This window comes from Ischnura elegans, chromosome 13 (genome assembly GCF_921293095.1).
Source record: "Ischnura elegans chromosome 13, ioIscEleg1.1, whole genome shotgun sequence".
Lineage (NCBI taxonomy): Eukaryota > Metazoa > Arthropoda > Insecta > Odonata > Coenagrionidae > Ischnura > Ischnura elegans.
This window is the reverse complement of record NC_060258.1, coordinates 10,230,018-10,300,348: the sequence shown is the minus strand read 5'-3', so window position 1 is coordinate 10,300,348 and position 70,331 is coordinate 10,230,018. Positions and strand designations below refer to the sequence as shown.

At 38.0% G+C, this 70,331-nt stretch overlaps 3 protein-coding genes across 3 annotated transcripts; 1 reads left to right on the top strand and 2 right to left on the bottom strand.

Annotated features, from left to right (window-relative positions):
- Positions 1–23,974: 23,974 nt before the first annotated feature.
- LOC124169999 lies at positions 23,975–46,459 on the bottom strand. The gene is made up of 3 exons (XM_046548686.1): positions 46,398–46,459; positions 26,350–27,391; positions 23,975–24,854 (listed from the first exon to the last, which is right to left on the bottom strand). Exon 2 carries the CDS (start codon positions 27,384–27,386, stop codon positions 26,358–26,360), a length of 1,029 nt encoding a protein of 342 aa, XP_046404642.1. The 5' UTR covers positions 27,387–27,391; positions 46,398–46,459; the 3' UTR covers positions 23,975–24,854; positions 26,350–26,357.
- Positions 30,268–33,732, top strand: LOC124169994. Its single transcript, XM_046548680.1, has 9 exons — positions 30,268–30,295; positions 30,502–30,826; positions 31,033–31,190; positions 31,317–31,516; positions 31,618–31,725; positions 32,198–32,341; positions 32,680–32,753; positions 32,932–33,118; positions 33,227–33,732. The coding sequence occupies exons 2-9, from the start codon at positions 30,503–30,505 to the stop codon at positions 33,409–33,411; spliced, it is 1,380 nt and encodes a 459-aa protein (XP_046404636.1). The 5' UTR covers positions 30,268–30,295; position 30,502; the 3' UTR covers positions 33,412–33,732.
- A 9,852-nt stretch (positions 46,460–56,311) lies between the features above and the next one.
- Positions 56,312–61,629, bottom strand: LOC124170014. The gene is made up of 2 exons (XM_046548698.1): positions 61,384–61,629; positions 56,312–57,384 (listed from the first exon to the last, which is right to left on the bottom strand). Exon 2 carries the CDS (start codon positions 57,371–57,373, stop codon positions 56,312–56,314), a length of 1,062 nt encoding a protein of 353 aa, XP_046404654.1. The 5' UTR covers positions 57,374–57,384; positions 61,384–61,629.
- Positions 61,630–70,331: the final 8,702 nt, after the last annotated feature.

The window sequence follows — 70,331 nt, the reverse complement described above, 5'->3', positions numbered from 1 at the left end:
TGGTTCTATATATTAAAGTATATAGTTATATATATTAAAGTTCTCATTCATCCGACTTCATGGTCAATGATCTGGGTAAATAAATTAAAAAAGAAATAATACATTTTTATTCTATTTGTAACGTTTTTTTATTAATTAACATGAATAAAACTTTTCATCCTCGTTTAAATTTGTAAAAACATACTCCCCCCTTCAGTCATCACGGACATCCGAGGATAGTAAATTTTTCTCTCTCCTCCACCATAGTTAATTAGGGTCAACAACCCCTCCCCGTATCGGGTACTAATCCTCTCCATCCGATACTTCACCCCCCTCCTTCAACTATTACTTCTTGAGGAAGGTGAACACCTCCAGTACATCTTGTAGTCTTCTCCTTAAAAATCACTGCCAGAATAAATGGTTAGAAAAAAATATCAGATATTTGATAAATTAGATACATTATCATATATTTCACAACGAAAAAGAAATAAACCCTTTTAAATGAGTAGGGAAAGCTTGCCGTGTTGGTGAGGGTATGGGGTAGCGGTCGCGTAAGAGGTGCCGATCGTGGTAGTAAGGGGTGATTCCCATCCTTCCATAATAAAAGGAAGCGAATAAATTAACATCACAATGAACAATGAGATTTAAGAACTCCGATTCTTTCCTCCATGATCTGTAATATATTTTTGAAGAAGCAGATCTCATTAATTATTTCATTGATTATTATAGCAATAAATTATACTTTTCTTCCTCCCAACTCGTGAAATTCCGTATATTTCACTCATAATCAACTTAAAGTTGAATCTCAACGTTTACAACACTCATAAATAACACTTTTCACCCATTTCCACGAAACACCGCATGGAAACGGTAGAGTACATTTCTTCTTCCTTATTTTAGGTATTATAGTTGACATTTTTTCCATTTCCTTTCCTTTCTTATTTCTGCAACTTTTTTCTAGTGAGATTTAGGGGTAGGGGGTATCACTGGGGTCATGACTCCGTAACTATCTATGCAGTTATGCCTTTAATTGTTGAAATACAAGTGTCCTCCGTATTAGATGAGTATTATTATTTTTTTGATTAGACGAACCATCACTTCACAATATTGCGTCAAACTCGGGTGCTTATACTTATGACGTGGGAAGTCAATGAAGATGACAAATATGCGTCGAAAAGTCGGAAAAGATGTTAAAAAATTGACCCAACCTCAAAATAAACCAGAAGCATTACTAATAACTAGATATACGTGTAAATAGCACTTTCATTTTAATTTTATAGCACCCTAGATTATAGTTTATAGCATTGAGTAGCGTCTATCTTTTTCTTTTTTCATTATACATTATCAGTAGATGACGACGAAATGCGGTGAAACACAGTTATTTGAAAAATACGGAATAGTTTTATTAATAATGTGTTGGAAAAAATTAATTAAGGAACTAGATATATACTAAACTAGATCACCCCGGTGACCTTCGTACCACCTGATAATCAATGAACGGTTTCAAAACACCGTTTATAAATCAAGAACGGTTGTACTGATTTTAATAATTTTTGAATTATAATAAAAATATTAGTAAAAAATGTGCACTCAAGAAAAATACAAGAATAAGTATTACAATGGCTTGTTAGAAAGACATTTTTATTTATTCTATCTACGTTGGGTAGACGGGAGACTTAACTTGCCCGCTCTTGGGACAAGCTTACATAACGCTAGACCGATGCTTGATTGACGTAACAATCTCGTGAATCGGCCCTAAGGAAGAACATTAATATGTTATGACTTATGGCGCGCTATAGTTTTAACTCGGTTAGGTAAAGTGCACCGCGTGAATCTACCCCATGTGCAAACGTACCTCTGTCTACCATACACATTCGGGTCTATTCCATTGAGCCAAGCACCTTCCGATATACAAGGCGAAACACAAAATGTCATCATCGTATAGATCGCTAACGATCTTTGGTAGCGTTTTTAATAACCGTAGTCAAGGTGACAGTCTGAAAAAAAAAACATTCTCAGGAAGAAAGGTAAAGAGGGAGAAATGCTTCTATATTCCAATATGGTAGTTTCCTTCATCAAAGAAAACAAAAGGCATTGATGGCGATTCGTTACCCACCATTAGTGTATTCATAATACACAAATTATTTGGTTTTTGAAATACCGGTTTAGACGAATGGCAATGGTCAATTTTTATCCTCATTTGAAAAAGGCCAGATTGGCGCCCATGCGATTCCACTCCACGTGACGTCACAGGGACCTAGTTTCTACACGAGAGGATAGGAGTTATGCATCGTCAGAGGCTACCAATGCATGCATGAGTCACAGAGCTCAGGGAAACATGTCTTAATAATCACCTATTAAAACTGGCTAAGGTCGGAAAGTTTTCTTCGCTTGATAAGGTATTAATAAACCTTTTTTAAGCCATGCGCTACCAGACAGGAAGGTACTCAGCTACCCGTTAGCATCCTGCGTCCTATCAGCGCTCAGAGCCTCGATCAAGGTCACCTACCAGGCGGGAGGGGGAACCAGAAATGCGTCGTACGGACTTTTTCCCTTCATTCCTACTTACGCGTCGCGTTTTCGCGCGCTTGAAATTTTTCACTTTTCATTTGATCGCGAAAAATAGATATCGTCATTTAAAAATCTAAAAGCGTGAAATACGTACTCCAGGAGTAATAATCTTTCGATTTAGGCAATAAAAAAATAATAGGAAACCACCCTATTGGTGAACTCGTCGATTTTTTGCGCCTTTTAGACGGAAGCGTGCGAAAATGGGCTGGCGGGGGCGGTGATGTAGCCTGTATGGTCTAGTTTGAGTCTCATTCAATTAGCAGTAAGAGCCGGCAGAGCATTTCCATAGAGCTCGTGACTAAATTTACGAATTTTACCATCGAAAAGACGAATTTGTTGATTAAACATCGTAAAAGTCCAGTCATGACGCCTATGTCGCATTTATTCACGTGCATCGCATCAATATCGCATTTATCACATTAGCAATTTTTACGTATCACTACAAATAACTTATTGGTCATGAAGCACACTCGTTGGTTCAGACAGGAGATACCCATTTCCTCTCGTTTCTCATTGTTCTCTAAGCTCTCATGCTTTCACTTATTCTGTTTTTATTTTGCTAACTATGTCAAAAAATTGAAGTATTTTCTCAATTATCATTAGGATACATCTATGCTGGTAATCACTTATTTATTCGAAAAGTCAATGATTTTCATTCAAAAAGTAAGCACAATCTTCTACCATAATCAACGTATTTTAATGCGCATCATCCTTATGAGATTTTTTTATTTTGATATTTCGTACACATAATTTTCGATCACAATTTTTGTTACGTATCTCCAGCTTAATTTAGCTAATTCCGCAAGCAATATAAGTGTTATGCGTCATCAAAATGGTATGTGAGAGTAGTTTCCATTGAGGCAAAGCAGTTTCCTGCCCCGAATTAGATCATTATAATGTAAAATTTTAGAACTCGGGTCTACAAGCTCTTAACATGACTTATGATCCCACAAATCAATACAAATATATTTTAGACGTCAATTTACGTCTCTTTCACATTCATTTATAGCGATTAATTTACCCACTGGAGGCGCTCCAAGCCCCTCACTCCCCCACCCCCTTCCCCCCCCCTCCCCCCAAAGCTTTATTTCTTAGCTTACCATGATCTAACCTTTATGTGATCCGGATGCGTCATGCGTCTTTCAAACAAAAAAATTTTAGAATGTGTAAGCTTTATTTGAGTGATGGAGTCACAGATGGATACTACTTATTTATCTCCAATAGTCAGAAAAATATGGTTCAAACTGGAGGAAAAATATCAATAAAGTTCAAAGCTCATGCCCTAGAGACATAGGAGTAGGAATAATTAACATATTTGAGTAATTATCAAGGATTCTGACTATGGAAAACATAAGTGACTTTTATTCATCTAATCAATGAACAGGTAACATAATTTTTTTGTAGTTTATATATTTCAAGCCGTCATGAATCATATGTTGATATCTGCACTGTTTGGTTTCCATTTCTTCAATCAAATTAAATAATTATCTCCAAACTTCTTTGCAATACTCTGTGATTAGAATTGTTTTGGTAAATATTGTTGTGTCCGTAGACGTCCAGTCGCTCTCGTTGCGGCTCGTGAGAGAACAGGATGCGTTCCAAGTGTAAAAGGACGAGTATTCTGCTCCACAATTGTCAATTTTTGGTTCAAAGCCGAATCCTAACTTACGGAGCACTAGCCTCCCAGTGAACTAGAGAGAGAGAGACTAACTCAGACGGTTATAAATTCGTTAAGTGCTTTGACGTCTTGACCCTGATTTCTCCCAAGCTCCTCCGGTTGTAGCCCGGACGGTCCACAACCCCGATTTTCAGGGTCCTGTCCTGATCATCGTAGGGATGCGACAATATTTTATTCCAATAGATCAGCATTTCTTAGAAAAACAAACTTCCATCACGGTGAAATGCAGGTAATTTACAGTACATATTACTGTAATGAAGTTTATTATGAAGAATACTTAGATAGTTTATTTTCAACGTTTAATTGCAGGCTGTTTTATTCACGGAGCCTTGATATTGAAATTTTCACTTTAACCAATTTGTTATACTTGTAGTAACTTGAGTGTTTTTAAACCAAAGCTCCTAAGGCACATACCATTCTTATCATTGGAATAAATGGAATTAAAAGTGACGGCGATTTGGATTTATTTTGCAAATGACCTTGTTCGGATACATAGTAATAGATGGCGTTAGTTTTCACCGATAAATCCAAATCGCCGTCACTTTTAATTCCATTTATTCCAATGATAAGAATGGTATGTGCCTTAGGAGCTTTGGTTTAAAAACACTCAAGTTACTACAAGTATAACAAATTGGTTAAAGTGAAAATTTCAATATCAAGGCTCCGTGAATAAAACAGCCTGCAATTAAACGTTGAAAATAAACTATCTAAGTATTCTTCATAATAAACTTCATTACAGTAATATGTACTGTAAATTACCTGCATTTCACCGTGATGGAAGTTTGTTTTTCTAAGAAATGCTGATCTATTGGAATAAAATATTGTCGCATCCCTACGATGATCAGGACAGGACCCTGAAAATCGGGGTTGTGGACCGTCCGGGCTACAACCGGAGGAGCTTGGGAGAAATCAGGGTCAAGACGTCAAAGCACTTAACGAATTTATAACCGTCTGAGTTAGTCTCTCTCTCTCTAGTTCACTGGGAGGCTAGTGCTCCGTAAGTTAGGATTCGGCTTTGAACCAAAAATTGACAATTGTGGAGCAGAATACTCGTCCTTTTACACTTGGAACGCATCCTGTTCTCTCACGAGCCGCAACGAGAGCGACTGGACGTCTACGGACACAACAATATTTACCAAAACAATTCTAATCACAGAGTATTGCAAAGAAGTTTGGAGATAATTATTTAATTTGATTGAAGAAATGGAAACCAAACAGTGCAGATATCAACATATGATTCATGACGGCTTGAAATATATAAACTACAAAAAAATTATGTTACCTGTTCATTGATTAGATGAATAAAAGTCACTTATGTTTTCCATAGTCAGAATCCTTGATAATTACTCAAATATGTTAATTATTCCTACTCCTATGTCTCTAGGGCATGAGCTTTGAACTTTATTGATATTTTTCCTCCAGTTTGAACCATATTTTTCTGACTATTGGAGATAAATAAGTAGTATCCATCTGTGACTCCATCACTCAAATAAAGCTTACACATTCTAAAATTTTTTTGTTTGAAAGACGCATGACGCATCCGGATCACATAAAGGTTAGATCATGGTAAGCTAAGAAATAAAGCTTTGGGGGGAGGGGGGGGGAAGGGGGTGGGGGAGTGAGGGGCTTGGAGCGCCTCCAGTGGGTAAATTAATCGCTATAAATGAATGTGAAAGAGACGTAAATTGACGTCTAAAATATATTTGTATTGATTTGTGGGATCATAAGTCATGTTAAGAGCTTGTAGACCCGAGTTCTAAAATTTTACATTATAATGATCTAATTCGGGGCAGGAAACTGCTTTGCCTCAATGGAAACTACTCTCACATACCATTTTGATGACGCATAACACTTATATTGCTTGCGGAATTAGCTAAATTAAGCTGGAGATACGTAACAAAAATTGTGATCGAAAATTATGTGTACGAAATATCAAAATAAAAAAATCTCATAAGGATGATGCGCATTAAAATACGTTGATTATGGTAGAAGATTGTGCTTACTTTTTGAATGAAAATCATTGACTTTTCGAATAAATAAGTGATTACCAGCATAGATGTATCCTAATGATAATTGAGAAAATACTTCAATTTTTTGACATAGTTAGCAAAATAAAAACAGAATAAGTGAAAGCATGAGAGCTTAGAGAACAATGAGAAACGAGAGGAAATGGGTATCTCCTGTCTGAACCAACGAGTGTGCTTCATGACCAATAAGTTATTTGTAGTGATACGTAAAAATTGCTAATGTGATAAATGCGATATTGATGCGATGCACGTGAATAAATGCGACATAGGCGTCATGACTGGACTTTTACGATGTTTAATCAACAAATTCGTCTTTTCGATGGTAAAATTCGTAAATTTAGTCACGAGCTCTATGGAAATGCTCTGCCGGCTCTTACTGCTAATTGAATGAGACTCAAACTAGACCATACAGGCTACATCACCGCCCCCGCCAGCCCATTTTCGCACGCTTCCGTCTAAAAGGCGCAAAAAATCGACGAGTTCACCAATAGGGTGGTTTCCTATTATTTTTTTATTGCCTAAATCGAAAGATTATTACTCCTGGAGTACGTATTTCACGCTTTTAGATTTTTAAATGACGATATCTATTTTTCGCGATCAAATGAAAAGTGAAAAATTTCAAGCGCGCGAAAACGCGACGCGTAAGTAGGAATGAAGGGAAAAAGTCCGTACGACGCATTTCTGGTTCCCCCTCCCGCCTGGTAGGTGACCTTGATCGAGGCTCTGAGCGCTGATAGGACGCAGGATGCTAACGGGTAGCTGAGTACCTTCCTGTCTGGTAGCGCATGGCTTAAAAAAGGTTTATTAATACCTTATCAAGCGAAGAAAACTTTCCGACCTTAGCCAGTTTTAATAGGTGATTATTAAGACATGTTTCCCTGAGCTCTGTGACTCATGCATGCATTGGTAGCCTCTGACGATGCATAACTCCTATCCTCTCGTGTAGAAACTAGGTCCCTGTGACGTCACGTGGAGTGGAATCGCATGGGCGCCAATCTGGCCTTTTTCAAATGAGGATAAAAATTGACCATTGCCATTCGTCTAAACCGGTATTTCAAAAACCAAATAATTTGTGTATTATGAATACACTAATGGTGGGTAACGAATCGCCATCAATGCCTTTTGTTTTCTTTGATGAAGGAAACTACCATATTGGAATATAGAAGCATTTCTCCCTCTTTACCTTTCTTCCTGAGAATGTTTTTTTTTTCAGACTGTCACCTTGACTACGGTTATTAAAAACGCTACCAAAGATCGTTAGCGATCTATACGATGATGACATTTTGTGTTTCGCCTTGTATATCGGAAGGTGCTTGGCTCAATGGAATAGACCCGAATGTGTATGGTAGACAGAGGTACGTTTGCACATGGGGTAGATTCACGCGGTGCACTTTACCTAACCGAGTTAAAACTATAGCGCGCCATAAGTCATAACATATTAATGTTCTTCCTTAGGGCCGATTCACGAGATTGTTACGTCAATCAAGCATCGGTCTAGCGTTATGTAAGCTTGTCCCAAGAGCGGGCAAGTTAAGTCTCCCGTCTACCCAACGTAGATAGAATAAATAAAAATGTCTTTCTAACAAGCCATTGTAATACTTATTCTTGTAGTTTTCTTGAGTGCACATTTTTTACTAATATTTTTATTATAATTCAAAAATTATTAAAATCAGTACAACCGTTCTTGATTTATAAACGGTGTTTTGAAACCGTTCATTGATTATCAGGTGGTACGAAGGTCACCGGGGTGATCTAGTTTAGTATATATCTAGTTCCTTAATTAATTTTTTCCAACACATTATTAATAAAACTATTCCGTATTTTTCAAATAACTGTGTTTCACCGCATTTCGTCGTCATCTACTGATAATGTATAATGAAAAAAGAAAAAGATAGACGCTACTCAATGCTATAAACTATAATCTAGGGTGCTATAAAATTAAAATGAAAGTGCTATTTACACGTATATCTAGTTATTAGTAATGCTTCTGGTTTATTTTGAGGTTGGGTCAATTTTTTAACATCTTTTCCGACTTTTCGACGCATATTTGTCATCTTCATTGACTTCCCACGTCATAAGTATAAGCACCCGAGTTTGACGCAATATTGTGAAGTGATGGTTCGTCTAATCAAAAAAATAATAATACTCATCTAATACGGAGGACACTTGTATTTCAACAATTAAAGGCATAACTGCATAGATAGTTACGGAGTCATGACCCCAGTGATACCCCCTACCCCTAAATCTCACTAGAAAAAAGTTGCAGAAATAAGAAAGGAAAGGAAATGGAAAAAATGTCAACTATAATACCTAAAATAAGGAAGAAGAAATGTACTCTACCGTTTCCATGCGGTGTTTCGTGGAAATGGGTGAAAAGTGTTATTTATGAGTGTTGTAAACGTTGAGATTCAACTTTAAGTTGATTATGAGTGAAATATACGGAATTTCACGAGTTGGGAGGAAGAAAAGTATAATTTATTGCTATAATAATCAATGAAATAATTAATGAGATCTGCTTCTTCAAAAATATATTACAGATCATGGAGGAAAGAATCGGAGTTCTTAAATCTCATTGTTCATTGTGATGTTAATTTATTCGCTTCCTTTTATTATGGAAGGATGGGAATCACCCCTTACTACCACGATCGGCACCTCTTACGCGACCGCTACCCCATACCCTCACCAACACGGCAAGCTTTCCCTACTCATTTAAAAGGGTTTATTTCTTTTTCGTTGTGAAATATATGATAATGTATCTAATTTATCAAATATCTGATATTTTTTTCTAACCATTTATTCTGGCAGTGATTTTTAAGGAGAAGACTACAAGATGTACTGGAGGTGTTCACCTTCCTCAAGAAGTAATAGTTGAAGGAGGGGGTGAAGTATCGGATGGAGAGGATTAGTACCCGATACGGGGAGGGGTTGTTGACCCTAATTAACTATGGTGGAGGAGAGAGAAAAATTTACTATCCTCGGATGTCCGTGATGACTGAAGGGGGGAGTATGTTTTTACAAATTTAAACGAGGATGAAAAGTTTTATTCATGTTAATTAATAAAAAAACGTTACAAATAGAATAAAAATGTATTATTTCTTTTTTAATTTATTTACCCAGATCATTGACCATGAAGTCGGATGAATGAGAACTTTAATATATATAACTATATACTTTAATATATAGAACCATAATATATTTTAACCAAAATTTTAAATGGAAGTCTCACATAAATAAAAAGAAATCAGAAATTATTTCTATTGTCAGAAAATTCTATTTCCTCATATACCTATGCCCTGAATCAGTGTTAAGAATGGTATACTCTGCTCTTGTGAATTCAAGATTGCAATATGGAATACCCTGCTGGGGTGGAGCATATCTTACCAACATTAAACCATTGATAGTGGTGTAAAAAAGGGTTATCAGGGTTACAACGCGATCGTATAGGAAAAGCCACTCATTCCCTCTTTTCAGAAAATTAGATATCCTCCCATTAAGGCATTAAAGTCCTTAGAGTTTTCTATAACCGTAGCGATGAAAAGGCCAGACCACAAACTTATAACATCAAATCTTGGAGAAAATTTAATATATAGACAGTCATTTCAATACTTGGGGTCAAAATTATATAGTGTGCTACCAAAAAATGTTGCAAAGAGGGAGAAGATATGAGGTTTTACATCCGCAGCTAAACAATGGCTTATGCAGTATGAGGAAGTAGACTTTCTGCTAAAAAAGTGGTGTAAAACGTTTTCAATTAAGGTATATTGTATGTAATTCTTATGCGTTATGTAAGAAAGTTAGTTATCTATGTGTAAATTACTGTAAATTCATAATAGAGTGCAATTGGTAAGAAATAAAATCACTGAATTAAACGAAATAAATGTATTTTTCCTGTATGTTAGCACCAGTCATGTTTTAAACAATGTATGATGGTAGCCCCAAAACTATTCCACAAAGGGGTGCCTACATATTCCACAATTATCATAGCGTTTTTTCGATGTAATGTATTTGAATATGAGTGGAATAAAATTATATTATTATATTCAATAGGGGTAACCTTGCACCCTGGCACCTTCAAGGGTCTGAGGAAATTTAATTGCTTCATCCGAGAGATAATAAAATGCCAACAGCAATGCCGTTTAAAGCATACATTTATCTATGGAAATGTGGAAAATATTTCAGCTAGATGAGGCTGTGATGCCATTTGCCAGCTTTGGCGTGCACTTTTGGAGTCTTACGGGTTGAATACGTAAAAAATAATAATTGATTCATGTTTTACGTTGAAGGAGGAACATTTTTTGTGATAACTATTTAAACGCTAAATCTTCAAATAATATACCCTTGTACCCTTACTATGGACCCTGAATGAGTATAAGGAAATTTTATGGTGGTATTCGAAGGATAATAAAATGATAACAGCTATACCGTTTAAAGCGAAAATTTATCTATTCAAATGTGGAAGATATGAAAGGATTTATTTGTTCCCTCAGAGGAGAGAAATTTTCCAAGTTCAACTTTAACTTGAATTCGATTTTTGGACACTTAGGGCTGGGGCTAGAAGGAATGCGTGAAATGTCACGATGCATACAAATGCATTAAGCGGGAACGTGGTCAAGGCTAATGCAACGTGCATGGGATGGCAGGTTTACCTAAGTGAAAGCGAATGTCTAGGTAGCGTAATGAGGAAGAGATGTGACCTAGATAATGATACATCGATCCGCAGCAAAATCGCTAGAAGAATTATCGCAACAAGGGGAAGTTTAGAGAAAGCTTAGAACCAAGGGATTGTTAGAAAGTTTAGAGAAAGCTTAGAACCAGTTCTCTGCGCAAAGTCGCTAAATTACATCTACTTCCGGACACGCGCGTCTTTTTGCGAATTTTTTTCGACCAATATAATCGGTATTATTTTACAAGAGGTACAATCTGGATTTCGCCTTCAAACCTTCACTTTCCTGTAGTATTTTTGCCTCCTGATTAACGTGGTGACATTCATTCCTGACGGAAATTAATAGTTTTCGAGATATTTTAACTTTTATGGATAGCGATTTTCGGGTTCTGCGCATGCGCCGCCATTTACGATCTTCACTTACTCACCCTTTACTTTACGCACTTCACCTTCTGCGCATGCGCAAACACATTTTACCCACTTCTACCTCCCACCCTACCAACTGGACCAGCTCGAAGGATATTTTTTTCTAGTTGACCAACTCGTACATGTGCCCGGAAAGTGATTTACCCACTTTACCAACTGGACCAGCTCGAAGGATATTTTTTTCTAGTTGACCAACTCGTACATGTGCCCGGAAAGTGATTTACCCACTTTACCAACTGGACCAGCTCGAAGGATATATCTTTCTAGTTGACCAGCCCGTACATGTGCCCTGAAAATGATTTATCCACTTCTACCTCCCACTTTGTTATATATTGGACCATCTCTTGGGATATTTTTCTCTTGTTTACAATTTCAAACATGTTCCGTGAAACTCATTTACCGCCATTCCAATATGGCCGCGCATGCGCAGAACCCGAAAATCGCTATCCATAAAAGTTAAAATATCTCGAATAGTATTAATTTTCGCCAGGAATGAATGTCACCACGTTAATCAGGAGGCAAAAATACTACAGGAAAGTGAAGGTTTGAAGGCTAAATCCGGATTGTACCTCTTGTAAAAATTTACCATATAATCATAACAGTGTCCTGATACGAAAATATTATTTTTTGTGGCGGAAAAGTCGGCAAATTACCTTAAAAGTGAGACAATCGGGAGGAATAAATTCCATAAAAAGTGGTCATTTGGGCACTCAAAATGTTTGTAATATTATGGCGAACACAGTCAGGCAAATATTTTTCAAATCGAATGTAAAATAAGCTCATTATCACGTATTACAAGCTGGAGCTACTTTCTGGTAATGCACCGCGCGTTGCGATTCTTGGCTATATCACAGCGTACGGTCTGCGGACTATGGAGGTGGGTCGCTTGGGAAAATAAATCGCAAAAAAACGCGTGTCCGGAAGGTGCGTAATTACTCAATAATTATATCAACACATGCCTTACAGTCCACTACGCACTGATATCCGGCAGGGATCGCGTAATTAATAAAGACATTTAAGAAGAGAGGGGAGTGATAGAGAATTCTCTCGATGTTTATGTGTGACTATAAAAAATAGAAGCAATGAAACACTCACCGAAATTCACGCCAAAACAATAATAATCCTTTTATCCTGGCTCCTCACGGAATAAAGCGAGCGCATGCGCACTTTCTGACCACACCTTACACGAAAACTCTTGACTCTGTTCTCGCTCCAACCTGCACTCAATTTTTACTTCGAATGACGATATCACGATGTTTCCGAAGCTCCGAACGCCGCGCCACGTCACCACGAGCTGGATTTTCATTCCTTGATAACATACTGATAATATACTGATAACATACTGATAAACCACAGCGTTGCTATGGAGTGTTGACTCTGCCTTAGGTGCGTGTAATACGAGGTGGACTCAGCTGAAACTGCCGTGCTGTCGTGACGATATTTTTGTTGTAACTCATAAGAATTTGATGCGGAAAGGCGATATCACGACCCGGTCCCTGCTTGTCACGCAATTCAAGGAGTTCATAACGTAGGCGTATGCCAGGGAATAACAAGTGGACACCGCATCGTGATATCGCCTTCCCGCATTATATTCTTATAAGTCACAACAAAAATATCGTTATTAGCCATCACATTACGTTGTATACCCTTCAGGAAAGACAATGTTTTCTTTTCAATCGCATCATAAGACTAGCAAAGAAAGCAGAATTAAAGTATTCTACATATCCCATTGTTTCATCCGTAAAATATCGTAATGTATAGTGCTATTTGAAATTATAAACTCATAAGAGAAATAAGCTACCGTAAAAAATAGGTAAAAAAATACGTTTATATTATTTAAGTATCTCCATTTTTAAATTTTAAACTGAAAGCCACGACTGCAGATTCGTAGCAACTTCAAAATTGCAGACCGTAATCTGAGCTAAATGAGCATCAGTAGTAGTTAATTCGCCACAAAAAAGTAATGAAGGGAAAACTACAGTATAAGCGTGCCTCAGGCATCTTTTGATGTTATTACAGGACTTTTTTACGGGTATGGAACTTACATATTTACATGGTAAATCATATACGAAAGTATATGAAAGTAGTAAATCGTTTTATTTAGAACATTTGCAACTCGGGAACTGTTGTGCCGATTTTTTATGATATGTGTTTTTTTATTGGTCTTTGCCTCGCATAAAAGAATGAAAATTTAAAAAATGGTGAAAGGAAACGAAAAAATTATCTTGATCATAGGGATATTACCATAAAATTACATCAGGAGTAGGTAAAACTACAAAAGTAGTTGAGTCGGTAAAAACTCCTAATTAAATTGTTTGTTTACTTTTATCGATTTAAAGACTGATCTTCGAAACAATATAACGTTTTAATAGTTAAAAATATTACAAATATTGAAAACATGTTTTAAAAATTTAATTCGAGCTAATTGTAAGGCCATCTCGAGTAGACAATTGATTACCGTGTATGTAAACAAATCTCCAAGCAATTGTTGTTGGAAATATCAGTCTTCCCATCGACTATAATGAAGCAGTTTGATTTCATTTCCTCGGAATATTTGCAAATTCGTTCTATCTGAAGGTGAGCTCAACAACAAAGTGTTAATGAAGGCGATTCATTAGCACACAAATCAGAAATGGTTGATTGAAACCTCTATTCCCCATCCGATGACATGAGTCATTAAGCTCACTTGATATTGGGAAGTCGAGGGCAGCGCCAACTTTTTGTACTATGTCAAGGACATTTTCATTTGTTTTTTTAGGTATTCCAAAAATTTCAATGACGTTAGCACGAGCACTTTGTTCGTTGTCCTCCAAACGACTTTCTAGTAAGGAAACACGATTTTTTAGCATCGTATTTTCTGCACTTAACCTGTCAATAATTTCCAGGTATTGATTAATTCTCGCATACTGATCCTCTAGTAATGTTTTGTTATCGTAAATCTTATGGTGCACAAACTCAAAGGATTTGTTAAGGTCAGCTTCAATCCTTTCACGGTCTTTTTTGGCCTCCTCTAGTAATGACCTGAGAAAGCTCATATGATTCCGTCGACACAGCTGACATGGACTGTCGTCGCAATGCAGTACACGGTTGACAGCGCCAGATATGCTTTTCTTCATTAATATAATCCAGGTCATCCTTGGAGATGTTTACACAATTAGCGTGGAAGGTCTTGGCGTGGTGGCGACCTGTAATAGCTTTACGACAAGTGCCACACTCTGCCATGATGGAAATTGGAGTAACTGGACTAATTGACGAGTAATAATTTATGCACAAGAGAAATAAAGTGCCACTAGAAGGAATAAATAATAACCCAACATAGGTAGAACACTTAGGAACTTAGGTCTGAACCATGACTCAATGTCGGAGGAAACTGTCTTTCCTGAAGAGTGCAAAACATACTCTGACGGCTGATAACGATATTTTAGTTGTAACTCAATAGAATTTTAATGCGGAAAGTCGATATCACGAGCCGGTGTCCACTTGTTATTCCCTGGCATACGCCTACGTTATGAACTCCTTGAATTGCGTGACAAGCAGGAACCGGGTCGTGATATCGCCTTTCCGCATCAAATTCTAATGAGTTACAACAAAAATATCACCACGACCGCACGGCAGTTTCAGCTGAGTCCACCTCGTATTACACGCACCCAAGGCAGAGTCAACACTCGACCCCCCCGTGCTCTTAGCGTCGTTTTCTCGTAACTGTTTGTTACGTCACGGCATACTACTTATATTGTTTGACATCCTGCTCGGTAGGCAAACCTCTTTACAAATAATTCTAAGGGAAACATAACTCCAAGGATTCGATGCTTAACTATTATATTTGCTATCATTAATTATAAATGGTTTTCAGGTATGATAGAACCCGTTCAGAAGTAAATGTATATTAATTGAAACGGTGAAGCCAAAGAGGTTTCACCACGGTATTGTTAACAGTATTTATTGGCAGTTACATTAGGTCAAATATTTTCTCATTACCATCAAAAATCATTATTAAAGCATTATTTTTCAAATTATTTAAACATTTCTACAATAATTTTATAAAATACGAAATGATTACCAGGAGCTGATAGCCCTTGAAAAATTAATTATAAATGCGAGACGTAGAGAAGATGAAATCCAGCGGTCATATTACTTGTAGCGAGTAGCATGCCATGGACCTCACTAGACTTTGCAGCGGGTGAGCGTAGCGGTGCTCGGCCGCTAGAGCACACACGTCACCATCTGATGACGTATCTAGCAGTAGACGCATCTGACGTGAGGGGTCTGGATAAGGGATACTTAGGCATGTTTTACCTCCACTGACGCCACAAGTGACACTCAGCTCTCTCAGAGAGAGAGGAAGCTCTTATCTACACCGGAAGTAGCGAGCGAGCGCCGAGGCATCCAGTGGAATGGGAACCGGAAACTGACGTCACCATAGGGAATTTACATGGCATTTTGGACTTTAAAAATTCATGCGACTTGTAAAATATTCTAAGTCCAGCAATTCCGTACGTTCCTAAGTTATTCTAGGGAACGTACTCGGAGGGTTTTGAGGGGAAGTGAGAAAAACAAGATGGCGCTGCGCGAAATAACAAATGACAACACAGTATGCGTATAAATGAAATAAACTATAGCATAAAATTGAACATCACCAAATACACCAACAGATGTATTATCTGGAGACAAATTACTTCTACAAAATACAACTAAACGATCTTCAGGTTTGAACTTCATACACCTCTTAGTTGTTAATATATTGGAAGACACAGTAGTACAACGGTCTTTTTGGTATGATTGAAAATTATTCATTTGAATTGTTTTATAACACAACACATCAGATTCTGGAAAACTCTCCAAGATGACGTATCTAGCAGTAGACGCATTTGACGTAAGGGATCTAAGCCCTTAACTAAACCATTTTCGCTGCTGTTCAATCTCCGAAAACCATCTCACGTGCGACGAAAAGTTTAAAATGCTGTTCATGGAGCAAGTACTTCAATAATACGTTAATAATTTTTACTTCGAAGATATCGCATTGTGTCTGCGTAAAAAAATGCAACAAAATGCCTCCAGCCTCCCCTCCTCCAGTGTTCAGTGGCCGGGATAAGAACCCGGGTAGGAAAAGGATGTTTTCTCAGGAAACCCGGATTCGCACCCGGCCACTGAACACTGGAGGCACCTACGACCACCTGCGCTCCCTACGTTCTAATCGACCTGACTCTAACGCCCTGATTTTTCGCATTTTTTTCACACGTCCGCGGCCGGGAATCGAACCCTGAACCCCCGCGTGGGAATCCAATGCGCTAATCACTAGCCTACCGCCCACCCGTTGAACACGTTTGAAAAATAATTTGGTCTCTTCAAAAACGAGACTCTTAATTACACCTAATGCATAATAACATCTTCAAGACTTGCTAAAATATTTTCAAAGATATTGTGAATCACTCGCACAGAAAGTCTAAATAGCTATTTATAACTACTTAAGAACGTTTTAAAACGTAGATATTCAAAATCCGATTAGATTTACAGTTTATACGCACCACTTTTTATTTTCAAATGTGTTTCCTGGGTGTATGGAAACCACAAATCATGGGATATTTACGAAATTTATAATTTAATCAAACTAAAATTCCACTAAAACACTTAATAAGTTATTCCAATCGTTGCAAAAGTTACCTGATCGAATTCCGAGGAGAAATCATTTTTTTATACCGGATGCATGATTTTAAATGTGTCCCCTGCGTATAAGGCATCTAAAAACTTGGAATATTTTCCAAGGTTGTATTTTTAACTATTTGAAACTTAAAATAAAATACGTAATGTGTTATTCCAATCGTAGTAAAAGTTTTCTAATCGATACCCGGGGAAAATTAATTTTTTTTAAACTGGATAGTCGATATTAAATATGTATGGCATGGGTGTATGGCATCTACAAACCATGGAAATTTTTTTCATATTTTGTAATTAAATCACACTGAAATAACACTTAAATACTAAATGTGTTATTAAAATCGTTTAAGAAGTTATCTGATCGAAATCCGATGAGAAGTAATCTTTTTACACCGGATGGTTGATTTTAAATGTGTCCCCTGTGTGTATGGCATCCACAAATCAGGTAATTTTTTCGAAGGTTTTACTTAAATCACACTGAAAGTCTACTAAAATACTTGATATGTTATTCAAATCGTTTAGGAAGTTATCTGATACACATCCGAGGTAATGTTTTTACACTGAATGGTTGATTTTATATGTCCCCTGTGTATATGTCATCTACTCGCTTAGCTCGCTGGGGGGGTAGAATTAATACCTGCCTACACCCCCACAAAGGCCTTCGTCCTTTCTATGGAAGGTCTTATACTTTTTGTATGCCGCTTGCTACTTACGGTTCTTTTACTTTTCAATTGGGTAGATTAGATATAGGTTATATTTCTCTATGTTCCTATGTATGGTTATGTCCTATTTTCATTATGGAACATGTGATTCCGAAAATGAGGAGCATAGTCAGTGAGGTAAGTGACTCATTTGGTAAACATTCTCTCTTTTGAAAATATCTAAGCAATGTGTTATTTTGAGGTGTAAAGTTAAGTGAGGAGTGATAAATTTTCAAGTTTTTAATATTAAAATCTTGAAATTTGATTGCTTTCAGAAGCAGCTCAGGTTTATAAAGGGTTAACACACTCTATTGTGCCTGGTTTTTCAAAATTTGTCAGAATAAAGTAAGATAGAAAAATGGAGAGGTTTTGGCACCATAACTTCAATTCAAATGCCGCTATTTACAAACGGCGCACACGGTTCGAAAGAGAGGAGCTTGCTGTAGGCCGTACATACAATCGGAAGACTCGGAAGTGGAATATTGTTCGCGTGCGGAGGCGGAGAAAGGCCCCTCATTATTTTATTATCTCCTAAATCGAAAGATCATTAATAGTAAAAGATTAGTAATTACTCCTGGAGTACGTATTTCACGCACTTAGATTTCTAAATAACGATATCTATTTTTCGCGATTAAATGAAAAGTGAAAATTTCCAATCGTGTGAAAACGCGACGGCTAAGTATGAATACTGGGAAAAGCCTGTGTGACATCATTCTGGTTCCCACTTCTGCCGTGTGAGGTGACGTTGGGGCGAGGATGTGTGCGCCGCTGCGATGCTACCTCTTGGTTTAGGTAAGAATAGGGAACTTGCATATATTTCAGATATAATCAATAGCCCCAAAATTATATAAAAATATATGTTTGCATACCTCGGTGAAAGTTTTTTTATTATTTTATGACGTGGTTTGCGATATTTAATGCATCAAAGTTCACGAGAATTTTCAAATACAAGTGAGAAGCGAAAACGCCCGATGATTGGCTGGTAGAAAAGTGACGTCATAGTTCAGTACGAGGCACGGCGGCACGGCCATAGTATAGGTTGCATACTTGAATACATGCGACGGCGTGGTTATGATTCATTTATTGAAGTGCAGACTTATCGGAGTTGTTCATTGTGACTTCAGGGCTATTATTTGATCTATTTCTCCTCCATTGAAAGCGATAGATTGTGTAAAGATGAAGGCATACGGTTATTCTTAGGCTGATCCTAGCAAGCTTCCTGTTACTGATTCCATCATGATAACAGGGTATTTTAGTGAAACTGTAGACTTCGTCGGCTCGGAAAGTCGATACCGAGAAATGGAAAGGTAGCTGATGTGCATATTTAATGTTTTATAGTTCATAACAAAGTGAGACTTGCGTATAATATTGGCGAAAGCGTATACTCATGTGAAATATGTATTCTTTTGGCAGTCTGGTAGAGTCTTATGGTGAACTTATTTCCAGCTAGAAGCTGTCGATGATACTTTCAACTTAAAAATACCTTGCCTGGAGGGCGACAGGAAGCTCTGAAGAAGCCAGACTATTAATGTTTCAATTTAGTAGCGATAATATAGACGAACTTCCAACACAATCTACCATCTTGTGACTAAAAACCCCGAAGTCACTTCCTATTCTGCAGAAAGAATCGGTCAATCGCACTTCCATCAATATAATAAAGACAACGTCTTCAGGTGTTAATAAGTTACTTTTGAAATGAAATACTTCCTAAATTAGCATTAAAATGTGCATGTTTTCCAAACAGAGTTTTTAATACATTTTGGGAGCTTTTCTCACGATATATCTGAAACCTTCTCTAAAGGCGAACTCATCGTCATTGCGATCTGTTGTCACTTCAAAATTCCGTATCGGAAATCCTAGAGATCACCTGCACTCTCACTATCACTGGAACCCGTGGTGAAAATATCATCCCAATCCAATTTTTATTTGGTTTTAAATGGGGAAAGAGCAACATAGAACTGCACATTCTTTGGGCGACTTTGGGTTTGACTTTTCCCTCAAACACTCCATTTCCCCTGTGGTGCACATCAGTCCTATCTTTATACGATGGCCTGACAACCTTTAAATGGATCCTTGGTTTATCCTGACAACCAACTAAATGGAAATTGCTGATCCACACGTCTTCCTCTATCTCCACAGTTTCCAAAATAAGGGCCGCGGAACATTCCTCATGTGACTCAACTTTTTTTGAAAAGCAAGCAACGGCGTAGAATAAAATCAAAGAATGCTGCGATTCATTTTTTGTGACCACCTCTGGATTCCATTCTTTTTCCATCTACAACTTCCTTTATCTTTCGGGGTAAACTATGGGACAAGATAATGTTTAAATATTTTCATTAATTTATAACAAAATATAGGTAGGTTCTAAAAGTACCCAAAAGGCATTTTATTAATCCGCACTGATGATTGTAAATTTATGTGGAAGATGAATGCTGTAGACGTAGTAGTTTTCCCTAGGTTGAGTTGCAAAGTTCATGAAGTTGACAAAACGGCTAATTTTTCGGTGCGCGGAGTCATTTATTGCACTGGCCGTGTCTACATTTTTCAGTTTTGTTTGAAATAAAATAAATCAGAATTTAGGATAAAATCCTTTAAAATGACGTATAGTTCATTATTATAGCATGCAGTGAAGCCAGGATATAAATTTGCAAAGTGCAGCGGCACATCATTTTGACGCCGACAGTAGAAGAAAACGCTGTCTTCTTGGCTGGCACTCGAATGCATGAGGATCAACGTAGCTCTATATTTTCATATTTCCTCCCTTGATTTTTAACATCATGGAATTTTCTATGTCCTTCCGTAACTGAAATTGAACAAGTGCCTTAATAATTTGAGTCCATCGTAACGATCGTAACCATCGAGAAACAACTATCTCGATTTTTGTTCGGAAGTTGAGTTTTTATTCTACGGCGGCCGAATTATCGAAAAATCTGTTTCAAGTTATTCAGTCAAATGAATATGGAAACATTATTTATATTAAAGTTATCTTCGCTCACATACCACACGGGTTTATCATTCCGTTTATTATACTCTTTATTTTTCCGTAACGCTCATCCCGACAGACGGCATGCATCGAGGCTTTTCTTCTAATTTCCTCCGTGGGAATGCAGACGAAATTTTTTTCTGGGGTGTTATTGCACAGAGGAACAATGCACCACTTGTAATTTTTCCTCATTTCACCCATGTTCTCCTTTAAACGCAACGTGGCTCTTCCAAAACTTGCAGTTACTGGGCTTGGTTCTTGGACTCGTACTGAACTATGACGTCACAGCCAGGATTAGTGGGGGCGGTATTTTTTAGCCCGCGAAACTCGGGCGACTTTTGGGAGTCATTTTCTAGGGTATAGACTTAATTTTAAGCGGAAAAAAGTATATTACGGTACTAAGTATTTACTGTAGTATATCAGCATACTGTTTATAAAAAGTATGCAATTTCCCTATTATTAATCCCTAATCAAACGAAGGAAACTTTCCGAGCTTAGCCATTTTTAATAGGTGATTTTTAAGAGATGTTTCCCTGAGCCCTGTTCCTTATGCATGTATTGGTAATCTCAGACAATATAAAACTCCTCATGACTACAGGTCCCTGTGGCGTCACGTGGTGTGGCATCGCATGGGCGTCAATCTGGCCTTTTTCAATTGCGGTTAAAATTGACCTTTGCCATTCGTCTAAACTGGGATTTCTGAAACCAAATAGTTTGTATATTGTGAATACACTAATGGTGGGTAAGAAATCGCAATCAATGACTACATTTTTCTTTGATGAAGGAATCGACCCCACTGCAGTAAACTGTAGATTGCAACAGATATTGATTGGACAACAAATGAAAATCATAAACAAAGCTAAAAACTGATTACCATGCAATGATATAATAACTAAGGGTAACAAAACACAGTTTATTGTTCTGTATCTAATTCCTTGAAATGAGAACAAAGAGAGATGTGCGAATTTAGTCACAGACAAAGGGATATTTTCTCTAGATATTTGGTTTCTCCGTGCAATTCGAATTCATCTTCTTATGTCGTGAGAACTTCCCAAGATGAACTGAAAATAATGGACGCCTCCTGTTGTCCGCTAGCACTCGACAGTAGGAGTGGGGGTAAAGCGAGCTACCTGTTGAAAATAAGGAGTTGGATGAAGCCGAGTATGAGATGGGCGTGCCGCTGAAATGGCGTTTCGTAAATAAGAATGTATACATCAGAAATCCATCGTAGCAGTGTAAATGCCGAGACGGCATGCAATCATATTTTTTGCGAGGTGGTGTGTCCCCTTAGAATATTTGAAAGAGATTTTAGTTGAATCAACTATACGAGGTGTGTTCAAAAAATATCGCGACTTTTGTGTTTTTTAAAAAATTATTTATTTATTCATGAATATCTATTTTGTCCCCTTCAAAGTAATCCCCATGAGATATTATACACTTGTGCCAACGGTTTTTCCAATCTTCGAAGCACTTCAAAAAATCATTTTTTTTTCTTGTTCACCTCCTCCTTCGATGCCGTCTTTATCTCGTCAATCGTAGCGTAACGTCGTCCTTTCATGGGTCTCTTCAGTTTAGGGAACAAGAAAAAGTCACAGGGGGCCAGATCTGGGGAATACGGTGGCTGCGGCATCATTAGTGTGTTGTTTTTGGCCAAAAAGTCGAGCACAAGCAACGATGTGTGAACAGGGGCGTTATCGTGGTGCAAAAGCCAATTTTTCTTCTTCCACAAATCCGGGCGTTTCTGGCGGATTGCTTCGCGCAAATTGCGCATAACTTGCAGGTAACATTCTTTATTGACCGTTCTACCCTGTGGCAAGAACTCATAGATATTCATAAATAAATAAATAATTTTTGAAAAAACACAAAAGTCGCGATATTATTTGAACACACCTCGTATACCCAAATTGTTTCCATGAAATTAAAATAATCCAATAATCAACTAAATTCCTGTTTGAATCCTTTAAAGGAAATTTCAATTACGCGTAAAAATCCTAGGTTTCCTGCTGTATAGGTCGAACATTTCAACGTTCATAGTTTTTTTCGTCCCCCCTGAAAACGATAGATCGAGGTTCCATCTTTTTACTAAGACATCCAACAAGGGAATAGAAGAAAAAATCGTACGTTTAATATGCTTTGTGCAATTCTAGCATTCGAGGTATTCGAGCATTGATTCGAATATTCGAGTTTGAGAAATCTTCTATTCGACCCATCTCTAATTTGAAGTATAACGTTTTCATTGTGAGGAATATCGTTCGAAAGTCGTGAACATCATATCTCACATCCAATTGTGTATTAATTTCGGTTAGTACACCTACTTATGTCGTAATTCCCCGTTAAACTCGGATAAATTTGTCCGTCAATGATGCGTGTGGAGTGCTACATAAATCCAATTAACACTTTAAGTGCCGGCTTCTAAATGTAAAGCCCTGCTGAAAAATCCAGCCATTTTTACTGTATTTGTACATTTTTTAAAACAGTAGCATCAAAAATATATTTATTCCGACGTGAATTTCAACAAGAATGCACTTTGCTCTTCTTAATGCATGAGTTGAAAAACATATAATGCTAATTTCTAAATATATTACTTAACAATGAAAACCTAGTTTTTTTTAAATAAAAAAGTTGCAACATATGATGTACCGCCATAGCATGCATAATAATTTTTTTAAATACGCTTAATTTGAACAATATAAAGCATGGAAATCATAAAAGAGCATTGTTCCAAGAAAAGCATTATACATCCTGGATGACAAAAAGGGTCAATTCTCCCTCAACGAATTGGCCCAAAGAATTTTCACACCAAGTGGCCAAAGATGAGGATGCCGGTAGCTGCAGAGGACTTTTCGCCCTCAAGACATAAAGTGAACTCTTTTCCCATCGAGCAGTTGATTTTTTAAAAGGCAGAGCCCCTAAGCAGTAAACTGGAAAAGTACCATGGGCGAAATATTACGGCTTCATGCCCATAAAAAGCCAATTAAATGGAAAGACGTAATATTTCCGTCCATGGCAATCCTCAGAAGGATTAGCAGAAGTAATATTACGTCCATGGCACGCAAAGCGTTGAATACGCGGTGGTGTGACAACAATACTCAGGGGCCGATTTGAAGACCCTCTTTCGTAATATTTCCGGAAAAAAAACATTTGACATATGAAAATTTTATTGCGAAAAATACGCCGTTCTTAGCATATCTCATCACAATTTCCACCCAGAAATATTCTTGTTAAACATTTACCTCTGCTGCTAACCAACTGATTTTGTTTGGTGAGAAATCATAGGTATTTATGCAAGAATAAGTAAGAATATATCACTTCATTTATTAGAATCAAATTACAAAATCATAAAGGTTTACATAATATAACAACATCCGTTTATGGTTGGCAACAGGTTTGAATAATATATTTATCAACCAACTGATATTGTCTTTCTTCTCAGCAGCGAAAAACGGAAATAGCAAAAAAACATATGGCTTCAGGGCTAAATTGACAAATAATGGCAATAAAAGAAAACTAAATCATTGTACAACGCATTCATTTGTAAAAATATGGATCTTGTAAGATCCGTATTGTATGTGAAACCATCAAACAAATTGTAATGAATAAATCGCATCAAACAAATTATCATTACAATACATCATTTTCAAGATTAAGTACCTAGACATTGGATCTCATTGCCAGGGAATATAAGACACATTCGTAAGATAGGAGAATTAGGAATTAGTACAAAAATTGACTGAATACAATATACAGGTGTTACCAAGGAGAACATATGTTCTTTTTATTAGTGTAACACCTGTGGTAATGAAATAATGATTATAATTTCAGAATGCAGATATTATCCCACAAACATTGCATCTGAGCAGTTGTGCGATTTGTGATAAAGGCATTAAAAAATTAAAATGGCATGTTAAAATAAAAATAATAATGACACTATAACAAAAATATCCAACTCTGCATATATGTTAAGGCTTTAACTCAAGCACCGATTAAGTAGCAATTGCGAAGGCATTGATATATGTTGGCCATAGTCACTTTTAAACTCCCGGTTCACCAAAATGACTGACGTGGAATAAAATACGAATCTCTTCTTCGAGACAATGAATTTCAGGAACTTAAGAATAATAACTTCAAGGCAATCATCTCCGACGTTTTGTTGAAGGCACATTCTTCATACCTGTGTAAGCAAGGAAACAAAACAGATGTAACCAAATTGTCTGTGCTTGTCGCAATTCAAATTAATTGCGTGCGCATTATACGCTTTTAGATTTTTAAATGACGATATCTATTTTTTGTGATTAAATGAAAAGTAAAAATTTCTAAGCGTGCGAAAACTCGACGGCTAAGTAGGAATGCTGGGAAAACTCCGTGTGACGTCCTTCTGGTTCCCACTGCCGAGAGTGAGGTGACCTTGGGGCGAGGCTTTGAACGCTGATACGACGCAGGATGCTAGCGGGTAGCAGAGTTCCCTACTGACTGGAAGCGCTTGGCTTAAATAAGGATTATTAATACCTTATCAAACGGAGACAACTTTCCGTCTTTAGCCAGTTTTAATAGGTGATTATTAAGATATGTTTCCCTGAGGTCACCGCCTCATACATGCATTGGTAATCTCAGACAATGTTAAACTCCTATCTACTCGTATAGAAACTAGGTCCCTGTGACGTCACGTGGAGTGGAATCGCATGGGCGCCAATCTGGCCTTTTTCAAATGAGGTTAAAATTTGACCCTTGCCATTCGTCTAAACCGGTATTTCAAAAACCAAATAATTTGTGTATTATGAATACACTAATGGTGGGTAACGAATCGCAATCAATGCATTTCGTTTTCTTTGATGAAGGAAACTACCCTATTCGGATTAAAAGACAAGTAATGCTTAATAAAGGGATCGCTTTACTTCATGAGATGACAAATGACCATGGTACTATAGAAAAGAGGTTACAATATTCAAACGCATTTTTAAAATTTTTCCCAAAACTGAAGTTTGGAAATTTGTAGGGGGGGGGATATTTTCTAAGGTGAACTATAATCAGAGAAATATGGTGTTCCTTGAACCAGATAATACACAATATTATGCAAAAAGTCAACTCGTATATGTAAACATAAACGTGGATTTGAATACTGATCCTAATAATATTGCATGATGTAAAGGCACTGATGTCGTTTGCACGAATGAAAACTAAGCCTATTGTTTCAGCAAATAGAGAGATAATGCTGCTATCTTAGAACAGGTTTCTACCATAATACTGATAGAAAATAGTTTTTTCTTTCAGTTTATTAAAAATAGTACATAAATGTGGCAACTTCAGTTTAGGTTGGTAACTACATATATCAAACCTAAAAACTTATATTTTGAGCATTAACTTCATTAAAAATGCCTTAAAAATACTTTGTTTTTGTTTCAAGGAATTAGACACAGATCAATAAACTGTGTTTTGATATCATAAATTATTATAAAATTCGATTGAAATCAGTTTTTAGCTTTGTTTATGGTTTCCAAGACTTCACATGTTGCTAATAAGTAAAGCACCACAAATTTCTCTGCCGACGACAATGGTATCAAAGGGAATCTATTGCATTTCCAGAGTTGTCTACCATAAGTAAATCTGTTAAGTGGATTTTTCATATAAAATCCTAAATTCTGATAATGTTTACCAAGTAAGTCACTTACCTCAGACACTAGCTCCTCATTTTGGGAATCACATGGTGAATGAAGAAGAACGTGAGAAAAGGCATCTGCTCCAGCAGTTTCGACATTCCTTCCTTCGAACCGTACTTGACCAACATTCCTGGGACGACCGAAATCAACGATACTTCTCTCGCTAAAGATGATTTCATACTGAAGGCATGATGTACATATCCATCCATGGTAACTGACTCCTTCTTCTGCGACGTTTCAAGCACAATTTTCTCATACAGTTTCTCATACATTTCATCGTCACACGCGTAAGGACATCCTCGGTTTTTGAAGATCAAGTACATCACTATCTGTGCCAAGCTCTGAGCTAGAGAAACTTCAGGGTCAAAAGTTTCGTGAACAAATTGGCCCCTTTTCTTTACGTCGATTTGCCCACGCACACCTCCCAAGTAAACCCTGCATTCAAAAATGTCGGCAAACGTTAGAAATGCTGTTCCATTACATTTTTCACCATCCAGGTTGACCAATCGTCCCACTAAGTTTGAGATATTGGAGGAATCACAATCGACTAGTACTTTCACTCCACCATTTCTCTCCAGAAACTTCAGCATAAGCGAGGTGAAGGGGGATGCTTTGTATATTTTCTCATAAAAACCTCTGACTTTCTGTGTTTTCTCCTCGTTATTCTCACGTATTTCCGTGAGGCTCATCATCACGTCTACACATATATTTAAAGCTCTATTATTTCTTTCTTCTTCAGTTTCCTGGTCTCCGTCTTGAGGAGTGCCATCTTCAGGCGTGCCTGAAGATGAAGAACTTGCGTCGTCGTCCTCCTCATCCATCTCTGCCGTCACATAATCCTTCACAGGAGCGATATCTTCAGATAATCTAGTAACGCTCTCCTCAAGTTTTCGGAGCAGAACATCCCTGGACGTGATCTCTTTGTGCATCTCGTCTCGCAAAGAAGCAAATTTGCTGGATAGGTAGGTGCGCAATTCATCCATTGAATCTCTGGCCCCATCCTCTGGTTCCGATTTCCTCTTGAAGGTTTTCCTCTTTCCGTCAGCCATTTCAACTGCACCGAGAAATAAAAAAAGAAATGCATCGAGTATGAGGGCTGCTCAGGATATAATGCACCACTATTGTTTTCTCAGCTGACAACAATGGTATCAATGAGTAACATTACGTATGTATAGTGAGTGAACTTTACAGGATATCAGGGCGGAGGAATGTTGGAAAATAAGCGGGTTGAATTCGATCAACGAAATGTTGGAAGGAACAAGGAAACATTGATTCACAAATGCAAACTCAGAAACGCATTTAATATTAAACGAGCAACGTTTATTTCGATTGATGGTTACTAGGGGACTCAGATTTACTAACAAAGAATAAGCACACATTACATGCACGACCATAATCACCACTGGCAACAAATATAATCACACTATCAGACACAAGTTTTTTATGTAAATTATTGAAATTGCATCAACACACTGCAAAAGGACTCTCTCTTGGTATTGTTCATTCTCTTATCATGTTTAATGAACGCCGCACCAAATGACTGTTGGATATACGATCTCAATTAATTTATTCAAGTTTTTAACCAGAAAGTTTAAAAATCATTCATATATGGGTAAAAGTGAGTATGAGTTGTGGAGACGGTGGCCATATTTATGTCATTAAAATATATTTGTGAATACAAGCGAAATACAGATGTATTTCTTATTTCAATTTCAGCTTTCATCGGCGAAGTATAGACGTTGGAAAATGGTTCACAATACATGAAAAATACAAATAATAGTTCCTACAAAGATCAAAACTAAAAGCAACATTAAAATTTTAAACAAAATTTTAAACCAACTCTTAAAACAAGAAAAATTGAGGGGTCAATATTTCGGCTCCACTGTCGCCATGAGCAACGCGAGTGAGTGATACAGTTGTATTCATTGCCATGACAAACTCAGCTGTATCGGCACCTCATTCGAGAACGGGCGATTGCAGGATCTTCGGCATCTATCCGAAGGAGCGCGTGTAAGAGACGCACCTTTTTTTTCAGAAATGGAATCGGAAAACTAGGGTGCGTCTCTTACACGAACTTCTCATCTTCCCCCCGTCGCATGTCAAAGGGGAACTGAGTGGCCTTGGTTTTCAATGTGAGTCAGTCATCTGAAACCATGGGTCAAAAACAAGCGACAGGCAGGGGAGTTTCTCCCTCAGTGACGTTGTATTTTTAAAATGCTCCTGTTTGCTTTTCTCACTCGTTAACACCGTGCCGTCGAGTCGGCAACTCGGAGGTGAACACGGAAATATATCGCGCGGGGTTTTTCCCTCCGGAGTACACGCTAAATTTACTTCCACGAGTGGGCATCCCGCGGCATTTATACTGCAAACAGCATTCGCATATCAAACGTAGAGAAACACGTAGTTTTGAAGGACAATACGTAGTTAATAGTCAACATTTGTACTTAAAAATACGCCAATCATCATTAATTATTATTTAAACTTAAATAATGATCTAAATTAACTAAATGTTATTCAGTTAAGGGGACCAGAATTATTACTTCGGTGGATTGATCGACTGTCTGGACGCATGACGAGTATTTTTTTAGGCCATAGGATTTCGACGAAAATATAGACAAGGAATAAGGTACGAGGCAAGAAACACTGTAGACTTGAATCATAGAGATCGGATCTTTGCAAGGAACGACTTCGTCCATCTCAACTGCCCGTCTCCGCTACCAGGCCAGCTTCCGTATTTGGGCGCCTTGCTGATACACACCCAAGCCGCGACCACCGAGAGAGAAGGCCTGATGCCTTTCATTTCACAGACGTCACGAGCCGTAGGCTAACAACCACGCCTTCCGACAATGCTTGCAGTTGTTTATATTCGTAAGCCATTGCGGTGACAATGATGATAAGCTTGTTTAACGCTAAGTTTTTTGGAGTTTAAAAACTTTTGCGGAGGTTTTGTGGGCAACAGTATTGAATACAACTGTCCAAGAAATGGTGTATTTATGTTGTGTGCCTCAGAAAATTTTTATCGTCATTGAAAGTGAATTAAAAAGATATTTGACATAAACACTGACCGGTAGACGAATTGTTTTTGGTTTCTTGAAATAATTCTACTCTCGAGTGTACTTGCAGGTTGATTTCAATATTATTTGCGTTATCGCTTGAATAATTAATGTGGTTTCAATTATTTCAAAGTACTTAAATATCTTTGAAATTCTCGCATATCAACGCTAAAAAAGAATGCGGCGCATATACTCGTGTAGATTTTTTTGCATTAAGTAGTTCTTACATAGGTATCACGTACCAACTAATCGTGTTAATCTAAGTGCGATTGTGTACAGAGAGAAGTCTTTGAGGGTATTTAACGGTAGTTGGTAAATTATGAAAGCGTGTGAAACGCTTGGGATGAATTAATGGGCTACCTTCCCTGTTAAAAATTTCCCCTGTGTTCCCCCCTGGAAACACTATGCTCCAGGGGGGAATTAAGGGGGGAACCATACTGCTCCAGGAGGAGCAGGGGGGAACAGCAGGGAACCTTGATTTTTCAGGGGGGAACGTAGATTTTCCAGGGGGGACATTTAAATTCAAAGGGGGAACAACTAGGAACTTTGTTTTTCCCAGGGGGAAACTTTTTCTTCCAGGGGGGAACAACTGGGAACTATGATTTTTTAGGTGCGGAAGTGATGGCAACAAGGCGTGTTCCAGGGCCTACACAATGACAAATCTTCCTATATATAGGATATTGGAATACCAAATGAAGTTACTATAATAATTTTATTTATCTATTATTTAAGAAAAAGATTGAATAATATAAATTACATAGCCTCCGGAAGACGATTTGCCATTTCCATTCCTTTGCAATTTGTCAACAGTGTATCAAAAGAATATCGATATTACTATTGGCGTGGTGACTGGTGATGATTCATTTGAGGATTGAGGCACATGTTCGCTTCAGAAGCATTTATGCGTGAGTAAACCATGATTAATACATTACACAATATAATGTATTCTCCATGGAGTAAACATTGGATTGTTACTGGCGTGGTTGTCTACTGTACTTTAACACTAAAATGTGTACCATTTAATGTGAAAGTTCTAGCATGTGTACATTTTTTGCCTCGAAACATAGCATTATTATTATTATTATTCTTTTATCTGACTGTGCATTTGCAGAATGTCTTTTGCGTATGTGCATTATCTGCACGAGTGGAAAGGGAAAAATGACATTGTTCCCACTACAAACATCCTCCCACGCCACGAATCATTTGACGTAGAGACGGAATATTACATTAAATGTAAGAATGGAGACGAGGAAACTGAAGACGAGGATTTTTACCGGGGGCAAGTGCTGCACGCTGCGAGAACTGAGGAAGATGTAAAAGAGTGGGTCGATAAACAGAAGAGACTAAAAGTGCCCCCCGTGAAAAACTTTGTCGAATGCCGTGCCAACATCAGAAATTATTATAGAGCAACACTGGTTGAGGAACAACCGAAAAAGGTTAGTGCTTGCTGCTATAAGTATTTCTTCGTTAAAACCTTGTGAGGAAAATGTTTTCTATGGATTATGCCCAGTCCTGCTTTCATCCTTGATGTATTGATGTGGACGTTTCTGAATGGGGTTTATATTGCTTTCTTTGTATGTAGACAGTCCGGTGCTGTAAGTTTTACGTGTGTAAATAATGATGACCGCCTACTTTTAACTAGGTGAAGAGCCAAGCAAAGCAGGAATCCATAATAAGGAATATGGATAAACTAATGAACGCTGCGCGAAAGCGTGTGGGAACTCTAGTTAATCGAGAGGCTCGTCCTACTTGCAGCGACTCCGACGATGACACTCCTGAAAAGAACACCAGGAATAACTGGTGAGTTACTGTAGCGTTATGGAGGCATCCCTGCTATCATATTAGTTGAGTTCAGAGTAACTTCGTTGGAATATTATATTTGGAGATAGTGCCATTAATTTTTAAATGGATATTCTCTTGTGTTAGCGAGGAAGCCAGATCAAAAAAGAAGTGGAAAAATAAAAGTCAGGCTCTTCAAAGAGAATTAATGGAGCTGAAGTTGCAGTACGAAGCTGTTAAGGGCGAACTTAAGGTAGCAGAGACAAAAGTGCAACATCTTACTGAGACATGTGCAACGTTAAAGGACGTAAACAACGGTCTTCAAGCTGCTATAAACATTTTGCAGTGTAAGTATACCAGTGGAAATCAGGAATTCAGACCTTATTAGTACCATAAGAATTTTATGTAAATTGAAAAGCTAAATATTTACTTATGCACTGGTTTGCAGGCGAGAGACTAACAGATGGATCTCAAGCTTCATCCTCTGCAAGTTTGAGAAGTGTGACATCGAGTGATGTTCAATCCTTGACGAATGAAAGAGCAGAAATAGCTGAAGGTAATCTGCCGTACATTTTTCCTAATGAAAACTACTTGAAATCCAAATTGTGAGACAATTGATAATTGAATCATTTCTCATTCAATTTAAGTTAATTCCTTTCTCTCGGGTCAAGTTGTGTAAGGTTCTAGTACCTATCACATAGTTTGATTTGTTATTCATTGTGGCTACTTCTGAATAAGCTATGCTGTTGCCTTGTTTGTAACTTATGGTCATGCTCTGGTGATAAGCACTCAAGTTTTACAGAGGATTACACCAATACTTGGATTGAATTGATTTTTGACAAGCAGATGAACTGTGGAAAAAGAGGCTACATTTCTGCTTCAAAGGTGTGGCAATGGGCATCTCATTGTTATATGCATTACTTGTATTTTCCATAAGAATTTGGAGGCTAACTGATGCAATTAAAAAGTTGGATCTCAATATGCATATCTTTTGTAATTGTGTGAAATTTATTTCTCCCTCTTAACAGTTGAAACAACTAGAGAAGTGGCAGATGTTATCATGTTGCCCCTGGAGGAAGAGACAAGTCTCAATCCAGCACAGGAATTACCCGAGATGGGTTTTTTGGACAATGAGGGAATGGTGGAGGATAGCAGGGCAGCTCAGAGAACTGGTATATCTAACAAGACTTTATTCCGTATAATCCTTAGGATTTTATATTTTTAGTTATAGTCATAGAACAGTCTTGAAGAATGTGTTAATGAATGTCAGAATTATGATTTTATTTCCCTTTTTATTATATTATATTTTCCTTAGGATTTTATATTTTTAGTTATAGTCATAGAACAGTCTTGAAGAATGTGTTAATGAATGTCAGAATTTTGATTTTATTTCCCTTTTTATTATATTATATTTTCCTTAGGATTTTATATTTTTAGTTATAGTCATAGAACAGTCTTGAAGAATGTGTTGATGAATGTCAGAATTTTGATTTTATTTCCCTTTTTATAGATTGGGTTTCTAGTCATGTCATGCCAGATGCTCACCAGGAAGATGTGCTGTTGCTGACTGAGAGAAATGGAGAGGTAATTAAGAGTTTTGTTATTCCAGAAGGTTCCCATTAATTATACATGATGAGGGTAGTTTACTGCATGTGCAATAAAGAAGTATTGTATACGGTCAGTTGTAATGAAAACATACACCAAATTCCAAGATTTGCTATATATGACAGTTGTGTATTGACATCTCTTTTTTGATCATCAGGTGTACATGGGTCGTGGGCACTACATTTCCGTGGCAGCATGGGAGTCCATCAGAAAAGTTACCAAACCAACCATTTTTGTAAACCATTTGGTTGTTGCCCTCATAGGAGAAGGATGTCACCAATATAGGGCTAAACCTGGTGCAAACACGAAGCCCTTCCCACCTGGAATTATTGAGACAGTGCGAGGTAATTATGGTTTGCCCTTGAAATAATTCCTCAACATCTGCTTCCTGTTGTTATATGGTTGATCATGTTTGCACTTGTTAGTGATATCTTCAAATATTTGCTTTTTAGATTGGCTGTGGAGATTCTTTTACCGCAGTAAGAAAAGTATAAGTGCTGCAAATGAACTTGTTTCAGGATTCAAGCTTGCACAGAGAATGAGTGACACGTGTAGGGATATGGGTCCAATTAGAATTCAGAGAAGACAAGAGAGAAGGAAGGAATTAATGGCAATAAGAAACCAAAAGAATAAATAAATTGTGTATAAAAATAAGTAAATGTTGGCTTCAAAATTTTTTGTGGGATTATTTATAGAAAAGCATTACCTAACAGGAAAGGAAAACTGAATGACCCCTTTTTCCCTGACCATAAAGTGTTGGGGGAGTATCGAGGTTTTTTAGTTAAAATAACCTTATAGTATTAGGTTATTTAGTAAAAATAACCTAGTAAGACATGACAGCCTTTACTTTTTATTTCGTGAGGCTGCGTCTAATATTATGTTATAAAGTATAATGGCTTATGACTGATGTGCTTATGTATGTCCATCCAATTTCATGGGAGCAGTGAATATCTGTGGGGATTGGTAAACCCTTGCCCATGACTATGGCCGAAATTTAAGTTAAGAGTTGCTCATTTTTCAGAGAAAACAATTTTGTGATGGTACATTTAGATTGAAGATTCCATGGATACATTTTTCCTCAGAGAACGTAGTTCTGTCTTGAAGATGTTCCACGGGGGATATTCAGAAGGGTACGCTTTCCCCAAAAAAATTATTCCCCCTGGAACAGTTCCGGGGGATTTTCAGAGGGAAACAGTTCCCTCCTGGAACGGGTCCCCCCCCTGGAACGGGTCCTCCCCTGGAACGGGTCCCCCCCTGGAACGGGTTCCCCCCCTGGAACGGGTTCCCCCCCTGGAACGGGTTCCCCCCCTGGAACGGGTTCCCCTCCGAAAATCCCCCCGGAACCGTTCCAGGGGGGGAAACTTATACCAGGGTTCAAGCGAGATAATAATATGGCCCATGTCTAAGTTGGTATTTTAGATCAAATATTGTTAATCTAATAACCATTGTATGCACAGCGAATTATTTAAGTCTTGCTTACTACACCCATATCAGAAGAAGGTAATCTTCAGCGATACTGAAAGTAGAAGCCCTGTGAAGGATATAAAATTCATATGACTTCTCTGTTATAAGTACCACTAATTATAAAAAAAATGTTTTACTGATCATAAGACTTTTTATGATATCCTCGAGGTTTCAAATGCACTTGGAAGCAAGCTGTTTCTCTTCAAAGAAGATTTTTCGGCGAAGGCGTTGGTCCATTCGAAACAATTATGTTTCCGAAGGTAGGGATATGCTGTTAATATTTTTTAAATGTAAGTACATAACAGTGGTGCCGACTCCATTGGGCCTGAGGGGGCCCGAGCTCCATCTAAAATTCGTTATGGCTGTGAGAAAAAAAATATGCCAGGCTTGTCCATTTTCCCCGGTGTGTCCAGATACCGAATTCGAGTTATCAGGGTTCTAATGTTGATCACACGACTCTTTTAAAATGCTTATGAAACTTAAAACTCACTACTTATAAAATTTTCCGGGGCATGATCCCCCGGTTTGGGCCCCCCCAATATTTTTTGCAAGTCGACGTGCCTGGTATATACGTTGTATAATGGAAATCGTAGCCGGAGAAATGTCTGCTTACGTATCGTTTGGTTTTCACAGTTTGTTGTCGTCATTCTCAATCTTTTTATTTGCGGAAATTACGACTTATTGCTAGATTAAGATAAACGATATTGGATAAGTTGTTGACAATGCTTATATAATGTGTGGTAGTAATGCTGTACCTACAGAATCGAAGGAAACAATATTACAACATCACAATAAAGTTTGTATGTGATGGAGATTGTTGTTGCTGGAATGAATTATTGAAACTATCCTTGAGATCGTAGTTTCTTTTTTTAAATATTGGTTCCGTATAATGCTATTTATTCATGATTTGGTAATATAGTTGTCATTAAGTAAGTTCCGTATAAATGTTATCAACGGAAGGTTATGCCATTGGCACCGTAGCAGACGAAAATAGCATACCATGGAACGTGAACGTAGGATTCAAATGCAAATGTAATATTAGAGGAACAAGTTAGGAAATTGTTATAAAAATATGGAGCTGGGTGCAATTAAAAGAAGTGTAATGACGAGGAAGTAAATAAATTGTGATTGGGTGAAATACATATGTATAAGTTGCGCATTCCAAGTGAGAGAAAATGATAATATTGCGGTAAACCTCATACTTATTAACAAATATCTTCTTTTATCATCAAGGGAATCAATGGCTGACGATGAAATGAAATATAGTTGCCCGTTACAAATGAAAGAAACTGATACCGTTGTGGCAAACTTCAACTTAAATAAAAAGATCTTATTTCTATGCCGAGAGAAACGCCAAATTGATGATTGAGTGAAATAACAGTCGCCTATTCAGAGTGATATAAGATGATGACACAGTGAATTATAGAGGCGTATTCGAAGGGGCAGAAAAAGATAACATTGGAGAAAACCTCATTAATTACTCGGTGATGAGGTAAAAACAAAATAAAACGTACAATGCGCACCGGGGAATTCATGAAACCCACTAGTCGGTGGCCGTACCGACACCTCTTTGCTGTCGGTACGGCTACCGACGATCTCCCGTCCTCTCGTCGGTGCCGCACCGACCGGGTTCGTACAGAATCGCACGACTTCTTACCGGGAGTCGGTGTGACGTCGCACCCGACGAATCGGTGCCGCACCGATCGGTTTGGAGTTACAGAATACGGCCCCAGGAGGACTTCTTCCACGGCCAAGATCACGTTCCAACCTGATAAGGAGGGGAGATGCGAAGGAATCAGCACTGGCGCGGGTGGTCAACAGATGGGAGGGGGCCTCGCAATTAGGTACTTCTTATCGGACCACCCATTTTAATCCCGGGAAGCCTCGAGAACTACAGCGGATTAGAAGCAGCTTAGCGTTAAATGAGATCAACGTATCCCTAGTAACACCAAATTGATTGTGTCTGTATATTTTTAAAAGATTTCGAAAGACATCGGTAAACAGATTTGCAAATCTGTATATAACCGAACTCTTTAACTTCTCATAGATTTCTGCCCTAAGTTTTTAGGCCTACCCTTTCCCTCCAAAGTTGCACTATCATTTACGATTTCACACTTTTGAAGGACAAGACAGAAGGACTTTGCCGTGATCCGAACAACTTTTTTCCTCATTTAAACTTGGAAGTTTTTCATTTTATAAAATAAGATCGAAATAAATCGTTGCGCACACATTTTTTTATGCTTTTTAAGATTTTTTTAAGGTCATCTATAAATGACGCTCGGATCTGGCGAAGGGAAAAGGCTTAGGCGGTCGCTGTATTTTTTCGTGAATAAGCCCAACACTGGTTCTTACCACAGGGGTGCATCCATATTCCACCTTGTAAAAACTCATGATTGAGTTAGCTATTATAATTTCATGTACCATAATGTGGAATAAATATAAATTATTATTATAAATACCCACGGTAACTTTTTGAAGTACATATTTTTTAATTGTTTCACGTTTTATATTTATGATATATTTCGGAAATTTATTCGTTTTTAGTTTTCGTATTTTTTTTATTCTTCATGCTTCTATCATGCCTTTTTATTTTAATATTAATGCATATGATGATACATTTTAGCAATCTCCGGTATGATAAAGCAACTTTAATTTCTCCCTTCTTCGTATCCAAAAAAAAGCAGTGCCTCTTAGTAGTGTTTGTAAATAAATGATATATTTTACGAAGAGGGAACTCCCTGTGTTCTCGTCAAGTCAGCGGTGACTCTGAAGAGCCGTTTCTGACCTATGGTGCCGCTGATCGGGCTACTTAAGCGCAAACATTTATTTGGGAACGGAAAAAATTATAGTTAGGTATGAACACGCGTCCCATTTGTACCAATTCCGTACCTTCTGAAGAGAGGACCTAATACACAAGTATCCCGATGCGCACTTGAAAACTTGGCTGCGCATATATTCCGTCGAAAACAGCTCTTTTTCTCGTGGAAAAAGGTTGGTGAAATATTCTCAAAAGACAACGACTCAAGGGCAATATCACAGACTCCTTCGGGGGTTTGGAAGGAGGGAGTAAATTGCTAGCAAAGTAAGTGCAAGGCCATCTAAACTCAAAACCCATTCATTCCAGCAAGGGGCATTTCCTCTTCCATTCAGGATTACATATGACTATGTGTACCACGGTAAACAAAATAATTTCCATAAATATAAATAATGAGTACAAGGAATACAACAAAAAATAGAACAGATATGCTATCACTACTTCACGACGTGGTTTCTCAATGTTAGTGGTAAAATTTGAAAAATCTTCTTTTTATATCAGCGTTTCATAGCATCAATTTGAATGTGCACTCGTTTTGCAAAAAAAAATGTAATTCAGGTAATATTGTCCAAAACTTTTTGCAAACACTCATTTCCGTTGCTAGTGACCCTAAAATTGTTGCCGCCAAGGGATTTGTACTGTGGAACCCCGATTTATCGCTCCCACATAGATCTTTCGCCGTTCCTGGTCCCAAATATAGTTCCGTGTACACAGTGTAATTTTTTCCCGCATCTTTAGTTCCCCGAAGTATCGTTGTCCCGCATTGATCGTTTGAAGAACGCGGTCCCGTCGTACAATTTTCCCGCATCTATCGTTTGGCGAAAATGAGACGAAATATATGCAATGTGTCATTTGTGGCTAATAAGGACAGGCACATAGTTTCAATCTTCCCCAGGAGATGGAACTACCGAAGAGAGAAGCTCAGTGCCGTGGGAAAGTAACATTTGCGCATTTCCCACGATCCGCTATCCCCCTCCATTCAGCACTCGCCTCCCCAACCCCTCTGACCCTTTCCTCTTCTCCGAAATAAAAAAAGGTCCCAGCTCTCACAGGGATCTTGTTACGAAGACCTCAGCTTCGAAAAAACTATCAAGTTACCCGAGAACAATAGAAACGTGTTTCACGCCCCCCTCCCTTTTCTCACCCACCGCCTACCTGCCTACTTCAGCCTACCTGCTTCAAAGTTCCCAGTTTCTGGAGGTCAACTGCCTCATGAATCACCTATTAGCCTAAAATGTGTCTAAAAATGAATTTCGGCAATAGATATAGTACTTTTATTAGATTGAAATATTTGTAATGTCCACGTAATTCAAAAGAGAACGAGACCAAACGCGAAGTATATCTAACGTAATTTAAGCATTTTAAGCTAGGAAATAGTTGGAAAAATAAATTAGTGATCTCTGGAGATACACGATATACCCGCAGCTGAGCTTTTCGGCAGTTGATGCGGCATTTTTTTCCGAAAACAGTTTTCATTTTTTTTTGTTTTAGTTTTCTCCGTCTTCGGCCAATGGCGCTTCCGAAGAAACAAGTGAGAACAAGATGGACTGAAAACAATTGATGATGAAGAAAAGAATTCGGGTAAGAAGCGCGTGAATATTGCAGAACGCCTCGAGTTGGGCGTGCCGCTGACGATTAACGCAACATTGTTCACACTTAGCACACTGCCTCAATTATTTAAAAAATATATTTATTATACAGGAACATTTCAAATGATAGACTATAATTGGCCTTTGTGATCCATCTAACACCCAATTTCAGCGCCGGCGAAAACGGTTGTTTTATGCAAAACATGCAAATTGCTCTCGTGAATATGTGTACTGGAAATGGCGTTTGATGGATAAGAATTTTTACATCAGACAGAAATCAATAACAGCAGTTCAAATGCCGATTAGAGAGAAAACATTTTTCAGCGAGGTGGCGTGTTCCATTAGATTTTTAAAGAGATAATAGTCGAATCAACAACATGACCTAATTGTATCTATGAAGTACTAATATTCCTGTTAACAACTAAAATCTTGTTTATATCATATAAGGAATATCATAATTTTCAATCCTTGTTTGTGTACTCCACAGCCGTCAAAATCGCGTCGTGCAAAAGCGGTGAATTGCTAGAACGTATGCGAGAATGCGTGGATGCGAGACGGCAAAATAGCCCCCTATTCTGATTTCGTTCATGCATTCGCGCAGTTCCACGCCGTTTTAGAAATAGATGCAGCTCTAACCTGCGCAATTCCGTGGCTCGTGTAAAAAGGCCTTTACACTGGATTGATTCTTGGGAAGCGATGATCATTGGATACGATTAATGGATTGCGGCGTAATTTCTCCCATTTCTAGGGCGGGGTGATTGAGAGTGGGGTGGGTTCAGCCTGGTTGACGAAGTGGGAGCTGAATGATGAAGAGGGGTGCGGAGGGGTAAGGGGTGGGAGAAGGGACTTGTGCCTCGCCTGAGACTGCTTTTCGTGGGCCGCGTTTCCTTACGACGCACTCCAGCTCAGGGAAACAGAGGGTGGGGTGGGAAATGCTAGTGGAAGGGGAGGGATGCAAGTGGAGGGGAGTTTGGGACTCTCAAAGCATAGGGGTGCAGGAAACAGTAAACAAAGGTTTCGGAAAGAAATATCTCTCGGAGTGGTATAAGAAAGTTCATGGTTGCAATTGGGAATGCCATTTTATATTATAGTTCATGGTTAGAGTTGGAATTGCCATTTCATTACGAGTAACTAGCAAAATAAATTGGTGGTATATATTGCCTAACGATATTGTAACTTAAATTCATCATTTTATGCAATATTATTCACCAGTAAATCTTAAAATAACACTATTAAGAGATATTACTATATTTCACAATTCAAAATTTAATAAATACATTTAAGTACAGCTCCTATAAAGGGTATCCAGTCGCAGGGAACCAGTTTGCATTATCCTCAAGGACAGCTATGTCTAGGAGTGCTATAAGAAAGTTCATTAATAGAGTTTGAAGTGCCATTTCTTTACGAGTACGCAGCAAAATAGAATGGTGGGAAATTGAGCATAATATTTAACTTGTTTATTCAGGAAAGAATACGGTATATGTGTAAATATCGGATAAGATCATGTGAATAAAATAAGAGATATAGATTGTAGAACACAGATTCAGAACGTATTTTTCCACGATCAATAAGAGATTATAACGGCAGCGATTAGATCTCGTAAATATATTGCATGACTTGTAGTGTAGCCTACAAACCTATGTAAAATTTAATGCATGTTTCTTAGTTTTATTAATATTTCTAACAGCCTATAGTAGCATAATTTGTTAGTATGCGTGACGTTTTTTGGACCGCCTGGCGTGCATGTGGGATTCTAATTACATGCTGGTGATTGATCACCCCCTGCCAAACACCCTAGAGGTGGCTAGCAGGGTATTATGTAGACGTAGATGTAAAGATATTAGCAAAATAAATTTGTTGTTTTTTGCTCTTCCACATTGGCGTCCAACTTTCATAGATGGGAACTTAACCTTTTCCCAAATAAAGATCTAAAATATACGAGTGGACTTCATGATGAAATAAAAACCCAGTACTATTCCACAGAATTTATATCTATGCAGTCTACTAGTTTCAACGTGACAACGTCATTATCGATAATGACGTTGTCACGTTGAAACTAGTGGACTGCATAAATATAAATTCTGTGGAATAGTACTGGGTTTTTATTTCATCATGAATATCTCATCGTTCCACAAAGTAACGCCTAAATCTGTTGATTTTATACGTGTGGACGTTTCTTGACCCGGGAGACGAAAGCCGCATATTTTCTTCGGGGATTTTATTAAACAATAAGTGAAGGAATGCTAGCACTTACATTATTTCCTATACGTTCTCGTGTACATAGACTTTCGTACAATTTAAATTAACGTTTCCTATAGCTCTCCCCCTTTTATGACAGTCGCGGGTGTACGACGTCTTTGTTTCGGGACCCAATAATACTGCGGGGTTTAGGCTTTACCCTCGGAATCCGGGATCAGGTACCCCTCGTCTTGTATTACCCCTCTTAGCGGTAAGGGTCATGCAATTTTTTACACAGTCTGTTTTCGAAATAAATATTTGTTCTTTTCTCAAAAAAATTAAACTAAGAAATGAATTCTTTTTCTTTTGCGTAGCGTTTACAATTTTTTAAACGAAATTCTACGATAAATATTAACTTATATTTCATTTTCTGTGTAAACATCGACATAGAATTTGTTTCTGCATTAAATGCGTTGATATCGACCTTAGAACTTCGTTTAAAATTTGACAATGCTCTGAAAAAAATGAGGAATTCAGTTCAAAATCTGCGATTTACGTGCAACCAACAATATTATCCATTTGCTAAATACATATAAGCAATACATAAGTTGACCGCGAACCAATGCCGCAGGTATGGTCGTAAACCCGGAAAGGAGGGAGCACAACTACTCTCGGAGTCCGAGATAATGCGGAGTCCCTGCGTGGAGGGGTCGAAAAAGGTTCAGCGAGACCCTTCTTAACGAATGCCCTCCAAAAATGCTCCGTAACACGAGAAAGAAGAGTATCTTGGGGCTCAGTGCAGCAGTCATGCTAAGACGAAAACTCCGCCGTCTCGAAAGGGTTAATTGGGAATTGAGATCAAGATTCCTTAACGTCTAGAGGGCTTTGCAAACTTCATATTGACGTGGTGGAATTATTTCCTCGCTTTCATCTTCGTCGTCACTGTTGTCATGACCCTGGTCCCGGCCTCTGGTTCTACTCCACTCTTTGTTGATAACATAAGACAATCGCCTATCACCGACTGAAGGCCTTTGCATATTCTCTCGTTAATTTAATTCAAGCTAATACCGTGCATGAAGTTTAGCACAGAGAAACATCATTCGAATTAAATTCATTCGCCGCGACTGCTCTACAATGTGAATGATTTCGGCGGGTTTTCTGCGCAGAAACGATGCGCACTCGTGCGACTATCGATAATGCATGTCGATTCTATCGATATTTCCGACCGTATCACGTTTTATATTGTGATGGGCACAGTCGATCATTTTAGTGATTCAATCATTTTGACCTAAGTCACATTAATGATTCAATCAATTGATTCAATATTAATGATCGAAAAGACTCAAAGAATTCAAGATCGAAAGACTTAGTCAATGGATGCAGTAAATCACTTTGAATGAACAAATAAATATTGCCGCATCTGCGAAGAGCATTGTTAAAGCTATTGCTATCCATATTATCATTTCATGCACTATTTCGATCGTGATTTCCAAATAACAGATAGTCAGCATACTCTGATATAGTAAAGAAGTTTAAAGGAAAATAATGAATAGGAATTTATAAAATATAGCCAGCGCATGTTGACGTAATTATCTTCATTGCTTCTCTGAGAAATTGTGGGAGAAAGTTAACGATGAATCACAGTTGTTTTTTTTTGAGGATTTCTGTCAGGCATTTATATGTACAGGTATAAAATGAACCCAGTGAAAATTCCCATAATCCTTGGTAATTTGACACTGGGAACTCAAAGATTTTCCTACAGTGATTTTTTTCCCTCTTACAAATTACAGACCATTTTCAATAGGGCATCTATCGTAAAACTGAAAGTGGGGACAGCTTTAGGAATTCAACTTCATGTGTGGAAGGGGGGGGGGAGGGCAGTGTCACGAAATATTGATTTGCAATGGCAAAATGGCGAACGCTATAATTTATTTAATAAAATATAGCTATTAATTTTCGAACAAATTTGGGTGGTCGTCCATGGCGACAAGGAATACTTATCAACCAAAAAATGTTTCCAAATTTTGAAACGAAACGGAAACCGGGATGATTGATATGAAACCGGAAGTCGGAGTGATTGATGATCGAATTGTTTAACGAGATGAATCATGAGTCATTTGATTCACCTAGTGATTCAATCTTTCTGATCGAATCGTTCATGATCGACCCATATCACTATCTCGTAACTCGCGGACGACGGAATGCTTCGTTCACATGCACGCTCGAATATTATTTTGTATTTTGCATACTTTCGGTTGGTAATGACGTAATAAGTAATGAGAGGGATTAAAACGGTACGTAATGGATAGCGGGAAACCACTTTCAGAAACCGCAGCTGTTGTGAGTTTTGATATCCCGCCACGAAGTAATAAGTTGTTTACACTCCAGTGCAACCATGACAATGCTTCAAGATAGTGCACTCTTAAACATGATCATAAGGAAACTTACTCTTCGAATAGTTACCCGAAGTATTTTCACTTCCGATTGAGTAAATTAGAAAGTACGCGAAAAAGTAATTCGGGCAGGAACAATACGTTGTTTCTATATCAGAAAAATCCTATCCTTAGGAGACAAGGCGTCCCGTATTGACGCCGCAACGCCAAGCTCCAAAATATAAAAAAATAAACACGACAAGCAGAGCAAAGGCCTAGCAAGGGTGAAGGCTAGTGGACAGGGAGTTTGTTTGTGTGGGGTCCCGTAGGTTGGAAGGACTCCACAATGCAGTCGAACGAAGGTCATTCTTGGGAAAGAGAAGAAAGGTACAGGCAAGAGGAAAAAAAGAAGGCTCTATTCCGAAGGACCATCACCCAAGGAGGGGAGTAAATATCTGGGGGGGGTGGGCACCAGGGTCGCAGCCAGCTGGGGGAGGTTTAGGTGCAACTAATACCGGGGTGTTTGGGCGGTATGGAATACCCACCAGGATAAGCAGTAGGTGAGAGATTGATAAATTACGGAATTTTAAGATAAATGGAAGAAAATGGTGAGTTTTACGGCTTTCCGAGGGATATTTTATTTATCCTAACGCTATTCTATTAGTAATATCAATCTAAATAAGTGAAATGGATTAAACTTAAATATTTCTCAGAGCTTTGGGGGGGGGGGGGGTTATCCCCCTTGCGCCACTGGGGGGCACCACTGGTTCTGAACGTGGATCTAAGTAAGGGTGGCCGAAATGGGTGTGCTTTGGTAGGATAAACCACGCCCACATTCACCGAAATATTGATAATCCCCTGAGGGTCAATGCTAACTATTTGGTTAGCATTTGGCCACATTTCTTTAATACTTTGAAATAAAAATTTTCCATGCCCAATGTTAACTTCTTTTTACTTCCCCTTTGCGAAAAAGCTGTTGGATTTCAACAGTGACTGTTGCATTTTAATGGTTACTCTTGTATTTGAAATTTGACTATTGGATTTTAACAGTTACTGTTGGATTTTAAAGGTAACTGTTGTATTTTCTTCGGTTACTGTTGCATTCCAACAGTTGAATGCAACAGTGGTCCCAACTAACTGTTGAAAATTTAAAAAGTTTTTCACCAAGGGTCAATGGTAGGCTTCGCGATTTTCCGACTCAAACTTCTTTTCACAGGGAAATGTTAATGATAATCGCCACGATTTCGTCCTACAACCAGCTATCAGCTGAAAAATAAATCTTACGATAGCTAACTAGTCATTTACCTGCGCTAAAACTCATATTTAATTTTATTTAAGCCAACGGAAATGTTAAAATACGGACAAAGAGGATATTTTAAAAAATATCCTCCAATCGTTATAGCTTTTTTTTAGATAAATTGACACAGTGGTGTACCTATGGGAGGGGGACGAGGGGTTTAGAGGCCCCCCAAAGCCTCAGAGGAAAAAAATAATAAAAAACTATTGCCTTATTTAATAACTGCATGTACGTAAAGTTAAATTTGAAGTACCAAAATGATGTAAAATGCATATCCACGCGTGTATTATTTCAAACATTTTCTCGGACCCCCATTGTCTGGGGGGGCCCACATCCCCCCCCAAAGTATATTCCTATAGTAACGCCACTGAACTGGAATATGGCTTCAGTACCTCTAGAGAATTGAAGAACGATCGATTCTGAATAGCACAGTACAATGTTTTCCCCCGCAATTCTTTAAAGTATTAAGAAAAAACAACGTAGAGCGACGTAGGATCATCCTTCACCATGACAATGGGACCTATCACGCATCAACCAAAATAACTGAATATTTAATCGATGGCAACACATGGAATTGATAATGGACATCCGCCAAAACAGTCACTGATTTCTTCCGCCCGTGAAGAATAAACGACTTTGGCAACGATTTTAGACGCCAGAGGAAGCTGTTAATGCTGTCAATGATTAGAATTGGTCCTCAAGTATGTATAATTAATCTAGGAGAATAGTTTGAAAAACAAGAAAACCAAATTCCATGATAAAATGCTCTTATTTATTATTCCGGATACATAAATACCTAGCAACCGTCGTTTCCTTAATAAATATCCCAAACTCTCGTCGTTGACAACAAGGGTATTTTCCCCACCTCCGAAATGTAAAGTTGGATAAAAAAGGAAATTTAAAACGAAAAATATGTCCTCTATCGAACAATATAATCCTCTTCCTTCCACACTTATGCAACAGTTGATTTGAAAATTGTTGTCACGAGGTCGCCTTTTAATTCCCAAGAATATGGAAATTTGAGCAATTTTATGGAATTGCTTCATTTTCTTGGTATCGTTCACTTACAGTGGGTTTAATTAGGAATCTAAGTAATAACCCGCGCCACCTTCCTCGCCTGTTATTAACACAGAATTGCCGTCGCAATGTTTACGATTAGGCAAGTTAATAGGGATATCGCGTCAGCCACAATGCTTTTACTGAACTTTTTCAACTTCTCATAGATTTCCGCCCTAAGTTTTTAGACGAACCCTTTCTCTCCAAAGTTGCATTATCATTTACGATTTCATTTTTTGAAGAACAACACTGATGGAATCTGAATACAGTTCATTTCGAAATTAATTCGACACACATTATCAACTCACTACACAATTTTCACTGAACAATAATTAAATCTAAACACGCAAAACAGTCAATCACGCACTGATAACCGGCAGGGATCGCGTAACACTAGTAGCACCGAAAGAATTATATTAGTATATTTCTAAGATTTCGAGATACATATTTTATACAAGTCTGATGATCCATACTCCTTGACGTATACCAGAATCTTTAAAATATACAAATAATATCCTTATGGTGTAATCATGGATCATTCGATATGCATAATATACAGATTTACGGCGTGTATTGCGTATTTAATCTATATAAAACCCATATTATGACCGCAGATGCAATACGTATAATATCTAGATAATATCTGCGTGGTAGAGGACGTGAGCATGTATTTTCTACAGATATAATATGTTTACAGTGTATAATATGATACGCATTAAATCTACATACAATCCTTTCGGTGCTACTATAGGGAATTAATAAAGGAAGACATTAAAGAAACGAGGGGAGTGATACAAAACTGTCGCTATGTTTTTATGCGAATACGAAAAATACAAGCAATGAAACACTCACCGAAATTCACGCCAAAACAATACCGATCCTCTTATCCTGGCTCCTCAGGGAATGAAAGCAATCGCATACGCACTTTGTCTCCACTCCGCACACGAAAACTGTTGACCCTGTCCTCTCTCCACGTCCGCCTCTCGAATGACGATGTTTCACGATGTGTTCCAAGCGCCAAAATGCCGCGCCACTGTGTAGTTCCGTATGAGCACTCGAGGGGACTCTGGCTGTCTGGTCAGAAGCACGAACATGACGAAAGAGGAACCGCAAATTTCCCGCAAGTATCGTCACCCACGGCGCATTTAAATGGGTTTACAAAAGTCTCCACTTGAGACGCTGATGGGCAAGGTGATTTTAGTTTCCGGGGAAATATGGCATAATTATGGGAACCAACCGAAAGGGCATAAGTAGCAGATTAAGAGATTGAAAAGTCCCCCCTCACGGATTTCTACCAGACTTGGGGCATAGGATTTGGGATCAAATAGGACTAACCTCCCCACACTTCCAGCCCGCTAGAGGCCCACCAGGGCCGGCCAGCTCGAAATTTCGATTTCCACTCTTTTTTAAATACCTCGAGATAGGAAGCATATTTTTTAAATGCAATTTGCGCCATTTTATGGCTTTCTTAATGAATCATATGCCCAATTTTTTCACAACTTTTCAGGGGCGTAAGGAGAAATAGCGTCGATTTTAAAATTTCAAACGCTAGTTTTGAAAAAAATTGGGCTTTAATGGTTCGCGGCCGTATGGCGGCAAAAATCGAGGTTCAAGGGGTCGGTACCCAGTTCATAGTTCGGCGTTGAAGGGTCAAAATTGACATTATAGGCTTTGACAACATTAATCATGACACAAGAGAAACAACCTCTTCAATACTGCACCACTACCATGTAAATCTTGTCATCAGGAGCAAAGTCCTTGCCGAGGGAGGGGAGGGGGTTGAGGAGAACTCTGTAGTAAGTGGTGCGGGCCGTGCCTCAGCGGTGCCGCGGTGCGGGGTGGTGCCCTGGGGGGGGATTACATTACGACGGACGATATCTCCTAAACGCTTAGAAATAGGTCAAAACAAATAGAAAATTGGCTTTTAAGGGCTTTACTTTTACGTTTTACACAGGAATAGCCCTTCTTTGACCCCAAAAAATTCAATTGAGGGTCCTTAGTACTTGGGGCCCTTGGGGCACGAGTTGCCGTTATTTTAAAGTAACCAAATTTTAACACGTGAATATAGATCTATTTGGATCATTTTGAGACCAGAAAAACAGATTTTCTCAATTCTAAAAAATAAGGGCCGGCCTACTGACCATGGCAAATTTACAGCGAAAGGTTGGCTCCGTTTTCATGATGCTTCGTAACCTTCACCAACCAAAACTATGCAACGGAACGCGTTTTGTGAGTAAAAAGAGCTATCAATTAAAAAATCTCAGAGCTCTGGGGAGGGGGATTTACCCCCACCCCCCAAAGCAGTGGAGTAGCCAGGAATTTCGTTCAGGGGTTGTTCAAAACCAGAGGGGGGGGGGGAATTATTGAAAAACCGGACACCAAGTAATGGGTTTTAAACTAATTTTAACTCTTTCCATAATCGAAAAAATTTAATTCGTTAAAAAAACTTTTTGTAAATTCCTGAGTTTTTAATATTTCGTTATCTTTTATGAAGGACAATATCGTGTTTTTATATTTCAGGGGGGCACCCCCCCGATTCCCCCTAGCTAAACCACTGCCTCCAAACTCCCCCTCGCAGCGGCACTGCTTCGCTGTATTTATTTCGCTTCATCCGCTTTATCTTACGCCTGATAACAAAACTCTTGTTTATCAGAAGGTGCTCATACGTAAGAAATTAAACCTGAATGTGTAGGGCACACTGTGGCGCGTTAACGCTTGCATTAAGTTTACGCAGTGCATTTTATCCAAACAGATCGATACTATAACTGGCGCACCTATAAAGTCATTTCACACGAATGCTGCTTATTATATTGGCTTCTCTTCACGATTTTGAGAATCAGTCAAGCGTCGGTCTAGTGTTGCGTTAACTTGCCCCGTAAATGGACCATGCTTTTATAACAAGCTTTAGACCTAAAGACATTTTTTATGGCAAATAAAGCAATTGAGTTTTAACATTTAAATCGTCCTTTAAATACCCGACAACTGAGCTCAAATAATTCTGATTTATCATTTAACTTCTTTACACAGTGTCTAAAATTTCTTAAGTTAGCCTAAATAGTACGTTGGTGAAACTAATGATGAATAATTTGGGAGAATCAGATAGCTACAATTTGAAAGATCTATGAAAAAAAATTAATTTTGTTTTTTAATTTTTTAAGTTACTCTCATACCAGTAGAGGATACAGAAAAAAACTCAAGGGGGATGCAAAAGGTATTTTGAACTACCTAAACCTTTATCGTAATGAAAAAATAACCACGTTACATAAAAATTGTAGATTGTTTTATTTAAACTGATTATACGCAGAAACAAGACAAAGCTGCCTTATGAAATAAAAAAGTTACAATTGTGGTTCTGCCTTGTTCGGCAACGCGGGCAGCTCCGCAAGGGGGGATGACACCCCCTCCAACATCCCTATGTACCTGCCACTGACTCTTGTACTATTTCTTAATGTTCCCTGCTGTGTTTTCTCACAAATTCCGTAAATGGGGTGGTTTCCTATCATTTTTTATTGTCTGAATCGAAAAATACTTTTAGATATTTATTCTTTGCGAATGAATGAAAAGTGAAAGGTTTCAAGTTAGAATGCTGGGAAAAGCCCGTGTGACATCATTCTTGTTCGCTGTGTGAGGCCACCTTGATGCGAGGCTTTGAGCGCCGCTTCAATGCAGGCAGCTTTCAGGTAGCACAGTACCCTGCTAGCTGGTTGCGCTTGGCTTAAATAAGGATTATCAATACCCTATCAAATGAACGAAACTTTCCGACCTTAGCCAGTTTTAATAGGTGATTATTAAGACATGTTTCCCTGAGCTCTGTGCCGCATGCATGCATTGGTAACCTCAGATGATGTAAAACTCCTATCTACCCGTATAGAAACTAGGTCCCTGTGACGTCACGTGGAGTGGCATCGCATGGGCGCCAATCTGGCCTTTTTCAAATGAGGATAAAAATTGACCATTGCCATTCGTCTAAAAGGGAATTTTAATCCCTACCCTCTTGACACGGAATAGGGCATTGATTGCGATTTGTTACCCACCATTAGGGTATTCATAACATACAAATTATATGGCTGTATAAATCCCAGTTTAGACAAAGATTCTGAACTGTATTGAATATTCTAAAACCAATCTGGCGAATGAAAGTAATGTGTAAAAAATCAGTTAAAAGATTCCATCGATGACAAAGACAGATTAGGAAAAGCGTTCGAATAGAACTCAGGTTCGTTAAATCAAGCCCATAATAGAGAGCCTCCAACAGCTGAAGTGTCCGAAATCACAAGGAAAGTGACCGGTATCAACTATCCAGAAAAGCATTTTCAATAGGGTCGATTCCTCCATCAGAGAAAATGGAAGGCATTGATTGCGATTCCTCATCCACCTTAAGTGCATTCATTACACCCATGTCTCGTATAGCGCAAGGGATGCGTTCCTTGGGGTATTTGCGCTATACGAATTTGCGTTATACGAGAGCGTTTTAACATTGGGAAGATAGGGATGCGTTCCTGGTAGCATAGGTCTTGGGTATTGAATTTCCTCTAAAACATCTGCATTCCCATAAAAAGCCTTAGAAAACATTATTTATATAAATTTTTATAGTTTAAAACATCTTTAAAGATAGTATGCACGCATTCAAAGACTTTTACTCACGTTTAAAAAAATTCTTACGTGCTTTTGAAATTCCCTCCTGTCGTGCGGGTGGGCTAATATCTGATATATCAGGGGATCGTAATGCGTTGCCGGCAGTTGACGAACTTTCAAACTTGTCTAAAAACAACTATTGTGTCACCCAGGCCCTTTTGTCGCTCATCGAAATGACAGGAAAATGCCACTTTGAATGCCATTTCATAGCTAGCGGAGTTTATGAATGATAAATCATATTTATTTGAAGTCCTCCGAGTCATTAGCAGCTACGTGAAACAGTCTTTAAATGCCTTGAAGCCTGACCCAGGTTTTCCTTCCCTGAAAATGAATGAACGAGATTGCATTCTTTTCCAAAACAATATCGTCTCGTCAACACTAAAAACTGGTTGAGGGGGAAAGGAGCCACTTTCAATCACAGCTTGGAGTTCATCAGAAAATGTTGCGGTGACTGCGCTATCAACACTTGCAGATTCACCTGATATCGCCGCACTGAAAATACCGGCTTGCCGTTTAAATTCTGGAACCAACCGGAGCTTTCACTAAATGTCTCGGAGCGATTACCACTCTCGTCTTTTTGTACTGATTCACTATGAACTTTCCGTATGTGTAGACCGCTTGGTTGAAGTTGGTGCGGCTGAGGTCACTGATGTTTTAACTTCGTCTTTATTCAGAATAAGGCATCGTGCGTTTTAACTTCGCGCAATATCGCTTTGACGTTCTCCATTTTCAAAGCAATTGACCTCTTTCAATTCCTCTTCTAGGTTTATAGTTTTTCTTGATAAATTCTTGATTTTTCTACACGCATTCCTATTTTTTGCCATATTCTCTTGGTTTTTACTCTGTATGGCTCTATCTATATCACCTTCCACTGCTGAACTGTATTCCTGAGACGCAGAAGGCCTACGACTGCGGGGAGGGAACGAAGCCATTGTGTTTGAGACTATATAGCGGACCCTTTTATGTGTTGATGCTATTCATGCGCAACTCGGCCACCGCTCCATTTCTCCCCCGTGAATACCGATGACCTTGGAGGATTTAGACCCTCTACCTGGAAGTCAATCGCCCGATAGCCTATGACGGAAAAAATACGTCTCAGACTGTATTGCTGAAAAAAAAACTCATTTCACTAGCCCCACGCTTAATTAACGATCTAAATTATTTATTATCATTCTGTTAAGGAGACGAGATAAATTACTTCGGTAGGCCGGCTATCTGGACCCAATGACGAGGTATACTTTTGGCCATTGCACAGCAATGGATTTCGATTAATATATAAACAAAAAAGAAGATACAAGGCAAGCAATAATATTAATATGCGTAAAATGATAGAAATTTCGTGTGTACTTAGCGCAAGTTCACGTTTTATCACGAGAGCGTTTAAGATTTGTGATTAGGCTACACTGCGTTGCAATGTTTCCCCGAGGGACGAATTTGCGCTATATCGAAATTGCGCTAATCGAAATTGCGCTATACGAGACATGGGTGTATATGCAAATTATTTGGTTTTTAGAAATCCCAGTTTAGAAGAATGGCAATGGTCAATTTTTACCACATTTGATAAAGGCCAGATTGGCGCCCATGCGATGCCACTCCACGTGACGTCACAGGGACCTAGTTTCTATACGAGTGCATCGGAGTTTAAGATCGATTGAGATTACCAATGCATGCATGAGGCACAGAGCTCAGGGAAACATCTCTTAATAATCACCCATAAAAACTGCATAAGGTAGGAAAGTTTTCTTCGTTTTATAGGGTATGAATAATCCTTATTTAAGCCAAGCGCTACCCGCTACCGGGGTACTCTGCTACCTGCCTGCATCGTTGCGATAATTAAATGTGAAAATTTTGACAGCCTGCATCGTAAATACTACTATACATAGTTATTATTACAGTATAGTATTAATGGGACCGTGAACCGCATGGTGGAATTTGAACTCACAACACAGTAAACAGGAGTGGTGCCGACTCCATGGGGCCAGAGGGGGCCCGAGCCCCCCCTAAAAATTCGTTACAGATGTGAGGACAAAATGTGTCGGGCTAGTCGATTTTCCCCGGAGTGTCCAGATATCGAGATATCATGGCTCTAATGTTGATCATATGACTCTTCTAAAATGCTTAAAAAACTTAAAATTCACTACTTATAAATTTAATCGGGTCAAGGTCCTCGGTTTGGCCCCCCGCAAAATTTTTGGTAGGTCGGCACCCCTGGTAATCTGTAGAATCTCACACCAATGGGAAAACAGGCCGATGAGATTCAATAGAGGAGACAAACTATTGGTTGATTTCTGTTGCTACTTTGGTAGCATATTAATCGGTTTACAAAAATGTCCTCAGTGCATTTATTAGCGGAATGTAATCCACTTTTTTCCAATATTTTACAGTATAACATTTTCATTGTGAGGAATATCGTTTAAAAGCCATGAAGATGATATTTCACATCGAATTGTGTATAAATTTCGGTTAGTACCCCTAATTATATTCGTCCAAAAACGACGCAAGTGGAGTATTACGATGCGAGTGGAGGTTTGGGTAAACCCATTTAAATATGCGGTGAGTGACACCAATACTTACAGGCAGATTTGAACATCATCTTTTATATTATTTGTGAAACAAGCATTTAACGTATGAAAATTTTATTGTAAAAAACCTACCATTCTTTTCATTTCTGATCACATTGGTCACCCAGAAATATTCTTGTTAAACACATATTTATGCCTCTTACCAACTGATTTTGCTTGGAGAGAAATCATGGGTATTTATACAAGAATAAGTAAGAATAAACCTCTTCTTTTATTGGAATCAAATTACAAAATCATATTCAAAAACCTAAAGGTTAACATAATATCAGAACATCCCTTTATGGCTATCAATGGGTATGAAAAATACATTTATCAATCAACTGATATTGTCTTTCTTATCAGGGATGACAGACAGAAATAGCAAAAACAATATGTCTTCTAGGCTATATTGAAAAATCATGGCAATAAAAAAAACTAACCCATAGTACAATGTATTCATTTGAAAAAATATGGCTCTAAGCTACATATTGTATGTGAAACCATCAAAAAAATTACAAAGAATAAATGCCATCAAACTAATTATAATTTCAATGCATCATTGTCAAGATTTTGTACCTAGACAATGGATCTCATTGACAGAGAATGCAAGACATAAACAAAATGAGAGAATTAACAATTAATACAAAAAATTATTGAATTGAAAGGAAAATAAGTCTCAATCTTTTTTATGTGCCATTATAGGTTAGGATAAATACAATATACAGGGGTTACCAAGGAGGATATATGTTCTTTTAATTAGTGGAACACCAGTAGTAATGAAATAATGATTATAAATTCAGAATGCAGATATTATCGCACAAGCATTGCATCTGAGCAGTTCTGCAATGTGTGATAAAGGCATTATAAAATCAAAATAGCATGTTATAATAGTAATAATAAACAAACTATAATGATAATATCCAACTTTGCATATATAGGTTTTAAATCAAACACCGATTAGGCAGCAACTGCGAAGGCATTGATATATGTTGGCCATAGTCACTTTTCAACTCCCGGTTCACCAAAATGACTGACGTGGAATAAAATACGAATCTCTTCTTCGAGACAATCAATTTCAGGAACAAGAACAATAACTTCAAGGCACTCATCTCCGACGTTTTGTTGAACGCACATTCTTCATACCTGTTGAAGCAAGGACCAAAAAAATCAGATGTAACAAAATTGTTTGAATTTCATTAATTAAGAAAATAAAATGCGATAATTAATATTAATATTATTAATGTTATCAGTCATGGTTCTCCCACTAATTACATTATAAAATTCACGGTGTTTTCCAGGTTTATTTGTCAAATTTACACATGCTATTTTAGGCAGAAATAAATATCCCATAAAAATCACTGGCCGAACGTTAACTAAAAATTTAACAAATGCAACAAATGCTGTGAGTGCAAATGCAGAAACAAAAGTGCTACCTCTCATGAAATCAACCATCGCAAGTAAAATTCATTGGTGCCGACTCCATGGGGCCTGAGGGGGCCCGAACCCCCCCTCTGAAATTCATTATGGGTGTGAGGAAAAAAATGTGTCAGGCTTGTCGATTTTCCGCGAAGAGTCCAGATATCGAGATTATAAGTTATCATGGCTCTAATGTTGATCGTATGACTCTTTTAAAATGCTTAAAAACTTAAAAATCACTACTTATAAAAATTTCCGTGGCAGGACACCCGGATTGGGCCCCCCAAATATTTATTGTAAGTCGGCATCCCTGGCAACGTTCAGGGCTGTCTTGACGTTGTGAGTGCGAAAATGGAGGGGGGGCAGGGAAGAGAAGAAGTGTCTGATTTTATTGCCAGGGTTAATGAACAGATTGTGACGTCAGTCCTTAATAACAACGATAATATTTAGAGTGGCAACTGGGTGATTAGGAAACTCACTCCATTTATCTAGCGAGAATACTTTAAATTATTGTATTCAGCTAAAATTCAGTCAGGTTTGTGGTTTTTTTTATCCCCCCATAACACCCCCCAACCGCTGCAACAAAGCTCCCTCCTAAACTTGAATGAACCATGAAATAGCAAAATTCAAAACATTAGTTACGTCTCTCCTTCTTAAGAACGACTTTAATGGCACTTCGGAATATTGTGAAGAGTAAATTTTAGGAATGTATAGATATTATGTGTGTTTTTATGCAACGATTACTTATGTTTCTCTCCAATACAATGAGATATTTTTAAATTTGATTTTTTCCTAAGTCTCTAAGACCATTAAGGTTATGAAAATTATCATTAAATTAATATTTTCATTCGTACGGTAATTTGCTTTAATTCGTCCGCTAATTATGCATTCGTAAGGTTGAGTGAGTTATACAAACATTAAAAATAAAGAAAGGAAAAAATGTCACACATTAAGAAATTTGTGCACAGAATAAAATGATTGATTAAAAAAAACTCACAAATCATGCAATTGAAGAGGGAAATAGTCTTCACTCTCTTAACATACAATGGAAGATCATTACATAACAATATTTTCCCATTTGCCAAGGGGAATAACTCGAGTTTTTACTTCTAATAAATGTTTGTTGGTGGCTTGTAGCACTCCTGGTATAATAACAATGATAATTATCTTTGGTTGTATGCTTAGATATATTCTTATTTGCAAAAACTATTGCAGAGTACAAATACACAAAAACAAGAAGCAAAATATTAAATTTCCAAAATAGATGGCACCATGGGGAGTATAGCAGGCATTTTACCTAAAAGTCGCAGTATCCTCTTTTGAATATTAATTTACAATTGGGTCCCATGAATTAGTGCCACAGGAGGGGATACTAAATACCACGGTAGAAATGGGATAACCCTCAGGCACACTTTAGTCTGTAATGTAAACATGAAAATCTATCCTTGGAATGCAAAATATATTAAGAACTTTGGTTATTGGAGAAAAGACAACTTTCAGGCATACCTTACCTTTATGTAAACATGAAAACCTAACCTAAGAATGCAAAATATATTAAGAACATAGAGTATTAGAGAAAGGATAACTTACAGAATAGAATTCACCAAGATGAATTGACATTAATACATCAATATATACCATTTCAGCAATTTAACCTTTATTACTCTGATCACCTACTTTCACCCCAACCACCCCCTTTCACCTGCTCCCCACACTCCTCTCAACAACTGATAGAAAGCAGCATTGCTTCTTTGGCGCAACTCACTTGTTATTCATATTTCACCTGATGATGATGCCAAGCATCGAAACACGTGGTTATTATAAATTAACTAGTGGAATGTACAATAAATGTTATCATTTCGTGACTAAAAACTTTAGACTATCTACATAAACTATTTTTTAGCATAGAAAATATTTTGTTCTCATTTCAAGGAATTAGATACAGAAAAATAAAATGTGTTTTGTTATTATTAATTATTATTTAATTGGATGGAAATTAGTTTTATAGTTTTGTGGGATCCATGCTTCATATGTAATTGCCAGATCAATATCTGTTGCAATGGATAGTTAACCTCAATTACTATATCTGTTAAGTGTATTTTTCATGAATATTTCTGTATTCTGATAAAATTTTTACCAAGTGAGTCACTTACCTTAATTGACTATGCTCTTCATTTTCGGAATCACATGTTGCATGAAGAAGAACGTGAGAAAAGGCATCTGCTCCTGCAGTTGCGACATTCCTCCCTGCGAACTGTACTTGACGAGCATTGCCGGGACGACCGAAATCAATGATACTTCTCTAGATAAAGGTGATTGCATACTTAAGGCATTTTTTATCAAGTCGTCCATGCACACTCCTGTGGTATTCTTCTTCTGTAATGCTTCCTGCACGATTTTCTCGTACAGTTTCTCATGCATTTCATCATCACACTCGTAAGGACACCCTCGGTTTTTGAAGATCAAGTACATCACCATCTGTGCCAAGCTCCGAGCCAGGGGAACTTCAGAGCCAAAACTTTTGATAAAAATTTTGTAACCTTCATATACTGTAACTTCCCCAGCAACTTTTCCCAAGTAAACCTTGCATTGAAAAAAGTCAACAAACACATTCAAAAACCTTCCATCCTGTTTTACACCATCCAGGTTAACCAATCGTCCCACTAAGTTAGAGATATTGGAGGAATCACAATCGATTAGTACTTTCAATCCACGATTTCTCTCCAGAAACTTCAGCATAAGAGAGGTGAAGGGGGATGCTTTGTATATTCTCTCGTAAAAACCTCTGACTTTCTGTGTTTTCTCCTCGTTATTCTCACGTATTTCTGTGAGACTCATCATCACGTCTACACATCTATTTTGGGCTCTATTATTTCTCTCTTCTTCAGTTTCCTGGTCTCCGTCCTGAGTAGCGCCTCCTTCAGGCGAGTCTGAAGATTGAGACATTGCACTGTGCGCCTCTTCTTGCATCTTTGCCGTCACATAATCCTTCACAGGAGCGATATCCTCAGATAATCTAGTGGCGCTCTCCTCCAGTTTTCGGAGCAGAATATCCCTTGAAGTGATCTCATCTCGCAAAGAAGCGAAACCGCTGGACTGCTGGTGGCGTATTTCAGTAATTATGTCTCTGATCCCTTCCTCTGGCATGGCCAACCCATCTAGTGCTGCAGCCTCTTCAACAGGAAGTTTTTCCACTGTGTCACCAACACCTTCCATTTCAACTACACCTAGAAATAAAAAGAAATGCATTGAGTATGAGGGTTGCCCATGAAGTAATGCACCATTATTGTTTTCTCATCCGACAGCAACGGTATTGTTGTGAAACGTTAGATACCTATGCGTTAGCTGAAGTTCCATGGATCTGCACGCAAAATTTCTAGTTTTTCCCACTGATAGCTAAGCTGTATGACCATTTCAATATGGCATCAGTCAGGGAGATACATTACAAGCAGTGTGCCTTCACTGTATTTCTCAACGCTGGGAAAGAAATTGTGTAGACTATTCGGTGACGTTTGTGCAAAGGTTATGGAGCATCTATGGCCAACAAGATTGCAGTTCCCTGGGTTCAGAGGACGAGAGCGTCAGAAGGCAGTTTGTTGGTGCTTCAAGTAGTCAGGGAGACCATTCACGGCTGTCACACCCGACATGTTGCAGCGAGGTGATGTTGTCATTGCCATGTCAGTGATACCAAAGAAGCAGAGCCAATACTTGAGAACAATTCAGTTGAATACTAAACTCTAGCTATACCGGAACATATTATATTCAAGTCACTTATCCTGCAATTGCCAAGCGGGTCAAATTTTAATATGAATGTCTAGAAAATATATTCTCAAGATATCATGTAGATACCAGAAAAGCAGACATTCAGATATTTAAAAAATTTCAACAAAGGTTATTACGAGATATTTAACAGATATTAGCTAAAGACATTCCAGATATTTTGTGCTGTCTGGGATATTAAGGCCTTGTTACATGGTACATTAACATGTACAAGTTAACATACGTTTGCGTGAATGGTTTTTGTGGACCGGAACGGAACATGTACGAATGGATGAACCAAATTAGAACAGGAAATATTTCCTGTGCATGCATTCTCACAAATTGGGTGGTTACATGGTGCATTTTGGCGATCATGCTCACGTTCATTCATTTTGACATTAACCCGTTCGTGTTTTAATGTATCATGTAATCAGGCAAGGGTGTACCCTGGATCATAACTAGGGAGGTGTTGGGCAAGCCATGTGATTCATATATATATATATATATCAAATATATATCATTTTTCGTGGGCTTAAAGAAAATTTGTTGAATACTATCGTTTCAATTCAGTACTGAATTTGCTCAAACACTTCTGCAATTTTAGCTTCTAAGGGGGGAGCTTGCCCCCCCCCAACCCTCACTGGGAACCCCTATGAATATGATGAAGAACGCACATTTTAACTCACCAAACAATTTTTACTAACGTTTGATAGACGGCATTTTAAGCTAAAGTATACTTTTGCTGAGCTAAAGTCTGCTTTTTCCGTTTAATAAACACCACTTTAGAAGAAAATGGCCGAATTGTCACTTTAACCTAAAGCGCCCAACTGGAGTTGACTTATGGGCTAAAGTGTCCTTCACGGATGAATAAATATGACCGGAACGGAACATATACGAATGGATGAACCAAATTAGAACAGGTTCTATTTCCTGTGCATGCATTCGCACAAGTTGGGCGGCTACATGGTGCATTTTGGCGATCATGCTCACGTTCATTCATTTTGACATTAACCCGTATGTGTTTTAATGTATCATGTAATCAGGCAAGGGCGTATCCAGGATGATAACTAGGGGGGGACAAGCCATGTGATTTGTGAGATTATTTCCTTGAAAAAATAGTTTTACTTTGTTACATATCTTACAAATATATATGATTTTTCGTGGGCTTAAAGAAAATTTGTTGAATACTTTCCTTTCAATTCCGTATTGATTTTGCTCTAACTCTTCTGCATTTTAGCTTCTACGGGGGGTAGCTGCCCCCCTTCCCCAACCCTCGCTGGGTACCCCTAAGAACACACATTTTAACTCACTAAACAATTTTTACTAATGTAAGGAGGCGTTTGATAGACGGCATTTTAAGCTAAAGTATACTTTTGCTCAGCTAAAGTCTGCTTTTTCCGTTTCATAAACGCCACTTTAGAAGAAAATGGCCGAATTGTCACTTTAATCTAAAGTGCCCAACCTGAGTTGACTTATGGGCGAAAGTGTCCTTCACGGATGAATAAATATGACTACACCGGCTGTATTATAAGTTAAAATAAGAAGATATTTGGGTTACGGAAATTAATAGGAATTAATTTTTTGGGGAGGACACAGCAGCAGATTGGCGCGCTTCATGAAATAGCCAGACACTTAATATACGTCTTTTCCGTGAAAATACATCGAGTCGGTATTGATGGAGATGACCCATTACTTAAATTTTGAAGTTGAACTCTATCGAACATTATACCACCAAGGAAAATTTTATGATTACGTGATAATTACAACAGAGTAAGTGGTTGAACAGGTTGGCATAATTTATGTTGATTTTGAATACAAGCTAGTAATTGTTAAGTTCTTCGGTTACTTATGAGTTTATATTCTATAATTTCCCTCAAAGATACTTGAATATGATAGCAAAAGTGGCGTATAAATGGTCTTCGTAAGGAAATATTTGATTTTCATGTCGCTTGGCCAACCAAATACTAGTTTCTATACGTTGTATTGCATTTTAAGCGTTTTCATTCCATTATTGCATAATGTACTCTTTCCGTATGACTCCATATCACGTTTAACATGTTTCTGTCATTTTGAAACTAGACGGTTTCTGTTTCGTTTTTTCAACTCTGCATTTGAATGTTTACAATGATGATTTCCTTATGAAAGGCAGAGATAAAAAGTAAAACATACTTTCCTTCATAATAACATTATTTGCAGAAAAACAATATTTTCTCGAGGACGTAGGATTGTTATGAAATTTTATTTACAAAGGATCACAGACTTCATTGACATTTTTCACTACAAAATTCGTGAATGGATACTCGGGTTATGTATTCACATATGTCGAGGCATCATTTGAAGCAGACATGGAGATGTTTATATTGATATAAATCTATTCTCACATTCAACATGTTTCATCATATATTCATTGGTTTTGATGACATAGGTAGGTATACTTGAGTGTCCATTTCTCTAGTATAGATAACCCCTTAAGTCAACATTCCAAGAATTAAAATATAGGTAAGCATAAAGGAATTATCCCATAACCCATAACTCCTTCAAAATATGCATCCACCAGAGACAACCACTGATTGGTAAATATTCTAATTAATTGGTACAGTTTCAAGTTAACGCGAGAGAATTTCATTCACCATTACTGAACGTATACCATCAAACTTCGCCTAACATGTAGTCCAAACAACCGTGTGCCGTTAATCATAGAAGATGATCATAAAATAACGTGAAAATATCAGCATTTAAACTTTTACTTCCCTGGAAACATCGAAGGGCATTACCAATACACGATCAAGATAATTATAAGTGAGCTTTTATTCAGACAACTCAGTTCATTTACGTGCAAAAAAGCTATTGGGGAAAAGCTTCCAATAACGCAGTATTCCTCTACATTAGTACACAGTAAGAGAGAAAGAAAAAATGCAGCTTAATAAAAGCTTAACAAAATACAACACGGAATACCCAGTCGCCAGAACCATGTAAACAAGAACGCATATAATATCGTGTGTCAACTTCTTTTTCACTTTTTTCGCAGCGTTCATCGCCAACAATCAAATTTTCAAGGCCTGATCGAGATTTTGGCAGCTTAAGAGCCACATTAAAAAGTGAGATCTTTGCAATGACTATTAAACGAACTTTAGCTAAGTCTCACTTGACCGTAAAGAGAGACTTTGTAAAGTGAGCAATTTCAGTGTCGTCTATGAGTCGCATCCGCCATGTTACGCATCACTGAAGGTTGGATAACCCGGTATGCGACCCTACATAACATGCAATCTAACATTGCATCCTTAATATGCATTGTTATAGCACCAACTTTTAAACAATATGTATTTAACAGGACTTATTATCCCACTGTTGAGATCTAGGCAGGGATCGCGGAATTAATGAATACATTAAAGAAACGAGAGGAGTGATACAGAACTGTCTGAATGTTTTTATGTGACAACAAAGAATAGAAGTAATGAAACACTTACCGAAAGTAATGCCAAAACAATAACAATCTCTTTATCCTGGCTCTCCAGGGAAAAAAGCATGCGCACTTTATCTCCACACCGTACACGAAAACTGTTGACCCTGTCCTCGTTCTGACCGCCACTAGAGTGGCGATGTTGTGATCAGTTGTAATCGTTGTAATGTCGTCCACACGCCTAAATGCCGCGCCACGAGAAGGAGAGAAATTCACGATTCACTGCGAAGAGGTGTTGAGCTTTCCGCGTCTACCCCGGCCTCTGTGGCGTGGCAATCGCGTGACGTCAGGATAACAGCCAATCGGCGGTTACTGGCAGACGACAACAAACCGTTTGGAATCGTTTAATCCGTGTAAACATGCCTTCGTCTCAACGTTGTCATGCTAGCGGATACGGCGCGCTAAATACTCCTGATAGCCCTATCAAATTGCATTCATTTCCCCGGAATTAACAATTGAAAGTATTTGTAGTATAAGTTGGCCATTAATGCACTCAAAGGCGGTAGGCGAGTACGGTGGTTTCGCTGTATGTGCCTGTTCCTCCAATTCAATTTCAAAATTAATGAAGCAATCTGTTTTGATGTGACATATCGTACTTAGCGTATAATATTTTTATGTTCTTGGAGAATCTGTGGATTTTTTTTATTAGTGTCATACTGTATATGTGCTGTAAATGGTGTTATGACGGGGTAAATGCAAGTGCACAGGGTGGGGACTTGAGTACTATTAGGTCATTATTTTCTTCCATGCGAGGGACATTCATTTACTATATGATATTTTTCCACGGGAGTACCCTTATATTAGGGAAGCTGGCGTGATGAGTAATCCCTTTGAAGATAGCCCTTCCTATTCCCCCAAAACTTTGGCAAAGATATCCTATCTTTATTTCAGATTTGCAGGTGAAACAATGTTCGCCATCGATGACCCTCCACATCTCCTGAAGTGCCCACGAAACATGTTAACATGTTGAATTCATGGAATATGACAGTAAAGAAGAGGTGTAAACATTAGCAAATACTTTAAAATTGTCATTATTATGTAAGTAACCGTCATTAAATATAAATTTGTTGTATATGACTGTTGGTGGTGTGGCTACCTATTACAAGGGTTTGAAAATAGACCCACGATGAGGAGACTGTGAATCTGAGTAGAAGACTCACTGGGAATATCGTTCTCTTCCCCAAGATATCCACCTCTGCTCTTAATCCTAGGTAAAGAGAGAAAATGAAAGGGAACCCATGTATTCTTTTGATCACTGCCTTCTCCATTTGGACTCTTTTGTTGGGTTATAGGCGAGTATAATTTCATGCAGATTTGAGAAACTTTAAATAGATAAATGTAGTAAGGGAGACATCAATGTTATTTTTACTGTCCAATGCAGGGTGGATTGATTAAGGTGTGATTGTGACTGCAGACTTCGTTCAACTCATAAAGCAGTTTTGCAGCTTTAATGGAAGTGCCCAACGGAAGAACTCGAATGGAAATCTTTTGGCCCCTTGCATGATAAATGTCAGCATCTGACATTTTAGGAAGAAGGTATTGAAAAAGTTAATATATATATTTGTGATTCGCCAGTACTTTGCAGTCTATATAGTTCTGTGTTTCGTTTTGTTTAACAAGTTGCATTTCTCTGACCAAACATTAGCCTGTAACTCTCCTAATGTTATTACAAAGTTGTATCGCATGGTTTTTTGAAAAGTAACTTTCCCTTTTACTCATTTAGTCGGTTTAATTACTTATGCACCATTATTCAATGGAACACATCAGTCAGATTACACAACATAGCCAACATTCTTAGCACACATTACAAAATTATTTGGTATATATAACGGCCTGATTTCTTTTAACAATCAACGATGGGAATACCTTTCAAGACATGTATAAACATACTGTTTTCTGTGTAAGATGAAGGAGATATTATTTCTTTGTGTCTTATGTGACATTCTTTTCTCTGTCTTTTAGGGAAGTGTAATGAAACTTTGTCTCAAGGCCTCACCCTTAGTGAGCGAGATATGAGAAATATTAGCGAAAACAGTAGTTACAGTTTTTGCTACCAACTTCAATAAAATAACCATTACTTAAAGACAAAGACGAGTATCAAATCCTCTAATTTTTGCATGGCAGTGGTAATTGAACCCACTTTTTGAACAGAGGACAGTAAAAGGCATCATGTTTTCAAAAAGTTTATGGCCTAAATGCCTCTTTTTTGATCTCTAAAAATGGCTAATGTCTTAGACGAGGAACTCCAATGTATTCAATGAGATGGGTAGAGAAATTATGACTTTATTTTTGCATTTTTCTATCAATTCTCCAAAAGTACTGTTGCTGTGAGAACAATATTGGTGCCAACAGCATAGGGAATGGATTGGAACCATTTAATTGTAGAAAACTATTTATATGATCATTTATGCCTGTACCCAGACAAATGAAAGTTACACCATTTCCTGAGGTAACGACAAATTGAATTTGGTCCGGCAAGTAGGATTCAATCAAAATTAGCTATTACACAAAAACCCATCAAGTCAAGTTTATAGAGTAGCAGTTGGCGGTCCACAAGATTAAAAGATTTGAGAAATCGAAGAATACTGCAGCAACTTCCATTTTAGGTATTATCTAGTGCATTCATAATATGGTTTACTTAGTGATGGATTGCAGAAGATGAGATTACTGTTTCCTGCCCTTGGTATTTATGGTTAGGAAGTAAATAACTATTTCCTTACTGATGCTGGGGGAAAATGAATTATTCTATCAGTATAACTGCATTTATCAAGGGAGATATTATAGTGGGAAGAAATGGATTGCTAGACAAGCAAATCTCATCTATTTGTCAACATAAATGTGAAAACTATAACTTCAAATCTCAAATGAAACTTGTCTAAAGGAGGTAGTAAAAAAATGCTGCCTTCGATTTTTGGTAACCAAAACGGTTGTTCCGTCAGAAATGCACAAGGATAAATATTTTACTACCCTAAACACTTAGGGTCGCCCACACAAAATCATTTGTCAAACAAAGTAGTGGATACTGCTTTGGCATATCTGTACAGCTTTAAATGGAAATTTTGAAGCATGTAGTGGGCCATTTAGAATTTCCCGACATTTTCAGGCCTTGAGTTTTACATGATTTCAATGTGGATTGTACGCCCCTAAAATTGATTAATTTGGAAATCCCGAGTGAGTTTGCATGGAGACTACTGTTCATTATTATTCCTGACTTAGGATTCTTTTGAATCTGAAAGCGTATTTTTTCCTTCCTTTGAAATAAATTAATAAATATTTAAGGCTGGTTAAATTAATCAAATTTCAAAGTAAGACAGAGAGTCAGATTTTTCTGTAATCAGAAAAATCCTCCCCATTCTCACCTCATTGGTTTGTTTGCTTTTATTCAATAGTTCAGTCAGACTGTTGAAAAGTCGCTGCAGTAAAAATTTTTAAATACACGAGTGTTCCTACTGCTAATTGGCTTTGAGTTGTATTCTCACGTTTTAAGAATTTTTAGATTAATTCATGCACTAATTCATTGTACATAACAAATGAGGACCATAGAAGCCTAGGGGGACTAGTGCAACATTTTTTAGATAATAGCTGATAATTGTTGGCAATTAATTGCACTTATCCTCCTTGGTTTCTAAGGTCCTCAATTGTGTATAAGTATCTATGCATAATAATATGTTTTGTACATTGGCCTTACTTCAACTACAAAAGTCACCTCAATTCAAGTGATTTTTAATAAGATCCCTTTCACTACAGTAATTTCTGTTGAATTCTTAGTTATTTATGTTTATATTATTTGAGAGAACATAGAATCACCTTATTTCAATATATCTTTAAACGGAAAAACATTTTGAAGTTGACTAATATTAGTATGAGTGTCCTTACTATTATCATATTTATAGTTATAAAATTGTTGTAACAACAAGCACATCTTGTGGTCAGTAATCTTCTTATAAATACGAAGGAGTGTATCATACATGTCTTTTGCGGTTTCACACGTTAAAAGGTGTAACTTCACTGTCTGGTCCACTGTATCGCATGCTGAGCTGCAGCATCTGTCATGGTCCACTTCGCTAGCTTCCTCTCATCGTCACCGCAAGATGCACGTATCCATGGTTCCATACACGACATGTATCACAAGAAGCATTTCTCAACGGTGAATTAGAAGAACCAAATGTATTCAACGGTGTTTGGTGAGAGGTTTTGGAGCATATTGCAGTTATATTGCAGAATGTCCACAGTATTTATTCAAGTACAATAAGTACACAGTATCAAATCAAGTACTTGAATAAATACTGTGGACATTCACAGAGTTTTTTCACTTTCATTTATATAGAAGAACCAATTTATGTGAGCTGAGTACCAGAAGGTTTTGATCAGCCAGGAAAAATCTGCCTCCTGCACCAGTCACTTTACGGACTGAGACAAGCACCTTGTCAATGGAACAAGAAGTTCACTACAACCCTGAAAGAACTTGACATGATTCAGCTTAAGACAGACCCCTGCGTATTCAAATCACTAGCTGGAGTTTTGTTTCTCCATGTAAACATTCACATGCCAACCACAACAACACATATGAAAACTGTCTAACTTTAATATCTTTTTCCAACAATTTCTCCTATGTTTCGAAATTTTGATTACTAATTATGTGCACTAAAAACTGGAATGAGATACCATGGATTGGTAGTGGTTTTATGTTCACCGGACTATACACTGTTCAGTGCAGTATAATCTCCTAAGCTTGATGTATGATAAGTACATTTGAGAGATTCAGCCATAATAGTGTGTGTGGAAACCAAATTGGAAATAGGAAAGATTAACTTTGTTACTTTTCATTGATACGAATGCACGTGGAGATATGAATGGATAACTGCAGATGAAAAATTTTCCAACCGGTTACAGTAGGCTACATGCTTTTTGAAACATCCTACCATGTTTGGTAGGCAACCGAAAATCAACAGTAACAAACCTGATTCGGTTGGCAACCGAACATCATCTGTACCCAACCGGGTTCAGTAGGCGGCCGAGAACCATCTGCCTGAGTGAATTCTTCCCATTTCCAATTTGATTTCCACCCTTGCCATTATTTGTGAAACCTTCTCATTTAAACTCAACTGATTTGGGCGTTACTTGGTAGAATGATGAAACAATTCATGTTCAAACAAGAACCAAGTACAATACCAAAAACTTTTTATTTGGTATCAATTATCTTGTATGACGTTGTTCAGGATATGGTGGAAGTTCCTAATATTAGTCAAACTAGCCATTGCAATATTTCCACAGAGTTTTATCATGACACTACACATTTCGTCATAGCAAACAACATTATCAGGTGTTGTTTGATCACACTTGATAACGTTGTTTGTAACGACGGAACGCATAGCGTCATAATAACACTCACTAGGGGAGACCACAAGACTTGCTCCGCCTTTTTCAGTGCCGTAGGTTTTATGGGCTTAGGAATGGTGAACACATCCCTGAACTAGTAGTGGTGCTTTTGAATGGGCCTTAGTTTGGCTGTAATTAATTAATTTTCATGCGGTACTTTTCACAAGCAGTGTATAGTTTCATGGTATCGCATCACGTCGCAGGTGGGGTTGTGTTTAGCGTTTACGGCTATCACCCAGGTGACCAGGGTTCAGGGCTCGCGATGACTGTATATTTTGTTGTCTTCATTGTGACCATACGGCGTTAACTTTTCCATTAATTTTAATAGCGGCAAGCATAGTCATGAAACTATTTTTTTATCATCATAACGACGTTTAGGTATTTAAGTACTTTCACGCCGCACACAATTGCGCAAGCATATCAATTTACTAAGGCGTAGTCAAAATAACATTGTGCAAAGCGGTGAAGTGCTAGAACGAATACATGCAAGATGGTGAAATAGCCCATAATTTAATTTCATTGAAATATCCGTGCAATTGCACGCCAGATGGAGATAGAAGACGATCTTATGATGGCCACTCCTTTATTTACCAGTCTCCTTTACTGAGTGAGTCAACATCAATATTAAAATGGCAACACTTCCAATGGTCATTATAACAAAACACAACAAAGAGTCGCTCTCTCATCGCCTAGGGTCTGGTCTCCCAGATGCCAACGTATGGTGAGGATATGATTGATCAGTTCACCTTACGCATGCTTAAATAGGTTTATGTTATCCAAGCAGTTATATGACGTGCAGGGTGAATTCTGAAAGTAATGCAATCGCATTACCCGTGCCACCCCAATTATACCCCCACCCTCCTAATATATTTTTATTGTCTAAATCAAAAGATTATAACTCCTGGAGTACGTATTTCACGCATTTAGATTTTTAAATGGCGATATCTATTTTTCACGATTAAATGAAAAGTGAAAATTTTCAAGCTCGCTAAAACACAACGGCTAAGTAAGAATGCCGGGAAATCTCACCGTGTGACGTATTTCTGGTTTCAGCTTTCGGCGTGTGAGGTGACCTTGAGGCCAGGCTTGAGCGCTGACACAATGCAGGCTGCTAGCGGGTAGCTGAGTACCCTGCTGGCTGGTAGCGCTTGCCATAAATAAGGATTATTAATACCTTATCAAACGAAGAAAACTCTCCGACATTAGCCAGTTTTAATAAGTGATTATTAAGACATGTTTCCCTGAGCTCTGCGCCTCATGCATGCATTGGTAATCTCAGACAATGTATAACTACTATCTACTCGTATAGAATCTAGGTCCCTGTGACGTCACGTGGAGTGGAATCGCATGGGCACCAATCTGGCCTTTTTCAAATGAGGATAAAAATGGACCATTGCCATTCATCTTAACCCGTATTTCTGAAACCAAATAATTTGTATATTATGAATACACTAATGGTGGGTAACGAAATGCAATCAATACCTTTCGTTTTCTTTGATGAAGGAAACACCCTACTTTTGGAATGGGATCAAACTACTTGGAGTTGGGGGAACGGACACTAATCATTGTCGGAAGACCAATCTGAGTGCTCTCCAAGATATGGAAGGACGTAAGTTATTATAAGCCCCCTCCTTGACAGACCTTGTCAAGGAAAAAATGGAATCAACAATCGAGCAAAGTTTAAGTTTTATGCTAAATATCTTTAGGAAACTAAATAAGTTGTGAGGCTTATAGCGACTCTGTTCTGCCCTACTCACAAGTTTTGAGGGAGTTAAAAGCCTTTATAATAATGATAAAATGCCTTTATTCGGGCGAGGTTGAGACTATGAAGTCCCTTCTTCCACCTATTGAAGGGCTCATTGCAACAGCATGCTACAAATCCACACCGTGGTTCATGGCCAAACACCAGATTGGTATGCTGCCTCACCTGTAGTCCGCAAGTCACGCCAGCAGACATTTTTTTGCAAGTAAGGATTAAGGCAGCCCTGAAAAAGGCCTGGCAAGAAGTCTCCGAAGAAACCTCCTTGGGCATGTACCAGTCACAGCACAGTCGCTGGAAAAAAATGTGCAGAGGCCCAAAGACAGTACTTAATCAATTTCTCTCCTTTGTATTCCAGGCTGAAACTCCCTTATTGTTTGGCTGAATACAATTCCCCTACCCAATCCATTAAAATTCCCATGTCAAATCATATAGAACACAGTAAATTAACAACTTGCACAACCCAGCCAACAGTGGATGATCACATAACAGGTTTCTCCCACAATTTTGCATTCATGATAAAAAATAAAGGGTGGTCAGGTGATTGCGATCAACAATAGTTATAACTGCAACGATCACAATTTATTAGAATATGAAAATACCTCAATAAATTAATAACTGTTTAAAGCACAAACAAAAATATTCTAAATGAAAGAAGTCATGGAAGTTAGATGCTCCTGCAATAGAGAAGAAACATGACTGATAAGAGTCACATAAACGACTTAACTCAAAATCAAATTAGCAAAATTGCACTTAAAAAAAAACTCTCCTTTACTTGGCTTTTTAGTTATATGGGACAATAATGTGAAGCATTCAAATTATAGAAATCAAAACTTCATTTATCACTGAGTAAGCATGCGCTTTGCATCATAGATCAATGAAAAACAAAGCGATGACTCGTTACTTAGGCTATGTGTGAACTCCAAACAAAAACCACGCAAGCTTCTAAAACTATTAGCAGTAACTAATAACTTAAGCCCGCTCGAGCTCACCGAGCCCGTTAGTCCTCCGCAGGATGGCTAACGGATGATGTTAAGGTGCGTGCGTGCCTATTATATGCACCTTGGGTCGGTGTATTCTCCTCCTCGTCCGGGGTATCCATGAGGCAGGAAAAGTGGACGGCAGTCGCCAAGGCATTGAAAGAAGAATTAGTTATTGGCTGCATGACCCCCGAAAAAGGAGCTCGAAATCCTTAAACCTGCCTGGATTAAAACACGAATTCAATGTCAACGTTCTCGTGGCTAATCTTGGAAGGAATAAACATGACATCAGAGAAGTTAAAACGCTTACCTCCTATTTTGAGTGCAGTCACCACCACCGACCTCGTTCTCCCCTTCACCTTAATTTCAAATAATTCTTGCCGTTAACAACTGTCGAAGTACCGGGAAAATATTTATGTCATCAATCTTTTCATGCCAAAACCCACGCTCACCACTCGTCTTTTGCTCCTAGCAACTAGAGAGAAATAATGGCAACCGACAGCTTGACGCACGGGAAAAGATATACGTGTTGCCTAAAAAGCTAAATAAAAAAAATTCATTGCCGCTGAAAAGAGGGGTCGCATATATGTCTGGTAGATGGGTTCCGTATGTTGGCAAAACTTACGATGGGTAGCACACATGCAGCAAGGGAGAAGCAGTCCTAATTCATGAGGGAGAGGGGATACCCAAATGATGCAGCAGGTCTGTGGCAGGGCAGTAAAGACATTCGGCAAGAGAGATGCAGTGGAGCCATAAATTCGGCCTGGCCTGAGCCTATTGTCCAGTTCAGTATCAGTGGGGCACACATGCAGCCAGGGAGAAGCAGTTCAAAAGCAA

Bases quoted from the DNA above. Each gene is read 5' to 3' on its own strand.
- LOC124170014 (XM_046548698.1), bottom strand. From the start codon at position 57,373: ATGGAAGGTGTTGGTGACACAGTGGAAAAACTTCCTGTTGAAGAGGCT.
- LOC124169999 (XM_046548686.1), bottom strand. From the start codon at position 27,386: ATGGCTGACGGAAAGAGGAAAACCTTCAAGAGGAAATCGGAACCAGAG.
- LOC124169994 (XM_046548680.1), top strand. From the start codon at position 30,503: ATGTCTTTTGCGTATGTGCATTATCTGCACGAGTGGAAAGGGAAAAAT. The intron at 30,827-31,032 runs GTTAGTGCTTGC...ACTTTTAACTAG, and splicing joins TTGAGGAACAACCGAAAAAG to GTGAAGAGCCAAGCAAAGCA. The intron at 33,119-33,226 runs GTAATTATGGTT...TTTGCTTTTTAG, and splicing joins AATTATTGAGACAGTGCGAG to ATTGGCTGTGGAGATTCTTT.